Source organism: Chenopodium quinoa, unplaced genomic scaffold (assembly GCF_001683475.1).
Source record: "Chenopodium quinoa cultivar QQ74 unplaced genomic scaffold, ASM168347v1, whole genome shotgun sequence".
In the NCBI taxonomy this organism is placed as follows: domain Eukaryota; kingdom Viridiplantae; phylum Streptophyta; class Magnoliopsida; order Caryophyllales; family Amaranthaceae; genus Chenopodium; species Chenopodium quinoa.
Window position 1 is genome coordinate 408863 of NW_018743516.1, and position 72089 is coordinate 480951.

Below are 72089 nucleotides of genomic sequence, written 5' to 3' on the forward strand. Positions count from 1 at the left end.
TACCAAATGCCGCTAATTTTAGCTTTAAACTAAAGAGACATATTGCGTATAAGTATAACAACAAGTCTCTTCGGTTCTTTTTTTTCTTTTTTTTTTTCTTTTATATTTTTATCATTACTTCTACTTTATATGTTGGAAAAATTGCCCAAAATAATCCGACCTTTGGCTCATCCGTCCAAAGTAATCCCAGCTTTTGATTTTTTTTTTTTATTAATCCTACCTTTACTACTTATCCTCTTTACTTGGTCCCGGGTTACCAATTGAAAAGGTAATTATTTTAAATTAATTTTAATTTACACGTGTCACAATGTAATTGGTTAAAATTAAAATAACTTTTTATGTTTTTTTTATTTGTAAAATATGATTATTAATACGTGTCATAATTTAATTATTATTTTTGTAAATTATTTTGATTATTTGTAAAATATAATTGGTTAAAATTACTTCTACTTGTGTTTTCCCATACATTTGTACTTGCAAATTAAGTTTCTTAATACCCGCAAAATCAACCCAAATGGGCCGTTCTTTTGGGGACGGAGGGAGTAATTAAGAATAACTAACTATTTTGAAAACAACTATTTAAAAAATAATCAAAATAATTTACAAAAATAATAATTAAAAGTTAAAACCACAACCAGCCACCTCCTCACCCCACCATCGTTCGTCCGTCCTAGACCCCAGTACCACTACGTCTAGGCCATCGTCCCGTACCAGCCGTAATCCCTACGCCGGTCGCCGCCCCTACCCCCTATCGCCGCTTCTAATTAAACCACCACACTTACATGGTAAAACTCTAGTATAAAGCTATGATATAATCGATTGTTGATGAATAGTTATTGTAGGATAAGGTGGCCAAAATCTATGCGTGGGAAGGAGAAGGGGCCAAAATCGGGGCCATAGGAAGGGGATAGGGGTCAGAAAAGGGATAGGGCTAGAAACGTGGTGGGGGAAGGGGGGGAGGTCGAGATCGAGAGGAGGAAAGGTTAATTCGAGGTTGATTGGTGGTGTAGGGGGAAGGGTGATGGTTGTTTTTGCGGCGGTCCGGCACCGGGGTGAAGGCAGGGGTCAGGTGGTGGGAGTGGGAGGAAGAAGAGGGTGGTTAGGCTGGTCACTGGTGGGGTGATTTTAATTTTCTTATAATTTTTTTTTAATTAATTAAGTATAATATTTGTTTCAAAAAAATAATTATGTATAATATTTTTATTTTTCTTTAAATTTTTTTTAGGACAAATCAAATGTCGACCTGTGTCATGTAACATGCTATAGCAAGTTCAGTGACCGGTAGGGACCATTTAAAGAAAATTGGCATTAAAGATCCGATTATTAAAAAAATAATAGAAATGTGGGATTATTTTAGGCGGATGAGCTAAAAGTCGGATTATTCTAGGCAAACCCGAATTCAAGCTGAAGTGGTCGAAATAGAGAGGAGAACCCAGGATAGGTGGGATGAGTTCATGAGTCAATTTTCCAGCTGTAGGGAATAGATTTCAAGCGTTAACCCCTAGCTTGAACCCCACTGTGATCATACACTAAAGTACGGTGGCGTCCAAAAGGGAAGAAGATAGAGCAAAAGAGTCGCCAACAAGTTTTAGGAACTTGTAAACCGTTCACATGGTGAAGGTTACACCCCTTAATGATCCAAGAGATCGTCAACTCCATAAGGTCTAGAACCAAATAAGGGTTTGGGGATGAAGGTACAAATCCAACCTAAAAGAGATTGAACCTGCCCTAATAATAGGCCTCTACTTTATTCTGATCGTATTCATGTGCGCTTTCTGATTAACATGCAATCAATATGATTAACCCTAAACCTGTTAATCTATGTTGGTTGAATATTAATGCACAAATAAATCTATTATTGGCGATCACTCGAAATTATAATCAAATTAACCCTAAACAAGATCATTAATTATCTTATTAAGCGTGATTACAAGTATCAAATTCCCTTTAAACATGATTAAAAGGCGTGATCAAGAAATAACAATAAATATCATCAAGCAACATAATAAAATAATAAATATCATCACCATAAAAATAAATTATAATTGAAATAATCATGATAATAATAAATAATAATCATAATAACAACCATAATAATAATCATCAAAATAATAATAATAATAATAATAATAATAATAATAATAATAATAATAATAATATATTCATAATCGTCATAAATTATAACAATTATAATGATAATCATGTTCATGTTAATATTAAAGCATAATAAAAATAACAAGATTCTAGGTATGATACTAACAAGATTAATAACAAACCCTAGCATCATACTAACAATCATAAATATTAGGAAGAACATAGGAAGCATCGCAGGAATCATAATAAGCATATTTGATATTATAACCTTTTCCCTAAATATGATACTAAAAATATCATAATAACAATATAAACATGATTTCTACATCATAATATCAATTAAAACCATTAAAGCACTTACTTTGATGTCTCGTACCTCTTTCTAATAACTAAATACACACGTTAGTAACTTCAAGGAAAATAATAATCAAACAATCAAATTAAATAATTGAAAGAGAGATTTGGGACCAAACCCTCAGAAATTAAACCTTTCACGTCTAGGGCGAAGGCAACTTCGAATATGGCTAGGTGTTTCTAAATCTAATGAATGCAGAATTTTTTATATGAAAACAAAGTTTAGAGAAAGAAAGAAAGAATTGAATGATTATAGAAGAGAATTAGAGATAATTGATGATGAATGAAAACTGATTGTAGGTGAATATTCGTGAGAATTGGTGAATGAAAACGGAGTTTTTAATACGTTATTTATAGAGAAAATCAGCCAAAAAGATAAATTAACAAAATAGAGCACTTGGCGCATGCAAAACGAGGTTGGCACACGCAAAACAAAGCTCGCGCCAGCACCAGCTAATTGGCGCCAGGCGCCAATTGCTAGCACCAGGCGCCAATGGCTGGCGCCAGGCGCCAAGCCTAGTTCCAGGCGCCAATGCCTGGAGACAGGCGCCAGACCTGTTTTTGACGCGTTTTTGAAAATCATATAAGTTTGCCGTACTGGAGGATAAAATCGTATCTTTTCCTCGAAAATGCTATTTGATTTTAATTAAAACTCTGAAAAGTCAACAAAAGTCAATTTATCAATGCTAATTGAATTAGGAATGAAAAGAACCTTCTAGAAGAATCTAGAAGACTAAAACCATTCCTAATTGCATTAGGAATGATAAATCATATTAGGCCCTCCCCTAGATCATTGGGCCGCATATAAAGCTCAAACCGGGCCCAGTTCAGTAATTTGGCCATAACTTCCTCAATATTCATCGGAATCGGGCTTATAATATATCGTTGGAAAACTCTTGTCAAGCCCCATCCAACTAAAATACTATTGGACCTATGTCATGGACCAACAAAACTGGATCGGCTGTTTTCTTAAAATAAGTTTTCAAAGACAGAGAGAAGAGAAAAGAAATTAAAGTTATCCGCAACACTAGACTTTCCACACTTTCGCTTCATTCGATTATGATTCGACATGAAAGGTACTCATCACTAGGTTTGGTTTTGGGGATACACAAATGGGTGTCTACAGAAGCCCCCACTTTGACTGAGTTTGGAGAAACGCGAGTTTCGAAAACGAAAGTTAAAGTAGCGATAGGGACGGAGAATGATTCAGAACGTTCTGTGATCCTAAATCACTCTTGTAACGCCGATACTTGCAAAACTAGCGTTAGTTAAACAGATGAAAGAGTTAAGAAACGCGTATCTTGCACCATCGAGCACACGTCTCTGAAAGTAACCGATTTGCTGCCGCTTCACTATTTTGATGACCTTCTGCAAGCTAGAGAATGTCATCCCGCTTGAAAACCGCTACGCCCGTAACTGCTTCCAAATTAGAAGATTTCTTCGCCTGAAACTATCCTCCTCCGCTATGATAGTATTCCACATCCAAGGGAATACTATCGAAGATTGCTTCTCTTGAAGCAATCCTCAGCTGTTTGTAACAACTTCCACAATCTAGGGAACGCCACCTTGCTATTTCAATGTTCATTCGTCTCTAAACAAAGAGCTTCTTTTTGATATGTTCACGCGTCTCTGAAACAAGAGCTTCTTTTTTATATGACTCTAATTTCCGCTATGATGGTCTTCGAAAAGATCACTGCTTTTTAATCTTTAATGCTGCTATGCCAGTACGTCGGCGCTTTTCTTCTTGTGAACTATTATGTCGATAATCCTCTTTTATCTGGGAATAGTTGCTAACACAACTCTTCTATGATGTATGACAATCCGATTTAGGGAAAGTTGTCAATGCCACGTAACAATCCATCCTTGGAAATGTTTCAACGATGAAGCGACAATCCATACCTCGGAAATTTTGCCAAAATCCAATTTTTGGAAAAGATGCCAATGCTTTGTAACAATCTTTCATAAGAACTTTGTTACGATCGACAATCCATGTCTTGGAATATAACTCTTGAAAGCAATCCACCTTGGAAATTTGCCAACGCTATGCAACAATTCTTTTAGGAAATTATTGCCACTATTGACAATCCGCGTCTTGGAACATTTGCAAAACAGAGTCGACCGTCAATCCACTTCGGGAAAATTTGCCACTTGCTGAAGACAATCCACGTTGAGGAACTTTTGCCGAAATTTATGATGAGTAGAGACCTACGACAATCCTTTGGGAAATTTTGCCATAGGGAACTGGGTGTATGACAATCCAATCTCGGAAAACTTGCCAGCGATCTATGAATGTATGACAATCCGAACTTGGAAAAACTTGCCAAACAAAGAAGGTGCACGACAATCCACGCTTGGAAACTTTGCCAGAGATGACAATCCAATCTTGGAAAAATTGTCGTTGAATAAGAATGCGCGACAATCCACATTTGGAAATATTGTCGTTTAATTGCTTGCTTTTAAACCGATTATAATGAGCCAGTGTTTTAAGCGCTTAAGCTAAGTGAGACGATCTTTCATCAGGTCGACCACTTATTGTGATTGTAACCAAACTGACTACTTAATCATGTCAAATTCCTTATAGGGGCTAACTGGCGTACCAAGGAACCCAAAATTGTTGTATGAGGTCGAAATCACCTTTCTGAGAGGCTTCGAGCTCTGTCGCTGCTGAGAAGATCTAGCGCTATGCGCTGGAGTAGGGTCTTCCCTATTCTGCTGCACCTGTATTTATTTTTTACTATAGAACTTTGCCAATATCTTCAATTATCTTAGGGTTGACCTAAGGTTTAACGTCGCTTGACTCATTGACTTGACACAACTCAAGGCATAAACTTGACTTGCTGTGATTGACTCGAGGTTGACTCGACTCGAAGTGAAATGACACGTGTGACTCGTGACCCGTGTGTGCATTGTATTGTGATCGTGCGACTCGAAAATGAAAAAAAAGCAAAAATTTTCCAAGCAAAAATTTTCCGTCATTTTTGTGGAGGGTACCGACTTTCTCCCGAAAAAGAAAGACACGAAAAAAAAAATTGAAGTTTGAAGATGCATGTTGAACGAGCTTAGTCAAATGTTGTTTGATACTATCTCTCAAGGTGCAAGGATTAATCCATCCTAGGCTATCTCAATTGGCTCAATAATGAAAGTATTTGGGTAACTTAGGCACGGAGGCTAAGCACTTCATACTTAGTGATGTGACAAGGCATGCTTCAGCGTTGTATTAAGATTCCATGACAAAATGTTCCTAAGGGAAGTATATTTTGTCATGTATCTGTGCAGTGTGTGATAGTGATTCTAAAGTTAGGCCGCAAAGGCTAAGTGTGTGGAGAAAATATTATTTTTAAAAGAGTCAAATGGTGGTGACTCTTAAGATAGGTAAGCTAATGATGTAGGGATCAAGTCCCCAAGTCTAGCTCTACATGAATAGAGATGAGCATTGGAGATCCCTTGATATGACCATGATGTATGAATGTGAATGTGAATATAAATGCATGTTTATTACGGCCGCACCTCGATGTGAGGTTGCCTACGTATCCGTTAGGAATCAGGCCGAACGTAGCTCTAGCCGAACCTCGCACAAGTGTGTATACCTCAAAAAGGTCTTTTTAAGGGTTGTAACGTGGTTAGGCTAAAGGTTTGAAAAAAGAAGGGGATAAAGGCTCAAGACCCTAGATAAGCCCCCAAGGTGTGCAACCTCGCTTTTGAATCTTTATATTTTTATACTTGAGTTTCTACTCTTTTTTAGGTCTCTTTTTTTTGCTTTATTTGTTTTATTTTCACAAGTGTGGGCAATCCCGATCATGCGGTCTATCACTCACTTGGCATTCATGTTTCTCAGGCACGGTACCAAGCACTCGATAAGAGACGCAATCTGAGACGTGTTCTTATCAAAGATATTTTCATATCAAAGACATTGGAACACTTACCCTTTTGTAAACTTTTATTATTTTTTGCTTTTGCTTATTTTTGCTATTTTAATTTTTTGAATCACTCAAGCCTTTTTTAGAATTGCATAAGTTGCACACCATCCCATCCCACGGTTAGGTAGATGTAGGTTGAAACAAGAAGGGTCTATCGTTAGACGAGGCTCAAAGTGGTTTATGAAGAAAGGATTGCAAATTTGAAAGGTGAAAGGGAATATGATGTGGCTACAAAGGGTGCCTCAAATCATTGGTATAGCTTGTGCTTAATTCAACATTTTTTTTATTTTTTTTTATTTTTATTTTTTTTAATGCAATTAATGAAATGATCATATGCAAGGAGATAAATGCTCATTTTATTAAAGGAAAATAAATAATGATCCTACAAAATTAATCTAAGGGAAAAGAAAGAATCTACAAAAATATTCTAAGGGAAAAGAAAAGGTGCCTATGCTAGACTTATTGGGGAAAGGAAAAAATGAAAAAGAAATAGAAAAAGAGGTCATGAGATCTTGTCGTTGAAGCTCGCCTCTGCCTTGTGTTGTTTGCTCCGACATCATCTAGCCTTCTCGCTAGCTAGAGGCAATGGGATCTTATTTGCCTCTATGAGATCTTGAATGAGGTTTTGAAACCTGTAGCATTCATCAGTAGTATGACCGCGTCCTCGATGGCACTTGCAATAAGAGTTGGGATTCCATCTCGAAGATCAATTTTCTGGCGTTGGATCCTTGGTAGGGCCAATAGGTTTGATTAATCCTCGATCATAGAGACGATCGAAAGCAACATCGTAGGTCATTCCAATGGGTGTGAACTCTCGCCTGGGTTTCCTTTTAGATCCTTGATTGTCCATGGCTAAGACACCATTATGGTCAAAGGTACTAACATTATTACTAGAGTGGGCGTTTTCGGAAGAAGAAGGATTGTCGCTCTTCTTTCCTTTCCAGCCACCGTTGTTACTATTGTTAGTAGCTTTTTACTTTGCGAGGTCGTCTTCGATTTTAATTCCGATGTCATAAACGGCCTTGAAAGTATTCAGGTTGTGTTTATATTTTAAGTGCTTTGAATACTTTTCTTAGAGATTCTTGATAAACATCCTCACAGACTCCTTTTCGGTGGGGACCTCAATCATCTTAGCGGAAGTTTCCCTCCACTTATTAAAGAAAGAAGTAAAGCCTTCATTCTCTTTTTGTCTTAGCATCTCAAGTTGTCTATGGTCGGTTTCGACTTGGATATTGCACTTGTACCTATCAACGAAAGCGTTTACTATCGATTCCCAAGTAGAGGTTTTCTCCTTGTTAAGGGAGAAGTACCATTGTTGGCAAACGGTTTCAAGAGATAGTGAGAACAGAGAGGGGAAAACCTTTTTATCGATACTCTTAATGCTCATTATAGTTTCGAAAGCTCTTAGATGGAAATAAGGGTTATCTGTTGCCTTGAATTTAGGGATGTCAGTGGCGCTGAACTTATGTGGAAGAAGTTCCTTTTCCAGCGAGACCCCTTGTGAGCTTATGCCCTGAAATTTATAGTCACTAGATAGCTTGCTTAGACTCTCTTGCATGAGGTCCATCTGTTGTTGCTTCACGGGATCATTGATCTTGAGTGTGAGTAGCTTCAGTGTCTCAGTCACGGTAACCAGTTGGTTCCTAAGCTCATTGACTTCTTCTTGACTTGCCATTATCCTTTTAGCCTTCCTTTTTGACGAATCGGTTTATCGAAAAGTGAAACTTGAATAAAGAGGTTGTCCTTGATTAATCACCCTTCTCTCCTTGACCAAGTACTGTGAAAAAGGAATTTGGGGGTTTTTTATTGTTAATTATTTGACTCAAACCTCATTCAACATGCAATGGATGGAGGAAGTGAAGAAAGATTGGAATAGGATGTGAAAAAAGAAAAAGATGATGAAGGTGGAGGGATATGAAGAATTAGGAATAGAATGTACCCCCCAACTCAAATGACAGAAAAAGAACCGACTCATGCATGAACCTAAGACATGGTCATGGTGATGTGTACTCAAAGTGTGTGCTAAGACTAGTGAGTGTAGGTGACATGTTAAGACTCTTGTCATGACCATGTGGCTAGACTATGTGACTAGACTCAAGCAAAGACTAAGTTAAGACTTCACGTATATGCATTAAACTGGACAGACTGGTATTTTAGTCATAACCTTTTATCTGTGACTCTGATTTTGATGAAACCAACGCCAAATTAAAGATACAACTCGAGGCTACAGATCCATAGGTTGTATGACTCTCAGTTCTTCCTAGAACTCCGGATATGACCAAAACAAGTTGACGTTTGTGCAGTATACGGGAATAAAAATCCGGGTTCACTTAAAAGAACTATGACTCGATTTTATGTTTATTTATTAACTCAAATTAATTAATTAATTAATTAAACAAAGTCCTTTAGTCATTAATCATTTTATTTAGCCTTAACACAAGTCAAACAAACGGTTAGGAAAAATCACATAGAGTATGCACAACAAATAATGCACAATTAGTCAAGTAGGCACAATATGATGCAATGAGTTCGCAACCTAACCATGGCTCTAGTTCTCTAAAGTTTGGGATATGGTTTAGTCAATAGAGGGTCCATGGTTAATTGTCCGGATGCACCGCGCGGAAGCCTAACCGTGAAGGGTTGGCGCGAGTGGATGGGACACCGCGAGTTTAGAAAAACTCGCTTCCATGGTTTGGTGAATTCAACATCTCGGATGTACCCTTTGTTGCACGGAGCGTTCAATCGGGTAGATGGAGCATGAATTCCCAGAGGGTTATGTCCATATGTAGAACACATATGGGTTTCAAAACAATGAGAAAAAATTCAATGAGGAAGTAGGATCGAGCAAACAATAAAAAAAACCGGTCGAAATTAGAACGCATATTTCTGGCTAGGTATTGGGGGAAATTGGCGCCAGCAATCAGAGACTGGCGCAAACTTTTAATTGTAGCGCCTGGCGCCAATACTGTCGTCTGGCGCTACAGTTAAAATGCTGGCGCCAATGCTCTGGCCCCTGACGCTACTTCCCACATGCCTAAACAGCTTTCTGTGCTCGATAAAATTTTCCAGTTTCGCGCGGTGTTATTTCGGTCCTAGTTGTGAAAGATATTTCTTAAATTTCCTACATGTAAAATCCTATGTTTTTAACTCATTATGGATGGTCTTTCCAATGAGATCTTTGTTATGCATATGACAATAATGTTAATCAAAATTACGCACATGAAATACTTAGAACGTTTCGAGTCTCATCCACTCATTCTAAATCATTTCCGAAACAAATTCAGGAATTGAAATAGAAATCCTCCCCATTGGAGTCGCCAAAAACTGTAGGGAATAGATTTCAAGCGTTAACCCCTAGCTTGAACCCCACTGTGATCATACACTAAAGTACGGTGGCGTCTAAAAGGGAAGAAGATAGAGCAAAGGAGTCGCCAACAAGTTTTAGGAACTTGTAAACCGTTCACAGGGTGAAGGTTACACCCCTTAACGATCCAAAAGATCGTCAACTCCATAAGGTCTAGAACCAAATAAGGGTTCGGGGATGAAGGTATAAATCCAACCTAAAAGAGATTGAACCTGCCCTAATAATAGGCCTCTACTTTATTTTGATCGTATTCATGTGCGCTTTCTGATTAACATGCAATCAATATGATTAACCCTAAACCTGTTTATCTATGTTGGTTGAATATTAATGCACAAATAAATCTATTATTGGCGATCACTCGAAATTATAATCAAATTAACCCTAAACAAGATCATTAACTATCTTATTAAGCGTGATTACAAGTACCAAATTCCCTTTAAACATGATTAAAAGGCGTGATCAAGCAATAACAATAAATATCATCAAGCAACATAATAAAATAATAAATATCATCATCATAAATATAAATTATAATTGAAATAATCATGATAATAATAAATAATAATCATAATAATAACCATAATAATAATCATCAAAAAAAAATAATAATAATAATAATAATAATAATATATTCATAATCAACATAAATTATAACAATTATAATGATAATCATGTTCATTTTAATATTAAAGCATAATAAAAATAGCAAGATCCTAGGCATGATACTAACAAGATTAATAACAAACCCTAGCATGATACTAACAATCATAAATATTAGGAAGAACATAGGAAGCATCGCAGGAATCATAATAAGCGTATTTGATATTATAACCTTTTCCCTAAACATGATACTAGGAATATCATAATAACAATATAAACATGATTTCTACATCATAATATCAATTAAAGCCATTAAAGCACTTACTTTGATGCCTCGTACCTCTTTCTAATAACGAAATACACACGTTAGTAACTTCAAGGAAAATAATAATCAAACAATTAAATTAAATAATTGAAAGAGAGATTTGGGACCAAACCCTCAGAAATTAAACCTTTCACGTCTAGGCGAAGGCAACTTCGAATATGGCTAGGTGTTTCTAAATCTAATGAATGCGAAATTTTGTATATGAAAACAAAGTTTAGAGAAAGAAAGAAAGAATTGAATGATTATAGAAGAGAATTAGAGAGAATTGATGATGAATGAAAACTGATTGTAGGTGAATATTCGTGAGAATTGGTGAATGAAAACGGAGTTTTTAATACGTTATTTATAGAGAAAATCAGCCAAAAATATAAATTAACAAAATAGAGCACTTGGCGCACGCAAAACGAGGTTGGCGCACACAAAACTGAGCTGGCGCCAGCACCAGCTAATTGGCGCCAGGCGCCAATTGCTAGCACCAGGCGCCAATTGCTAGCACCAGGCGCCAATGGCTGGCGCCAGGCGCCAAGCCTAGTTCCAGGCGCTAATGCCTGGAGACAGGCACCAGACCTGTTTTTGACGCGTTTTTGAAAATCAGATAAGTTTGCCGTACTGGAGGATAAAATCGTATCTTTTCCTCGAAAATGCTATTTGATTTTAATTAAAACTCTGAAAAGTCAACAAAAGTCAATTTATCAATGCTAATTGAATTAGGAATGAAAAGAACCTTCTAGAAGAATCTAGAAGACTAAAACCATTCCTAATTGCATTAGGAATGATAAATCATATTCGGCCATCCCCTAGATCATTGGGCCGCATATAAAGCTCAAACCGGGCCCAGTTCAGTAATTTGGCCATAACTTCCTCAATATTCATCGGAATCGGGCTTATAATATATCGTTGGAAAGCTCTTGTCAAGCCCCATCCAACTAAAATACTATTGGACCCATGTCATGGACCAACCAAACTGGATGTGCTGTTTTCTTAAAATAATTTCAAAGACAGAGAGAAGAGAAAATAAATTAAAACTATCCGCAACACTAGACTATCCACACTTTCGCTTCATTCGATTATGATTCGACATGAAAGGTACTCATCACTGGGTTTGGTTTTGGGGAGACACAAATGGGTGTCTACACCAGCAACGACACATGTTCCACCATTCAGCCTCATCATCGAGACCCCAGGGACGACCCGGGTAGTGAAGGAGTAGGCCAGGATACCCCGGCGTTTGTTTAGCCTAGATTTTGTTTATTTAGTATGGACATCTACTTAATTTGAATTATGTAGCTTTTGATTATGTTCCCGCTTTTGTGGACATGACTATATTATGTAGCTTTTGATTATAATCAACTTCTTCTTAGCTTTTATAAAAATATATATATAAATATTTCCGTAATTTGATTATTATTTTAATTATAAGAGGAATAATTAGGTGCATGAGTATAGGTTTTGAATGATGCTTATTTTTTAAACTATAAGTCTGAATTTATTGAATTCAAATCTTATTTCCAATGGAAATACTATAGCTTAAATCCGTCGGAAATACTCATTTGCGACGGAATTACTGGATAGAAATCCTTGCAAAAATCAAACATTGCGAAGGGTTATATTAGCGACACTTGTTTTTGTCGTAAATTTACGACGGAATTCTTTCCCTCGCAATGATTTTTTTTGCAGCGGAAACATTCCGTTGGAAATAACTGGTTTACGACCGACTTTTCGTCGGAAAAACAAATCAACGACGGAATATATCCACCGGAAAATAGCGACGGATTTAGAATAAAAGTCAAAATCAACATCGACATAATTAAATCCGTCGAAAAGTGGTTTCCGACGGAATTTTCCTCAAAAATTTCACTTTTTCCCACGAACTGTTTTCCGACAGACCGTAACGACGGAATCCGTCGGAAAGATGATTTCCGACGGATTTTTAACTTACCGACGGATATCTTCGGTCAGAAAATGGCCTAATTCTATTAGTGTCCAAGATTAAATCGAATATTTATTCCTTCGGCAATGGAGAATCAGATATTGATATTTTCACTAATAAATATACTCTTTCATTGTGGTCTGCCATTGAAGTTAAAATGAGGAGAGTGAAACTGAGGGGTAATGAGATTGTGATTATATTACAGCTGCAAGTGAAAAAACCTAGTTGTCGCACAAACAATTGGGTTCGAAAGTTCGCACCCAATTGTTTGTGTTGAAAATAGTGTTGGGCTCAAAATCTTAGATTGTGTGTTTCATTGTTTTGCTCGGTTTTTGCTTTTGCTTCCAGGACATTTAAACTTTATATGATCTTGGGTGGAACTTTATTTGTTTTAAATATATGAGCATAAATTATGTAATTATATGTGCATAAATGGGTTACAACTTACAAGATTATGCCTATTTTTTTCCAAGTACAATATACAATCCTTTTTTTCACAAAGAGTACTATTAATGAAAAACATGATTATAACCTAAGCTAAGTAAAGAAAGCATACATGATAGAACATTAGGGGTTGGACCAAATAACTTTTTACGATTAGGAAACCAAGTATACTCAGTGGGACTTGATGCTAATCTTTTAGAGCCGCTTAACCTGCAAAACAAGGTGTTAGAAAAAAGCCGGGAGACCTACTTTGCAGAGAGGCATATTTCCTTCTAAATCTTGGACGGGAAGTGAAGACGAGACAGAACCCAACAGAATTTCTGAGGACATTGTTGGGCGAACGAAAGGCTGCAGAGGGGAAGAAACCGGCGTAATTGGTGGGAGTGTTTATGTAGCTTCACATGATGACCCGTGACTTGCCAAACCTATGGTTAGATCTTCTTGCATCAAATCTGGAGTTGTTTCACACCTATCATGCCCTTTCACAGGGGGGTGACTAAACTCCGTTGGTGTAGAAACTTCCCGAGTTTCACCATGATCCATCTTCTTTAACGGATTGGCGATTCGGATGGTAATGAAATTCTTTTGGAGAGAAAAATAGAATTGTAATGTTCGCGCTTTGGAAATCACTCCATACATTGTTGGAGTGAGATGCAAATAGGAATTAGTTCGCTTCCGGCTTGAGAACCAAAAACTTGACCCTGTGAGATTTGGGTTTTTTATGTCTGAAGTTCCCTTTAGGACACAATTGTTATTAATAACATCGGGCCTAAGATCTTGGTCGGTAGGGTTGACTTTACCCTCCAAATCCAAAGAATTGCCATCAACGTTCTTTTCCATTTTGGTGTTGTCTTTAACACCTATACACCTTCGAACATGACCATCACCACGACCATCTCCATCCTTTCTTTTTCCCTTTTTTCCTAACTTCCTAAAATTATCTCCCTTCCCAAAATGAACATAATCTCTAAACTTCTCATCCTCCATTGTTACTGCAAGTGCCTCATCAACGAACTTCTGAGACCAACCCAATAAGGATATCACCTCCTATAGTTTTTGTTGGAGCTCATAATTATTGGAATCTATTTTTAAGGCTTGTGGAAGATTCATGAAAGCTAAGGTAGGTTTATTAATCTCTAACGCCGCAATCGCTCTTTTGAAGTAGGCTTTCCCATTAGTAGTATCGAAACACAAAACCGCAGAACATAATTGACCCACTCCATCGTAGTCTTTCACCTTGATGAAGCAAGCATGCAAGTTTAGATTAAGGGACAAGCTATGCCCGAAAACAATAATTTATCCTTATCACTACAAACCGAAGCAAAGGATAATATCTTAAGAGCAAGAGTGTATTTTGCAATAGCAGACCCTATTTGATTTTGCTTGTAGAGCATGTTTCCCTCATCTTTTAAAGTCTTAACAAAATTGAGAATACCAAACGAATTCTCCAATTGTCCAACTATAAACTCCAACTCATGAGAAGAGACACCATTCTCCTCAACAAGAGAAATGCACAACATCCCCCTTAGTTCCTCAAAGCTAGCCATTAAAACTTAAAAGAAACAAATATAAACACCAAAGAAAAAGCTAAAACTAAAACACTAAGCTTTCCTTAATTACACAAAGTACTAACCATACCTAAAAGAAGAGAAAGTCGGCGAAGAAGGGACCTGTACTCGGCTTCGTCTTCACCAACGTAACAAAGGAAGTAACTGGAAGCTTAAAGAAGAAGGTGAACAAACAAACCTGTGAACATAGAAACTAGTTGCAAGAGGAGACCGAAGAATGAAGAATCCCTCAATTATTGAAACCCTAACCTACCTATACTCTGAAAAATCAAAGAGTATGGATTAGTCGGAGGAGCAAACGGTGTCCAACCAAGCTTGTAACCTTAAAGGACTGCTCGCCGGCGACCTTAAAGAGCAGCGACGCTCAGGCCACCGGCGGCAGGGGATAACTACAAGGGGGATTCTGTTTTAGGAGAGAAGGCAGAGCCTTTTTTTTTAGAGAGTTTTTTTAGTATACAATATACAATCTTTATTAGCATAAAGATGACAAAATTAACCAAAACTTTTATAAGTCGGATCAAAATTATTTCTTACATGTTACCTTCGAAATCTACTAGATTACTATGATATATTTGATCAGTTCCAGAATTTCAAAACATAACTTGATAGCAAAACTACAACATATTGATTGATGACCAAAACAAATTCACCCAAATAGTTAGATAAGAAACTTATTAGGCAATTCAATGGCATGCAAGCCATACAAAATACATCGATCATGCTCTTGATAATACATGAAATATATTTTGGATACTACTCTTGATACATCATGGATTATTGCCCTCGTTGAGCCTGGCAGCTGCAGCCACTGATGCTGCAACGCCACCTGGGCGGGTTGCTACATTTGGGTTGTTCCTCAGTTCGGCACTCACCACTCCTTCAGCATCATGCCTCGTCGCTTCCTTATCAGCTGGCAGCTTCATGGTTGCATTCTGTTCCAACAAGGAAGTTTATTAAAAATTAATGCAGCTATTATGTATATGCTTATAAATAAAAGGTATCGCCCTCTAATCTATACTATTTTATTGATAAGTAATTCAGTTTATCATATTAGACAATACTAAGCTAGCTTCCTCCGTTCTTAAATATTAGCAATTTGACTTGAACACTTTTTATGTGTTAACTTTGAGGTCTTCAACTACACTTTTATTTTACCTTTCTCAAACCTTATGTTTTCATTAACACTCTCTTAAATTTTTCTTGAATTTTATTCATGATTTTATTTTATAATTCTCTTAATTTTTCTTAAATACTATTTCGTTTACTCATTTTACTCACCTTTTTTCAAACTCTTTTAAATGAGAAAATACAAGTTTATATATCAATATGATAAACAAAATCTGTTCATCAAATGACAAAATGGTAAATAAATCAACAAATTTTTATTAAATATAGGCCCCACTATTGTTGATATATTTACGAAAATGTCATGATAACTGGGCATTTATGTTATTTTATTTACCATTTTGCCATTTGATAAACAAATTTTGTTTATCAAATTGTTTAATTGGGACTTCCTCCTTATCTGAGAATTTTATTATGTCCATTCCTTATAACGATTCATGTTAACCGACCCCAAATCTTTTTCTGAAACTAAGGCTTTGTTATTGTTGTAATTTCACTTTATATTTTCAAAAAAAATATTTTTCAAATTTAGGATTAAACTGTGGGTTAGCATAAATGGGTGCAGAATAGCGAATAATATGTTCCATTATTTAAAGTAAAACATTACACACATTAGCAATTATTTTACAACCAATTATTATAAAACGAACCAAAGACACATTAAATTAAGGCCAAAGGAATATATTTGACTGTTCAATCTAGATGAAGTCATGAAGATCAGAGTAATAGTAATATATACTTAATTCACGTACCGTCAGAACATCGCCTAACTTGACTTTGTCTTCGTCACGAATCGTCTGAGCATTTATAGAAGCGGCAGCCTGAGCGGCAGAAGCCACCCCACCAGGCACCACCACATTGTTGCCAGTGGCCCTAACCTCGGCTGCTTGGATAGCCGAGGCATCGCTTTGCTCCACTGGTTTGTCTCCGGCTGTTAGTGCAACCGCTTCTAAAGCTTCACCTATGGTAACCTTAACGGTCGCACTATTCCGTCCTTGTATTAGACTCCCTTGTTCACCTTGCACTAACGGCCTAGATTGTATTGTTTGCCCTACAACCTACAAGTGCACACCAACATTTTAAATTTAATTACGTATGAATGTATGATAGTGCAATCATATTACTTTTAGATATATTTAGTACTAGTAAGTAGTTAATGGAAAATTTGTTAGAATAACGAGAGAAAAATATAAATCAGCACTATCTTTAGATAGCAAAGATGGATGTACATGTGCATTACTTAGGCCCTGTTCTATTAATCCTTTTTCACTTTTTTCAGATCTAATAAATTCTTATAAGTTCAATTAAGGTCAGAAAAAATATGTTTCTTATAAGTTATTAGGATTACCCTGGTTCAAATCTATCTATTTATCTATATAATATACTAAAAACAAGCACCTCGATGTGAGACTGCCAAATGTCTTTTTATGATTCTTTGTCTTATTTTATTTTATTTTTTATTTTTTATTTTTGATTATACATTGATGTTTTCATATAAAAAAATCTATTTATATTATACTAAAAGATAAGCACCTCAATGTGAGACTGACAATACAAATGTCTTTTTATGATTCGTCGTCTTTTTTTACTTTTTTTATTTTTTATTTTTGATTATACATTGATGTTTTCATATAAAAAAAATATATATTAAATATCTTATTCTAAATAATTACATAAACTATTGTAGTAAAGTCTAGAAATATCATTTCTCAAATAAAAAGAAAGTGTTAGGATTATATTTTGGGAATTTGTCTTTATCGATACTCGATAGCATACTAACATAGAGTGATATTTCTTTTCTTATAATGTAATTAGTTACTACTTCCTCCGTTCTTTTTTTATTGCGCTATAAGGGGTTTTACGCTTGTCAATGCATTATTTTGGCTATTAATATCTTTAATTATACTTTTGTAAAAATTATAAAAAATTAATATTTGAAAAGTAGATTTCAAGACTAATCTAATTAGATCCCACATGACTATGTTTTTCCTAATAGATAAATTACAAGAGATGGTCAAAGAAGATTAAATAAATACTGTAAAAGACCTTATGGTGCAATAAAAGAAAAACGGAGGAAGTATAATAGATAGTCGTGATAATGGTCAGAGAATCTATTATAGTAAAGTCCAAAAATATTATTTTTCAAATAAAAAAAAGGTCTAGAAATATAATAGTAGCATTAAACGGTAAAAATAAAATATTCTAAAAATATTAAAGTAAAATTAAAATATTCAAATAATAAAATAAGATACAATATTTTTGTATTATCATCTATATAAATAATAGTCATTGTCATAGTCATATCAGTCTTTACACTTTTTTATTTTAAGGTGATATTATATATCAATATTACGTAAAGGTTAATATATTGTTCTTCAATACGACATTCACTATATGATATTTGACCTCACCCCTCTTAAAGAATCACGGTGAATAAATTATACTTCTTTCGTTCTATTAATAATATTGCAACAATGGACTTTTTGCACTATTCATCACTCTTGTTTGACCATATAATATGAGTTATACGTTAAGCAAAATATAGTGAAGTGGGATATTGTTGGATTCGTCTTATAAAATACTTTCACAATATCAAGTTTTTATATTTTTTACTCTTACACAATGATAGATATTTAGCATATAAAATGTGTTTTGGGATGCGTAATTTTCTTTTTGTTGTAATATCAACATAACGGAGGAAGTATTAACTTAGATTTAAAAAATATATATCTAATGTAATTTTAGATTAAGGCCCCGTTCACTTTACCTACCTTATTTTTGTTGACTAAAATTATTTTTACTGAAACAAAAATATATTTGCTGAACTTAAATTAATTTTACTGAACTGAAATTATTTATTTTGAATTGAAATTATTTTTACTGATTTTCTATTATAATTCTTCTTTAAGAAAAATGAATTTTACTGAACTAAAATTAATTTTACTGAACTGGACTTATTTTTACCAAACATAAATTATTGTTTCTGAAGTGAATGGTATGGTAAGAAAATTTTAGTTTTTATCAACGAGAGGTAGGAAATGATTTAGTCTACTTCAATTATATAGTTATGTGGAGCAAAATTCATTTATTTTTTAACTAAAAAAAATTACTATACAAAAAAATGGGAATAAAATAAAATAAATACAAATGACGTATTAATTTGTTAGTGAAATGGAGCCCATTATTACTAATTGAATTATATGTGTTAGTTTTTTTCCTTACTAGATTAATAATGCTTTTTTAAAAAAATTAATAAATCTATACTTAGTATTTATAAACTATAACCAAAGAAAACACATGTCACCATCCTATTACACTTCAATATCTTTTTCTCTAATCCAAATGTCACATGTCTTCTTACATTATTAATTAATTTTTTATTACACTATATTAGTATATTTCTTTAATTCTTTCATTAAAAACTTATATATATATGCTTCATCTTCCATATATATTTTATCTTCATCTCCCCTCTTCAATTCAACCTTTTGTTTTTCTCTATTTAATTTTAACCCCTCTTTTAATTAATCCTCATTTTCAATTACAATTCAAAAAATTAAATTTCTTTAATCATATTTTTTATCACACATTATAACTATAGTGGCTTATTGATTTTCATCTTTCAATGCATTATTTTATGAATAACCCGTGCATTGTACGGGTCAGAAGGCTAGTTGATTTATAAATCGTGCATCGCACAGACACTAGGCTAGTTATAACTAAATATGTTTAGATAAGTTCACTTAATTAAATGAAAATTAGTTGAATAGAAGACACCCTTAATTTTTTTAAAAAATTATAATTGTATCCAAAATATGAGATCATCGCCTATATCATTTGTCCTTTGACCCTAGATACATCAAAAACAAGGCAAAAACAAAAGTTTTGGGCTCGTGCAGGCTTAAGTAAGATATAGACTAATTATTGTAAACTTGTTTCATACAATCAGAGTAGATACGGCCATACACTTATATCGGCCCGTTCATTTCACTTTACAAAAATAATTTTTAATCAAAATAATTTCAATTCAATAAAAATAATTTCAATTGAGTAAAGATAAGTAATATTAAATAAGAAATATAGTAGATTATCAATAAAAAAAATAAACAAATAAATAAATAATCAGCTTAGTAAAAAACTAATTTTATTTTAGCAAAACTAAAGTGAAGTGAACGGAGCCTGTATGAAAATACTAAGTGATACGCATACCTGTCCACCAATAGACTCGGTAATAACAACAGCACCAGGAACAGAAGTTTCAGTGACAGTAACACCCTGCTGCGCAGCCAGATCCGAGGCGGTAGCATGGCTAACAACACCAGCTCTTTCATTAACAGTGGCAGCAGACTGCATGGTGGCAGCAGGACCACCCTTCTGAGTCTGCCCGAATACCGCGTTTTCAGCAGTCTGCATCATCGCAGCATCTCTTGGTGCTGTTGGCTTTGAGGCCAACTCCCCTGCCACCGGGAATACATCGCCGTATCTTACAGGCTTCGCGCCTTGGCCTTGTTGCTGCTGTTCTTCCTTATCTCTTTGAGGCTGTTTTTGACTCATTTTGCTAATTATTGAATTAGTTACTACAATATTAAACACTAAACTTTGTTGGGAAATGATTTATCTTGGAAATTAAACTCGATGTTTGAGTGAATAAATCTTAGGTGGTGGATGGTAAAGTTTAGAAGGCTTTTGGGAGGAAGAAGATGATGACACATAGCATTTCTAGTTCCATTTGGCAAGATTGTGCTAGTGCAGCTGGATAGAATTTTACACGCACCTTGTTCACAGGGTAGTTCTAATGATTGATGATGAGTATTCTTGTAGCGTTCATCGGATTTGAATTTTAAACGAACACTTTGACTGACATTTTTTTTTTTTTTTTTTTAAACAAAAGATACTATTAAAGAAAAGCATAATTACAACCAAATACTAACTAAAACAAAAAACACTTAACATCCTACGCACACTAAGCACCATTACAGGAAGATCGAAGAGAACCAAATATTGAAGTAGTCTTGCAACAAACCAATAACTGTGGAGCCCAGACAAACCATAAGAACCGAACTACATCCAAAATGTGAACTAAGAGAAACCAAATGAACCGAAGCAGTCGAGATGGACTAAAAGCGCAGAACACTAATATTGAAGAGCAAGGGCGGATCCAGAAATTTTTTACAGCCGGGTCGAAGTTATAAAGCATTTCAAATAATAAAGCCATAAATGGATATGAGTTTAAGAGATCCACACTAAAAAAAATGTGCAAATAAGGGGAATTGAACCATTAACCTTCCCAATCTATGAAACAAGTAACTAACCAACTAAGCCAACTATAAAACTTGAATACTTATACAAGATTTTTTATTTATATAATATCAAAATCTGGGCATTGGGGGGGCCAAGGCCCGGGTAGGCCCCCCTGGATCCGTCTATGTTGAAGAGAACCCGAGCTGGCACTGAAAGCGAAGGGAACTCGTGATGGAAACAGTAGAGAGACGGAAGAACCTGAAGAATGCACCCTGTTGCTGAGGAACGTACTTGTGACACCATTCCAATCTTATGGAACGAAAAACATAACTACCTCCTAGGAGTCAGGGAACAAAACCTATAGAGTCATATACCTCAATGACTCTATGAGAAACCGTGCATCCAAATGCAGGTTCTCCTCTTGCAGTTCTAGCAACGGAGAATGCAAGAAAATGGAGGACTTTGCTTAACCCAAGCATTAAAGATAGGTAGCCTCCTTCAAGATATTGTTTAACAGTGATGACTTACCTTGTCATCATCACCCAAACTAACCAAGGGATGATAGCAATTGATTAAATGCCCTAATCATCCCACAAGCGAGCAACAAGACCTGCAAACCAAACTCCTCCCTTAAAACCACCCTCCTCCTGCAAACTCCATAAGCAGGGAAAACTATCCAATTGCGCAAATAACTTTTCCCCCTGGGTAACTATTTCAACTACCAGGGGAACACCTTCACATCCCGACAAGACTACTATTGGGACCATTCACCTAACGTAAAAGGGTTTACTTAATCTTACAACCCTCATAACCCACCAACTAGGCTCCAAAGACCATTACAACACTTCGATAACTTCCAAAACATGAACTAGTCTATGATACTCTAACTCAAGACTAAGCAGAGAAAGAGAATTGTTAAGTAACAACAACCCAAGCAACAAAACATACAACTTATACAAAAACATCATAACTGAACTAAAACAAAACTAATAACAATTAAAAGAACAAGCATACAAAATGGTGAAACATCAGAGGAGAAGGCCTAGAAAACCTGAAAAACCTCAACGGTAGCAACCCCACCCTACACCACGACCAACCGTCCACGACAACACAAGAACCCCTCACTGAACCAAACCTTGGATACGCGAGGGAACCCTAACCTTAACTTCACCTTTACCGTCGAGAATTAATTAACGAAATTCCTTTCAACGACGGCGTTAAAGCTAGCCTTTGGTTCTTGATTTGTAGAAGCAAGCCGAAAAACACTCGACGGTGAACCACTTACACACAACCACGACCGAAGAGGACCCCCAAATTCACACCAACTGACCAAAAGGTGAAAATTAAAAGGTAGAACAGAAAATTAAAGCAAAAAACGAAAGAGACATCAAGGCTGGGCTCGCAAGCGACGACTAGGCGGAGCGCGCCACTCGCCGGCGAGCAGGGGCTGAGAAATAGAAGGGCGGTGGAGGCGGTGTAAGACAAGATTGGGGGTTAGAGAGAGAAAGGGTCGAGATAATTCTTTGTTTCATCTATAACGTTTGACTGACATGAAACTTAAGGGACTATAATAAAACCTATCTATACTGTATCTCTTTCTTATAAGTCAAGTATGGGTTGTGATAATGTTTCTTTGAGAAATCCAATTTATCTTCTTGATAAGAGACTAGTGAAACGCTAAACATCGCCCACAAATTACCATATAAAGCCCACAAATATGTTATGATTTGACCATTATGCCCTTTTGCTAAAATTGAGATAATCTCGGTGTAAAAAATGTGGAGCCGTATTGGCTCGTCGGGGGAGACCGGATGGCAGGCCGGAGATGCGGGGGACGCCGGAGGTACGTCGTCGTCGACGGAAAACGAGGTAAGTGACCGCTAAAATTCACGGTTTACCGTCGTAGTGGCTACGGCACCTAGGGTGGACGCCCAAACCGTAGCCTAGACGTCCAAGCCGGACGCCAGAACCACCAGAGTGGCGTCCAGGCTAGACGCCCAGACCACCAGAGTGGCGTCCAGCCCAGACGCCCAGACCACCAGACTGGCGTCCTGGGCAGACGCCACTCCACTGGGTGAGGCGGCCCTGCCAGGCGCCAGTCCAGTGGGTGTGGCAGCCCTGGCAGACGCCACCTTTAATAATTAAATTTTATTTTTTCCTTTTTGATTTTGTTGTTGTTTTTTATTTAATTTTTTTGTGAAAATAAAAAATCGAAAATGATTTTTTAAAAAAATTCGAAATGGGTTTTTTGTAAATTAAATTTGAAAATTCGAAATAGGTTTTTTTAAAATTAAATTTGAAAATTCGAAATGGTATATTTTTAAATTTAGTTTGAAAATTCGAATTGGGTTTTTTATAAAAATTAAGTTTGATTATATATAATTATGTGGAAATATAGAAATTAAATGTATTATCCGTTAAATGTATTTATTGTAATATATAATTGATGCAGGAATATGGTGGAGACGGAAATGATTACAGTGAGGTATTTGGACATGATGGTCCATTCGAAGAAGCTCAACAGGCGATTGATTGGGCAAAACAGGTTGCAATTGCAGCTGGATTTTGCTTGGTAGTAGCAACTCATAAATCTCAACGGGATGGTAGAATGGATCGCATTTTGAGATGTGACCGTTATCGCAAAAGAGAAGAAAGAGATTTTCGTACAGCCACTCGGTTTGACACAAAGCGGAAAGGTTGTGGGTGTGAGTTCAGAGTAAAGGTTCGACAACTACGGAGTCGTGACGGTTGGGAAGTGATAGGTTACTCTAAATGGGGGTATCACAACCATGAGATGATAGTATATGAAGAGGGTCATCGACAACTGAGCGGCTTAAGTCCTGCTGCGAAACTAGTTGTGAAAGAAATGAGTGATGCTCAAGTGAAGCCTGCTAAAATATTAGCATCTGTGTTAGAGAAATTTCCAGAAGACCATCCAAACCGAAGACACATCTACAACGTCAGACAGCAACTCAGGTTTGAACGGTCAGAGGGAAGGAACCCTATACAGCAGCTGCTACACCAGGCACAATCACGTGGTTACCTGTTCTGGTTTGATTCTGATGAAGATACAGCGGAGGTGACTCATCTTTTCCTTGTGCATCCTGATTGTGCTGATATGATCAAGTCTTGGCCATTTGTGATTTTGATCGACTCAACGTACAAGACAAACAAGTACAAGTTCCCTCTGGTTGAGATGGTTGGGATGGCTCCAACGAACCAGAACTTTCTGATTGGTCATGCAATCATCAGGGATGAGACGGCTCCAAGTTATTATTGGGTTTTGGAGAAGCTGAGAAACTACATCGGGCCTAATGTTCATCCAGCAGCCATCGTCAGCGACTGTGAGGGAGGTCTCTTTGCCCCCATAGCAGAGCTGTTTCCCGAATCGAACCACTTATTGTGCACATGGCACATCAACAACTGCGTGAAAGTGAAAGCCTACAACCTTTTCAAGAAGAATTTGGAAATGGCAGAGAGATTGGTGAATGGTAAGTGGCGGAAGATCCTACAGGCTACCACAGAGGAAGCGTATGAGCGAGCATTGGCTAACTTCAGGGATTCGTACCAGTGGTGTCCGGCACTGGTGGACTATGTGATGCATCAATGGGTCCCTCATAGGGAAAAGTTTGTCAAATATTGGACAAACCAGGTACTTCATTTTGGGAACACTACAACATGTAGAGTTGAGAGCGCTCATAGAGCTACCAAGGACTGGATTGATTCATCGACCGCTGCTTTGGATACACTGTTCGCTAGACTGAACAAGTCAATTGAAACTCAGAAGAACGACATCAGGAACTCTCTAGAGGACTCCAGACGACGACATGGTACGATGTATAGCCATTTTATATTTAAGATTCTCCATGGTCGTGTGTCGCACTACTGCTTGGGGTTGATTCTCACTGAGCTGAACAGGGTGAGGGACTTGGCTGACGAAGTGTATACTCGGTGTGGGTGTACTATTTTAGTAACTCATGGATTACCTTGCGCATGCACCATTCATCGCGTTATTACAGAAGAAAGGGCGTCGTTACATGTTGATCAGGTCCATTCATTCTGGAGGACGCTTGTTATTGGTGAGCATGCAGACAATCAAACGGCCGACCGTGAACAGGAAGAGTTGGAGCAGTTCCGTTCGATGTACGACCGAGTGTCCTCCAGCCATCCTTCTATTATTTGTGACGCTACTCATGTGCTTCATGACATGTTCCACCCGTCTAACTTAGATTATGAGGAACCCGAAGGAGTTGACCGTCCTCGAGGTCGACAGCGGCGGAACAGGAGTGCGTTTGAGTATATCCGTGGTCATGGTCGTGGTCGTTCTCGTGGTCGGACATCGTCATCTAGTCGTAGTCAATCTTCATCGTCTGTGAATATGCCCCTGAGAACTGGTACGTTTTGGTTGTTTTTATTGCACATAGTTTTAAAGTGTTACTCCTGTCTTCTTAACTGTCTATAATTAATTATTTGGTGAATAGGAAGAAACGATGTTGATCAGTTTCCGTACAAGGAAAGGATACCTGCGATCATCATGTCGTACGTGGAAGGGTGGAATGATGTAATCGGAGATGGTAACTGCGGATTCCGAGTCGTGGCTGATGTTTTTCAAATGGGCGAAGACAACTACGGTTTGGTGCGTGAGTTGATGTACAGCGAAATTGCCTCTAACCGAAATGTTTATCGTCATGTGTACCAGGATGACTTGGATGGCGCTCTCCGACGTATCCGGTGGGGAGGTGGACCTTGCGGCGAAAATCATTATTTTGACGCGCCCCTAGATCTGTTTGCCGTTGCAAACATTTACAAATGCGCAGTCATGCATTTCGGCCTGGGAGTGCATAGTCAAGCTTATTATCCTTGTACCACGGTTCTCCCTTGGCGGTCGCGTGAGACTGTCACCACACCGGTCAGAGAGCTAGCTATTGCGTTTCTTGGGTCGTCATACAGACATTTCATCCGACTAGACATGTCAACCGATTTTCCGGTGCCACCGATTATACCTCGGTGGTACAACATTCGCACAGCGAGCGTAGAGGGTTGGGATGCGCTATATAATGACCGGATCCACGAATGGAACACCCTAGCTGCATTTTAGTTTTTCTTGTTTACATTCTTTATTTGTAATCTTATTTGTACGTTGCTCTTTTAATGAGAACATTAATATTTTATATTGTATTGCTTACTGCATTCTATATGTTGCATGGGTAAGTTGCGCGGATCCACGAACGGTTATATCAAAATTTAAAAACAGCACTGATAATATGTTTAAGTTGGAAGCTAAAAGAACAATCTAAAATGTTACAATTTTACAACATAATGTCCAACATAATGCTCTATAAATAAAATACAATAACCATCAGTAATCCCTCCTCGACGACGACTCCCACTGCGCAAGGGTCTGTTCCAGACTATCAACAACAGCTCTCCCTGTTGCACTCATGCTGTCCTTCTCAAGAGAGAGTTTCTGAACGTCTTGCATTATCTTTCCCATCCACTGCATACAACAAAAAACAGAAGATGAAATACAATAACAACAAATAAAACTTAATTAAAAGACAACGATAAATATAATAAAAGACATACCGCTTCCGTGGCAGTAGGCGGTGGCACATAATCATCATCGCTGTGGTCGAGATCAGCGATCAACCTCGGGTGCGAATACCGGTTGAACCATTCCATGTAGTAATGGTCACACATGGGAGTAACCCCAGAGGGCGGCCGCTGCAACTCCGCTGTCCATAATCGAGCCACCATCGGAAACTGGTCCCATGTCCCGGTCATGATATCCGGCCATTCCACGACGTACTCCCTCGACGATGCAGGTCGGACCGCCTTCATCGGGCACGCCGGGGGAGGAGGGACAACTTGGACAAATCCAAGTTGGCGAAGACAACGCTGGGGCATGTACGCTTCGACGATGTCACGATACTGAATGACTCCTGTGTACAGGGTCCTGGGTACCCTAACACTAGGGTTCGGGCCGAAAGGCATCCAGTTCACCTGTACAATTACAACATATAAAATATAATAGAATGAATATAATATGTGCAAATAATAAAATGTAGACTCTATAAATAAACGTTACCTCTAAGGGGGACAGCCTGTCCAGCAATAACCGTATCGATCGGAGGCGGTCAACGGACTTCTTCTCCGAGCGGGGACTTCACGCACAAGCACGCGGCATCCCCTCATCAATAGGAACTGGGTCACGATGTGGTCGCAATGCAGGAAAATACTCGTATATCCAAGTCTGCAATAGAGTCAGACACCCATTGATACCTGCCGCGTCAGCCCGACTCGCAAATCCTAGTTGGCGATACAAATACGCCAACGTAGCCGATCCCCAGGAAAACTGGCCTACACTGTCGGGGTCACACGCCTCTACGATGTCGCGTGGCCTGAGCTTGTTTCCGCCGCTCTTATCCGGAAACAAGGTATGTTTCGGGGTTTTCTGATGTCCTGCGGGAGAGTTACAATTCCGAGACTGGAACCGGACGCCTGTACCTGCAAAATAACGGAGACTCCTGAGAGCTCCGCCTCCAACGGTCAAGTTAGTACCTGATTAAGGAGTAATTAATACGGAAATTAAAGTAATAAGATCTCTCTAGGTGAGAGTGTTTAATGTTGGTAATCTGCGTCGTTAGCGAGATTAGCCGGTTATTAGTGTTCCGTAATGTTTCTGTTCTTCTCTTGATTTCTTGATTGCTTGACTGCTTAATTAATGAGGATTAATTAAGTATTTATAGCCTTGAGAAGCGTGCCACTCTCTAGGTTTAGGGTAAACCTAGGGCTGACCGGGCCTCTAGACAGGATTGGGCCTTGTTGGCCGGTTTTCCCATTTGGCATGGGTGGACACGTGGCGTGTCTCAATTGGTCCGTAGAGGACGTATCTGTGATTGACACGTGGCAGGCTCCTATTGGCCTTCGTGAAGGACACGTGGCGGAACCTGGTTGGTCCACTTGTCAGACGGTGATTGGTGGATAAAAATCCCCTAATCATTTGCCCCTCACAGGTGGCACGTGACTGGTCACGTGTCGCCTGTGACAGGTGTCGCACGGTGACAGGCGACGGCCTGCTACAGGTGTCACCTTGCAAACGGCCGAGAGATTTTCCCGCCCAAATTTTGAATTTGGAAGCGACCCTTCGCCTTCTCACTTTGCCTATATAAGGAAGTGCTGACTTCGGTCATTTTCACATTTGAGAACTTTGCGAGAACATTCGGACCCCTGAACTTGCTCTGACATTTCGGACCTTTTCTGCCTACCGCCTGTTCTGACAAGCCGACTGCACCGGACTTCCAGAACTTCATCAACCGTCACTCGTTCAGGTAACTCAGTTCTCTTACTCTTAATTTTCTTTTTATTTTTTGAAATGGCACCACGGAAGCACACGACACGACCTACGTTAGTGATCAGCCGGTCACCGGGGACGGCTGAATCTAGGACTAGGAGTGCCGCCTGCCCTTTTCTGGACCCATCTTTGCCCTTTATACAAAGTCCGACTGTATCTGTGTCTATGCAGAACGTGATGGCTAGAACAAAAAAGACTGCTATGATATCAAACTCAGACGGCTCCTCCCAAAGGGTGCTCATTAGTGAAACATCTGACCAGGCGCCAGATGTAGAATTGAAACGAGGCGGCTGCCAAGCCGACAGTTCTGAGAGAGGGGCCAAGGTGGTCCCTTCCCATCTTACCGTTGACTTGTCTAATTTTCCTCCTGCTCCTTCTAAGGGAGAGGAGGCGGGCCCCTCTGGGAGAGGGGAGGAGTCGTCCTCTTCGGACTCGTCAGAGGACGAGTCCGAGTCCAGCTCTTCTGGCTACAGTTCTCCAGGCTCAGAAGAAAGACATAGCCGCCTACAAGAGGCGAGACTTTCTCATGCAGTTGAGAAGGGGGACAATTGGGCGGAGCCGTCCGCCTCTTACAGAGAGGAAAACGCCCCCTACTACTGCATGGTACCCCGGGGCCGGATCGCAACCATGCAAGACAAAGTGGAGAGATTTATTGCTAACCACAGAATGGGCCCGGAATTTTTACTGTTCGTGTCGGATCCAGAAGACACTGTCGTCTGGCCGGCTGGTACCAGCTATGATGACGGCTGCTTTGGCTGCTATGTGGCGGCCATCAAAGCTGGACTGCGCTTCCCATTACATCCGGCTGTTCAGCGGATTTTAGATGGGTATGATTTGGGGTTATGGCAGTTAGCCCCCAACTCTTGGGTAAACGTACTCGGCTATGTGTCCGGGTGCGAAATGTACGGGGTGGAGCCAAGCTTTGAGGCTTTCGCCCACATGAACTATCTCAGCCGGACCCCTAAGTCGGGAGGTACCGGCTGGTATCAACTAACAAGCCATAGGGGTTACCTCATGACGAGAGGTAAGGCGAACAAATGGAAGGATTGGCGGAACACCTTCCTGATCATTGAGGGTTCAGACACGGAGCTGAACCAACGTTTTAACAAGTGGAATAGGGATCCGCCTCTTCTCGTAGGCGGCCGCAGCATGCCGCCTGTTTCCCCAAAGGCTAAAAGAGAGATCCTAGACAAAGGACTCTTCAAAGTAGAGACTAGGGTGAACTCTACTTCAGGGGTACGAGAGCAAGTACCCCTACACTGCGTCCCGAGCTTCAAGTGGCTCTATGACGAGTACTTTTTGGCCGCCTGTGTTCTCAGCAGTCGGTGCTCTAGAGGTAGCCGGCCTGACAAACACTCTGTTTTTTTCCACGCCTTGTTTACTTGGGATCTTTACTAACTTTGCTGTTTATTATTATTTTTTTTTTTTTTTTGCAGCTGACGCCATGAGTAAAATAACAGCATCCAAGACTGCGGCGGCCATGTTGCGGGCCTCTCTCATGCAACAGTCTTGTGCCGACTCCCCCAACAAGGGGGCACCCTTGGTAGGCTTCGAAAACTCTTCCTCTTTTAGGAGTTGTCTTATGCATATACTAACTCTTTTTGTTTTCAGTCTGGCACTCCAAGAGCTTCTTCCTCGCAACAGCCGGACCCCAAGGCCCGGAGGACGACTGTTGCAAGCTCTCCTGGGTCTTCCAGGAAAACAGTGGCGGCTGAGAAGCAGCCGACCACTTCTTCTAAAACCATGGCGGGGCCACCTAGAAGTATGGACAATTACTTGTAAAAACTTTTACACTTGCTTCCTTCTTGACTAGGTCTAACTTGCTTTTTTTACGCTTGATGCAGCCGGCCCTCAGGGGCTTGACTTGGTTGAGGTAGCCAAGTCCATGATCAAAGTAGTTCCTCCATCTGAAAGGGAGGCGGTCAGGGGTGCCGGCACCCTTGACCTTGATGGGATTTCAGGGGTCCTTGCTGAGGTATACTTAGCATATTTTTGAGTATTTGAGTTCCAGGACGCCTGTTATCTTTTTTGTTTGGAAACTGACGCCTGTTGTTTTTGTACTTAGGCCCTGCTCCGAGTTAACAGCCTTCGCAAGCCGATTGATCGGAAAAACAAAGAGGTAAAGGCCGCAAAAGCTATGGCCGCCTCCAACTGTGATAAGGCAATGTTTCAAATTGCCCAAAACGAAGTACTGACCATTGATATTCTTTATTATCAGGCGCAGGCTACCGCCGCTGTTCGAGCTCAGTTAGAGGCGGCCCAGAAGAAGAATGACGAGCTGGAGGCGACTGTCACAAATCTTAAGGCCGAGCTGAAACCTCTTCGCCAAAAAATGCACTCTTACGAAGCCATGGAGAAATCTTTGGCCAACGTAAAAGAACGCCTGGTGAGCCAAGAGAAGAGTCTTACCCAAGAGCTCTCGGAAAAGGCCGAGCAAGAGAAGAAAGAGCTCGTCCGGGAGATGGTGGAAGACTCCGCTCAAATCCAGCGCATGACCTGGGGCCGCCTGTTCCCCAGTGCCGACTTTGCCTCATGGGAAAGAACGTACCGCCAGTGTTCGGAAACATATAATCAAGAGATCCTGGCGGCTGCTGAAGAAGAGGCGTTGGTAGATACGTTGGAGGAGGAGGAAGAGCCGGTTGTGGCGCTTGTGCCACTTGGGGGTAAGGCATCAAAAAAGGATGCAGCTGAAGCCGAGTCCAGCAAGAAGAGTGCTGACCAGGCGGTAGCTGCTAATACTGAACTGCCCCCTTCTTAAGCTTAATGTATTTTTTCCACAGCCTGCGTGCCGTTTGCTTTGTATTTACCCGGCCAGGGGGCCGGGGTTTTGAATATTTTGCTGGTCTTTAATGACCGGCTTATTTTTAATCAAATTTTTGTTTTGATTCAAATTTGTCTAAGTATTCCATATCTAATATCCCATTGTTCACTAGACCGACTGTTGTGTATGGCCGAACGTTGCAGACAGGTACAAATAGTAAGTACGCCGCCTATGCCCCTGGACGACTGGTTGTCTGTTTCCAGGATAGACGATCAGTCGGCCATTTATTCAATCGGTATTCGAACTATTTATTCAATCGGTCTGACCAAGTAAATAGTATTACCTAGTTGTCAAGGAATTAAGTAGGATAACAAGCGGCGGGTACCGGTTGTTTCCCTTTATTGCCAATGTTGGATTTTAACTCGTAATTTGTTTAACCTAGCAAGAGTAGTGGTTGAGAGTCCCTGTTTGTTAAAAACAGGCGGACGACTCATACCTTTTAGGCTCTATACTAAGTTTGAGTGACTAATAAGTTAACATAGGAGTTACTTAGTCTTCGTCACACTCTAGATTGAATAGTAGAGGTACCAGGCGGCGGAGGCCGGATGATCCTCTTGATTTGCCAATGTCTGTTGGCTATTAACTCAATAGGTTGCCTAGTAGGAATAGGGGTTTGAGTGCCCTTGTTTGTTTAAAACAGGCGGACGACTCAAACCTTTTAGGTTCCATACCAAATTTGAAGGAGTGACTATGAGTTAACGTTGGAGTTACTCAGTCGCCGTCACTTTTGTTTGAGAAGTAGAGGTACCAGGCGGCGTAGGCCGGCTAGACCCCTTGATTCGCCAATGTTTGTTGGCTATTAACTCAATAGGTACCCCCTGCATTTATCCCAAGTAATACAGGCGGTCATCTGACTCAGATGTCAACTGCTACCACTGGTTTGGTTAGTGATAGAGTTATCCTTGTCTCAAAAACGGCTACGTGGTTGCCCTTGGGGACAGTCGTATAGGTGCCGTGTAATTAGTTTATAGAACAATGTTCCACCCAAAAGGGAGCTGCTCTCTGCGACGAATTTCATCCGGAGGGATACCGTCGGACGCCTGCTATGATGTTGGGACAGGTCGTATTAGTTTTTTAGATTTGATCAGGTGGCTTGGCGCGTGGTCTGATCATTCGGCCGGTGGCCTTGGTAAGTTCTTGGTGAACGTAGGTGCTAAGTAAAAGAAGGGTAGCCGCCTGTTAGGCACAGGGTCGGCCGGGCCCTAATCTTTTTAGCTAAGTATTGTGAGTAAAATACTCAATGGAGAGTAGCCGACTGTAAAGGAACAGACGGCATGCCCCTCTGAAGATTGAGTGAAAAACTCAATGGAGAGTAGCCGACTGTAAAGGTACAGACGGCATGCCCCTCTGAAGATAGAGTGAAAAAACTCAATGGAGAGTAGCCGACTGTAAAGGTACAGACGGCATGCCCCTCGTAATACAAAAATTGAATAGTAAGTGCAAACTTTATTAAGTAGCTCTTTACTTTACATCTTTCAGAAGAAATATTTTTTAAGGTTATCTACATTCCAAGTTCGAGGCAACGGTTGTCCGTCTGGTGTTTCCAGACGGTAGGTACCGTCCCTGACTTCCTCATAGATTCGGTAGGGTCCTTCCCAATTGGGAGTTAGTTTGCCAGACTCATTAGCCCTACCAACTGCTTCCATTTTTCTAAGTACAAAGTCCCCTACTTTGAGTGGACGCCTGTGTACTTTTTTGTTGTATGACCTAGTCATTCTCAGGCGATAGATCTCATGGCGCAAAACAGCATTGCCCCTCTTTTCAGGAAGTGAGTCTAATGCCAGGCGCATGGCTTCCCAGTTTGCCTCTTCGTCATACAGCATTACTCGAAGAGTCGGCTCGTAGTGTTCTATTGGAAGAACAGCTTCCGCACCATAAGTTAGGAGGAATGGAGTTTCTCCAGTCGCCCCTTTTTCAGTCGTCCTAATGGCCCAGAGAACATGTGGTAGTTCATCCGCCCATAGGCCGCCTGCTCGTTCAATCTTTTTCTTGAGACCGTCTGAGATGATTTTATTAAAGGCTTCTACTTGGCCGTTTGCTTGTGGACGGCCGACAGATGCAAAGTAGTGTGCAATTCCTTGGTCTCCCAACCAGCTTTTGAGAACAGGTGTCTCAAATTGGGGACCATTATCAAAAACCATAGACATGGGAACCCCGAACCGAGTGATGACGTTTTTCCAAATGAATGAAATTACATCTTTCGTCTTGATTCCCTTTACAGCCTCCGCCTCTACCCATTTAGTGAAGTAGTCAACGGCAACAAGTATATACCTTCTGCCGCCTGTAGCAGGCGTATATGGACCCAGAATGTCCATGCCCCACTTAGCAAACGGTAGTGGGCTGTGAATGGTAGTGAGGTCAGTAGCCGGACGGTGAATTAATTTGCCAAACCTTTGGCACTTGTCACATTTTTTCACCATCTCCATTGCATCTGCTTCCAAAGTAGGCCAAAAGTAGCCCTGCCGCCTTGCCCTTTGAGCAAGCATCCTACCACCTATATGAGAAGCACAGTAACCAGAGTGAAGATCATCTAGTATCTCTCGTCCCTTTTCAGGAGTAACACACTTTAAGAAGGGTTGAAGGTACCCCCTCTTGTGAAGTTCTCCTGTATCATTTCAAAACAGGAGGCTCGTTTTTTCAGTGCTGCCGCCTGTTGAGGATCATCTGGCAGTGTACCGTTTGTCAGATATGCCCTGATTGAATCCATCCAGGTTGAGCTTCTGTCTAGGATTCCAATAGGGTTTTCCTCGATGCTTCTCTTCTCCATTACTTCCCAAAAAACAGTTCGAGGAGTATCGGAGGAGGCGGATGATGCTAATTTTGACAGTGCATCTGCCTGGTTGTTTTCTGATCTCGGCACTTGGATCAGATGGAAATCCTCAAGGGAGCCGACTGCTTGTCGGACCGCCTGTAAATACTTGATCATGGCCGGATGGGTTGCTTCGTATTCGCCATTGTACTGACTCACTATCAATTGTGAATCAGAACAGGCGTCTATTTTTCTTGCCCCTGCCGCCTTGCACATGCGGATCCCGGCTAGTAAAGCTTCATATTCTGCCTCATTGTTTGAAGCCTGAAAACTGAAGCGTAGAGCATACTCGAACCTGTCGCCCTCTGGAGATTGACATACGACGCCTGCTCCACAACCATTTGAAGTAGAGCTTCCGTCCACATATACCTTCCAGACTTGGTCTGGAACTTGAGAGTCAGGAGGACGAGTCATCTCTACAATAAAGTCAGCAAAGGCTTTCCCCTTCACTGCTTTTCTAGGCTCGAAAGTAACTTCGAGGCTCTGTATTTCTATGGCCCATTTGATCATTCGTCCTGACGACTCCATGATGGTAAGGGGCCGCTTGATTGGTTGGTCGGTATACACGACGACTGCATGTGCCAAAAAGTAGGGCTTCAATTTTTTAACAACCATGAAGAGTGCAAGACCAAATTTCTCCACTAGGGGATACCTCAACTCGGCATTTTTCAGTACGTGACTGACAAAGTAGACCGGGAGCTGACAGCCGTCCCTTTCAGCAAGGAGCACAGCGCTTAACGCATGATCAGAGACGGCCAGGTACATGTAGAGATCCTCTTTGGGCAAAGGGTTGACCAGCCTCGGCAAGGAATGCAAGTGAACCTTTAATTTCTGGAAGGCGGCCTCAGCATCCGGCCCCCATTCAAACCTTGCCTTCTTCTTAATTGCCTGGAAAAAGTATAGGCATTTGTCGCCTGATCGGCTTAGGAATCTCCCCAAGGTCGCCAGACAACCTGTTAACTTCTGAACCTCTCGGATGGTACGAGGCGACTGCATGTCAATGACCGCCTGTACCTTCTCAGGGTTCGCCTCTATTCCTCTCTGATTGATAAGGAATCCGAGAAATTTCCCAGACTCAACTCCAAATACACATTTCTTGGGATTGAGCATGACATGGTGCCGCCTGAGTGTGGCGAAAGTTTCTCGGAGGTCCGTCAGATGATCTTTCTGAAGTTTAGTCTTGACAATCATATCATCAATATATGCCTCGACGTTTCTCCCAATCTGATCAAAGAACACTGTGTTTATCATTCGTTGGAAGGTAGCCGGGGCATTCTTAAGACCAAACGGCATGACCGTGTAACAGTATAACCCCTGATCAGTGACGAAGGCCGTCTTCTCCTGATCTTTCTTCCATAAAGGAATTTGATGGAAACCAGAATAGGCGTCCATAAAACTCATCAAGGCATGACCTGCTGTTGAGTCGACCAGATTATCAATTTTAGGCAGAGGGTAACTGTCTTTGGGGCACGCCTTATTTAAGTCTGTGTAGTCTACACACATTCGCCAGGTGCCATTCGGCTTTTTAACAAGCACTACATTTGCAACCCAGTCTGGGAAGTAACATTGCCGAATGAACCCTGCATCAAGTAATTTTTTAACTTCGGCGGCTGCCGCCTGACTTCTTTCTTCGCCATGGTTCCGCTTCTTTTGCCGTACCGGCTTCTTTTTCGGATCCACAGCGAGTTTATGTACTGCCAGATCAGGACTAATGCCTGGCATTTCATGGACTTCAAATGCAAAGATGTCCTTGTATTCTTTCAATAGATTGTGAAAGTCGTCACCAAGGTTTCTCAGAGCAGTCGTCCCAACTTTGACTGTTCGGTCAGGACGTGAGTCGTCTAAGATCAGGTCCGCATGCTCACCAGCCGGCTGAGGGCGGAACTCATCCAGCCGCTCCTCTGCCAATGATTGCTATTTTCTTGCTTTTCTTGCGGACTCTGTCCGGGACGCCTTTCTCTTTTTGTCGCCTGTTTCTTGAACAGGCGCACTCTCCTTGACATTGTCAAGGTCTGTTTTTTCTCCACTTGACCCAGTGGCCATAACAGTGGGCTTGACATCCGAGAGATAGCACTCTCGGGCCATCCTCTGATCTCCCCTTAGGGAGCCGACTGTTCCATTATCCCTCTCAAACTTAAGCAGCATAAGAGACGGGATTATAACAGCCTTGGAATTATTCAGGGTTGGTCGACCCAGAATCATGTTGTAGGCCGAGAGTTCCTCTACTACTAGGAACCGGACTACCATGTGTCGTCCTTCCCCTTTTTCGCCAAGGCGAATGGGCAAATCTACTCGTCCCAGTGGGTGGACGACTCCTCCTCCAAACCCTATTAAAGGGTGGGAGGCCGGATGTATGCAGTCCGTCTGATATTTCAGTTTTGACAGACATTTGCTGTCGATGAGATCTGAGGAGCTCCCGGTATCTATGAGGATTCGGCCAACTCTCTGGTTGGCCACTTTACATTCAATAACGAGAGGGTCGTCATGCGGCCCCCTTACCCCTCCTAGATCCTCTTCAGTGATGACAATCTCAGGAAATGTATATTTGGACGGCCGTTCTTGGTGAACGGAATTTACATCTAACCGCCTTATATTATCTTTGTTGCCCCTAATAGTGGGGCCGCCTCCTGAGAAGCCGCCTGCAATGGTGTAGACGACTGCATCATCTGTATCGGAACTGTCGGCCTGTTGATTCTTTTTGGCCGACTGCTTTTTTTAGGAAGTGTTCCCCGTAGATTTCTTGACATAAGTGTCAAGATCACCTTGCTCAGCCAAGCGGTCTAGGTACCGCATGAGACTGATGCAGTCATTGGTGTGATGACCAACGTCATCATGATAAGCACAGATTTTGTCTTGGTTCCGGTTGTTTGCAGAACCCTTCATGGGGATCGGCTTCTCAATTGAGAACCGTCCCTTTATTTCTTTTAGGATAAACTGGTTATCCTTGTTAAACACATACTTTGGGGAGTATGGTTTGAATTCTTTTTTCTTTTTCTGGGCCGGCTGTTTAGAGGAATCAACCGCCCAGACCTCTTTTCTTTTCTCATCTTTGTTAGACGACTGTTTCTGTCGTCCTTCTCTTTTGTCGAACTTTTTCCCGTCCGACTGTTTTATCGTACACAGATCAGTCGCCTGTATATAGGCTTCTGCTTCAATCAAGGCCTCTTGAAGAGTCGCCACCCTTTTTCGAACTAAATCAAATTTGAAGGTAGACCCGTCTTTGAGACCTCTAAAAAAGTCAGTATAAGCTACCTCATCCGGTAACCCTTGAATCTGTATTCTCATCAGGTTGAACCGCCTGATGTAAGAACGAAGCCCCTCCTTCTCGCCCTGCTGAATTGTTCCCAAATCAAGGGTCGTTTTCTTCGCAGGAATGTTCATGGCGAAGTTGGAGGCAAATAAGTAAGCAAGCGTCCTAAAGCTGTTTACACAACCAGTCGGCAGGTTGCCGAACCATTGCTGTGCGATTCCCTTGAGAGTCGCTGGGAAACACTTGCACCAAGTAGGATCATCCAACCCTTGAAGGTACATCAGGTTGGTGAATGCCATCAGATGGTCTTCTGGATTAGTAGTGCCGTCATAGGCGCCTACTAGTACATTTTTTACTTTGGCCGGCTGAGCGGCTTCAGTAATTTCCTTGGAGAAGGCCGACGGCTGTTCACCAAGTCTAAGCAGCCGTAGCTGCCAGTCCATAGGTTGGACGTTTTTTGCTGCAGGTCCACCAAATGGAGGTGGCTGCATAAAATACTGTTGTTGCGGCACAAATGGTAAGTTTGGTACCGCCTGGGCACTATGAAAGCCGGACTGACGGGAGGTGTCGCCTGACTGACTCTCATGGTACGACTGAGTATGCCTCATCGAGGCATTTTGCAAACTGTCTTGAAAATTTGAAGTAGAAGCCGACTCTGACAATCGGTCACTCTTCTTCTGCTCTAGCAGTAGCCGAGCATCTGTGAACGTTTGCTTTGACCCGTCCGCCTGAATATGACGAACCGGTTTCCTATTTCCCGTAGGATAACGGAATTTTGTGAAATCAAGAGCAAGTGGCTCCCGCTTCTTGGATTTAGGATGAGGAGTCGCCTCTCGCCCTTGAACTGGCTTCCTCTTCAGTGAAGTGGAAGGTTTTTTGGCCGACTGCTCTTTGACTGAAGCAGGCGGCTTTTTGTTGATCAACTCTTGAATCTCTCCCTTGAAGTCCCTCATGAAGGTCATGAGTTCGTTCCTTGTGATGGGAGCAGACCCATCAGTCGGCTGTTGCCGAGCAGGCGGTGCGCCTGCTGGCTCGCTTCCTGTTTGAAGATGCTCCCGTTCCCTCCTTTCGGTATGACGGGTACGTCGGGCCCTTAGGGTCCCGTCTGGAGCTGTATGAGTTTCCACTTCAAATTCACTTTCGGTATCATGGTCCGACTGAACTTGAGGGTCGTCTAGGGGACGCCTCTCTTCAGGAGTCGGTACAGACTTGGATGCCATCTCTGAAGTACTCTCCCCACAGACGGCGCCAAATGTTTCGGGGTTTTCTGATGTCCTGCGGGAGAGTTACAATTCCGAGACTGGAACCGGACGCCTGTACCTGCAAAATAACGGAGACTCCTGAGAGCTCCGCCTCCAACGGTCAAGTTAGTACCTGATTAAGGAGTAATTAATACGGAAATTAAAGTAATAAGATCTCTCTAGGTGAGAGTGTTTAATGTTGGTAATCTGCGTCGTTAGCGAGATTAGCCGGTTATTAGTGTTCCGTAATGTTTCTGTTCTTCTCTTGATTTCTTGATTGCTTGACTGCTTAATTAATGAGGATTAATTAAGTATTTATAGCCTTGAGAAGCGTGCCACTCTCTAGGTTTAGGGTAAACCTAGGGCTGACCGGGCCTCTAGACAGGATTGGGCCTTGTTGGCCGGTTTTCCCATTTGGCATGGGTGGACACGTGGCGTGTCTCAATTGGTCCGTAGAGGACGTATCTGTGATTGACACGTGGCAGGCTCCTATTGGCCTTCGTGAAGGACACGTGGCGGAACCTGGTTGGTCCACTTGTCAGACGGTGATTGGTGGATAAAAATCCCCTAATCAAGGTACATCCGAGGAGTAGAAAAACATAAGCACTCAGCTGTGCGTCGGGCGTCCTACGTGCACTCGGGTACAAACACCGCTGCAACACAGATGCGATCTTCACACCTCCGTGTTCCCAAACACCTAGCGCCTCGGTGTACAGTGCAGCCCTGTCCACCGCCAACAACTCCGCCAGCGAATCTGCCTGATCCGCATCAGCCACAGCACAAAGTCGTTTACCCTCAACACGAATCCCCAGAATGGCCTCGACGTCATGTAACATGATCGTCATCTCACCGAACGGAAGGTGAAAAGAGTTTGTATCCGGCTGCCATCGCTCAATGAAAGCCGTGATCAGCGTACTGTCAATCTTATCGTGCATGGTGGCAGGAACGTGCTTCACCCCAGTGCCCTCCAGTCGCTCGAACATCTCGCTCTCCGCCGGCCAGGCCTCAGCCCATGTACGCAAAAAACTACAAGTCTTTTTCCGGGTATGACATTTCAACAACCCCGTAACTGAAGGCCTCTCCTGGTCCTCCCAAATACGGGCAGTTATGTGTCCTAGAAAGCTAGGAATCACACTCCCGTCAACAGGCCCACCGGGCACCTCACTCCTAACAACCCAAGAATCATTACCCGCCCTCGACCGTTTCCTGCTTGCCCCAGAGACAGTGGACGCAGATGATGTGCCAGATCTACTAACAAACCTACCACCCCTACCCTTACGCACCTCCACCATATGCGTCTCGTACATGTCATCAACCCTCTGACTGAATGGACCGTAATCATCATACGGTCCACTGCCATCGTCCACATCCTCATCCTCATCTGCGCCCTCCTCCTGCTCCTCCTCCTGGTCACCCTCCTCAGCATCATCATCGTCATCGTCATCCTCATCCCGACGGTGGATCCGTTCTCTACGAACTGAGACCGAAATACCACGGGATCTGACATGTCTATGCCCCGACCTCTCCACTGAATAACTTCTACTAAGAAGCTCTATATTCTTCCCCCCACCATGACGACCCTACACAAAATTTTAAAATATATAAACATACAAAAATTTATACGATAAATAATCATCATCGCAAATCAAATACACTAAAAACAAACAAATAATAGTAAACAAAATATAAACGTAGAAAAAATACAACGAAATTGAAAAAATTTATAAAAATAAACAACAAAATATAAAAACAATTCAAAATTATATTACAAAAAAAAAAAAAAAAAAAAAAAAAAAAAAAATTAAAAACAATTTTTTAAAAAAATAAAAAAAAAATAAAAAAAAAATGGGGGGCGCCCTGGCTGGACGCCCAGCCGGCGGTGGTGGCGCCAGATGCAGACGCCGCCACCAGTTGGCTGGCGTTTGGGCTGGACGCCACTGCTACGGCTGCGGCGCTTAGACTAAACGCCACAACCGTGGCGGTGGCGTCCAGCCCAGGCGCCAGCCAATTGGTGGCGGCGTCTGCATCTGGCGCCACCACCGCCGGCTGGGCGTCCAGCCAGGGCGCCCCACCGCGTTCACGGCGGTTTTCCCCTTTTTTTTTTTTTTAAATAAAATATACCTTTCCACCTTGGGACATCCTTCCCTCCGCCGCCGCCGCCACTTCCTTGCCTTGCCGCCTCGACATTGCCGTTATTTTGATTTTTTTTTTTAGAGAGGTTGAAAGAAGATGAGCAATGAGAGTGTGAGTGATGAGAGTGTGAGTGTTTTTTTTTTAAGGTCAAGGGCAATTTTGGGAAACCAAGTGAATTTTGTGGGCTTTATGTAGTAATTTGTGGGCGATGTTTAACAAATCCCAGAGACTATTATTACCAAATGTCGATCGAAGCTGTAAATAAATTCATTTTTACTAATTGAGAGAGTTGTTATGCTTGAAATATTACGATTTTACCCCTTAATAAACGAATTGAATTCTATTTCTCAAGGAGATGAATTGAAGCTCCCTCATATCTATCCCTTGTGAAAACTAAAATGGCCATTTTTCTTTATGTGGAATGTAGATAATTAACAAAAATTAGGAATTTTTAGATTTTAACACCACAAAAAAAAACCAAAAAAAAATGATTTTAACACTAAAAAAAATAATAAAAAAAAAACTTTTATTATAACACCACAAATTTTTTTATAAAATTTGATTTTACCACCATTAACGATTGATGTCCAAAAATCCGTTAAGTGGGGTCCATTATGCCACGTGTCATCATATTCTTAGTTTAGAAAAAAAAAATTTAAAAAAAAAAAACAAATCCCAACCAACCCCATCCCCACCGCCAGCACGGCGGCGCCGGCCGTTACCCCACCCAAACACTCTAGTTCCCAGCTCCAGCCGCTGCTCATTCTATCCCCTCCCTTTCCCCCTCCTCAAAACCGATGAAACCTCCTAACAGCCGCTTAAAATGGGCGGCCGTTTTTCAAACAACCCAAAATCGACCACCATTAACAGCCACTAAAGGTCGAAAACGACCAGTTTAGGGCCTAAGTGGTCGATCTCGACCATAAACTGGTCGTTTTCGACCCTTAGAACCCAGTTTTGGTTGGCGGTATTGGGTAGTTTGAAAAACGACCACCCATTTTTGGTGGTCGTTGGGGTTAGGTTATCGATTTTAGTGAGGGGGGATCGGAAAGGAGGGGCGAAGATTCCGGTGATTGTGGCTGGGAACTGGGGTGTTTGGGTGGGGCCGTGGCCGGAGCCGCCCAGCCCACGGTGGGGATGGGTGGCTGGGTTAGTTTAGGGGTTTTGTTTTTTTTTTTATTATTTTCTTCCAATAATATGCTGATACGTAAGCAATGTGGACCCTACTAACAGATTTCATACATAAACAAGTTAAGTGGTGGTAAAAGCCATTTTTTAAGAAACTTTGTGGTGTTAAAATAAAAGGTTTTTTTTTTTTTTTGGTAGTGTTAAAATCCAATTCATGACTATTTTGTGGTGTTAAAATCTAAAAAATCCAAAAAATTAAAATAATAATAAAAAAAAATCATTCACTCACCAAAGAATAAAAGAAAGTTGAAAAAAAAATTTAATTTCATACTGCATTTAGAACTTGTGTAAATTATGGCAAATCTCAGTGTATGTTAAAGAAACCTATAGGATGTAGTTATTGGAAATTTAGTTGGTCCTAATTTTAATATTCTTTGGGTAGAAATAAGATTTAATGAGCCAATTTTATTGTAAAACGTACTCTCTCCGTCCCTTATTTACACGTCTATTTATCTTTATTATGTGAGTAATAAATGTTAAAAATAGGCATATAAATAAGAAAAATAGACATGTAAATAAAGGACGGAGGGAACGATTATAGATGGATGATTTTGCGATTTTGAGAAGACTCCCGCCCCAATATAAAATAGAACATAAAGTGATGAAATCACAAATGACAAAGAAACACTGGAAACCAAAGATTCAACGCAATATTCAAGACATTTAATTTGGGCGGAATTCATCAATCTATATTTGCTCTATATGGTAGATCATTATCCTGTGCTGCTTCATGAACAGAAATATAAACAAATTTTAATATACAGAGTACTAGTTTGTAATTCTACCCATCGCTGATCAAAAGGGTTACGGTTACGAGCTTAGGGCTTTAGATACTTTTAACATTTCTACCTATACCTGGATTTAAGCAAATTGACAATATTCAGCTATTCAGTTAGGGTGAATTTGCCTGTTTATTCTACTTTCAAAAATCTTGGAAAAAATGATCATGAATAACAGAAGAGCCTTGTTTTTACTGGGAAATTATGCAGCTGAATTATTTTCACAAAATGCAATGATGAGACTTGCCCTTGTCATAAATGTGTTAATGATAAACAATGAGGTTACAAATTAAACAAAACCAGGCATACTTTAACTAGTACTTTTTTTTTTACAGAACATAAACATTTTAAAAACGTCAATGAAGAACTAGTTCACAAAAAGATATACAGTCAAACAGCACCCTTCACATCCAAGTTTACAGTTTACAGCCTCATAACCATCAAGAAACACACCTAGGAAAGAAAGTTTGACCCACATAACCCCCAGCTATAGCTCTTCTCACATTGGATTCGAACATTTTTGGATTATCCCTCAACACAGCAGCAGCATCATGATTTAAAGGGTCTTCATAGTTTGGTTGCTGCACACACAAATAAAATGCCATTATGATGCAATGCATGTAGCAATAAAAGAAAAAAAAAATCTCCAGATAAAGGGAAATGTTAGTACCGTGAAGAGATGATACAACCCATAGATGACAGTGTTTACGTTCAAAACAGGTTTCCAGTCTTCTCTTAGAATGTTGAGGCAGACATTACCTTCTAAGTCGATGTTGGGATGGTATACCTGACAGATGCATACAAAAGTTAGGTTTTTTTTTTTCAGAATGCACATAACTAACAAATAAGTTATCATCTTATGTAGCATAAGACAGGTCTTCCATAGAGAATCACTCAATTTACCTTTGTCTTGCACTTCACCTTGGGAGGCTCATAAGGATATACAGATGGAACTTGGAAGGTAAACACAAATGTGCCGCCTCTGCAATCAAAAGTTTCCTTAGAATATCAATACACTATGCATCTACTCCAAAGTTATCAGAATCAGGATTCTACTTCGAATCGGTGAGTGGGGTAGAATCAAATCGGTAAAATCGAATCGTAAAATCATACGATTCTACCAAAATGTAAAATTGGGCTTCAAAATGTAACAAATGACTACATACATAATTTTATAGCAATGAGAATGATAATAATAAATATGGTTAATAACATAATATTGGCATACAAACATAAATAGTTTTTCAAGTAATTTTGCACGCGCATAACTCAAACAATACACTATAAACTATAAAGTAGGATTATTGGTACACATTCTTAACCATGACAGTACACGACTATTGTTGTTAAATTATGAAAAAAAAAATAACGTTGTTGACTCTTAAGTTGTTTTCCCTAGAACCCATGCATAATAAAAAAAATAATCCAATAATGATAGAAAACTAAGTGTCAAGTTAGTTCATTTAACAAGATAGCTAAAAAATGACAACTACAACAAACTCATGTTATAAAAGTGTTTTTTATATGCCCAAAGTTGAGTGCATGAGACTCATGAATACATTCTTATGCCCACAAAAATTAAATGGTTGTATAGAATCTTAAAAGTTATTTAAATTAATGTTTCATAAGTTTTATTATGATTTAGATTGAATAATATGTAAGTCATTGACTAAAGTTAGGTTCAACTATGACACCCTTACACTCTTAGTCTATAACATAATATATATAAATGATATAAGTATGAAACCAATTCTATTAGAATGTAGACTTCAAGAGCTTTCCAATGACATATTATAAGCCTAATTCCGACTTCGGAATCAAAAGTTACGGGTTTCGAAAAATCAGGTTTTTTGCGGGAGTAGAATCGGTGTAGAATCATAGAATCAGTACCGATTCCAGCAATTCTAACCGATTCTATGAGCGATTCTACTCCCTCTGTCTCTTAAAGTTCTTCCTATTTTAATGGTGAGTGTCTCACAAAGAGAGTAGAGGGAGTTGATAAGAAGAAAGAAACAAGGAATGCAAATGAAGTATAGCCAAATGAATTAAAAATGACGTTCAATGATCCAAACAGATGTACTAATATAATTTTCCTCCACACTAGTACATTTACTACCTCTGTAACACAAAACCTGCATTATTTGGACCTCTAACACTATCCGTTTATTAGCTTTGATTATACTTTTTTCTGATGTAGTAAATTTTAAATCAATGTGTGAAGTGTTGTGTGAAAGATTTCAATGTATACTATCGACTTTTTTTTTTTCTTTTATAAATTTCATATTAAAAATGATTTTTAAGCAAACGTAAAAGTCAAAATAATACGTTCAATCTGCGGAGGAAACATATAGATAACTCCAACCTCTCCATATCCCAACTACAAGAAAAAAAGTGAAAAGAATAAAAGGCAATATTGGTGGCTAAGAGATAAGAATAATTTTAATAAAAAATGGAAAGAAACAAAATCAAGAATAATGAAATAAGTAATCAATGACATAGGTACAAAGACTTGCAAGACTAAGCACTAAATGCAATAGTCAGGTGTTGGCATGATTTAGTAGAAGAGACGCTTACAAATAATATCCCTCATCAGGCCGAATAGTAACTTCAAAATTCATCAGATCATCCTTACCACTGGGAAACGAAATGGTACATGATTTGGGCAGGTTCAGTTCACTGATATCTAGAAAAAGTCAACATTAAAATCTATAAACAGAAGAGGTAATAGTAATGTGAAGCATAATAATATGTTTGAATGTTTGATCATAAGTCTAATAAAAACCTTCAATCTACACAATGCAGAATTAGTGGATACAAGTAGTCCAGGACTAGATGCAGTAGATGAGATGTTAATAGATTGCCACATGAAACTATTCTGACAAGAATAATGTGTTTCTTTTATTATGCAGAAAGATCAGTTTATAACAAGAAACTGGCAAAAAATTGTGAAAGAAAGCGCGAAGCTTGCAAACACTGCCCAGTGCCCAGAATAAATCATGACAGAAACAATCAACAATAAATCTGCTCAGAAAAGAGCAACAGAGGAGCAAGAATATCACCGGTCCATCCAATCCACTCACACACATAAAAAGAGAGAGCAAAATCTCCATCCCAGTCTCTTACATAAAACTAATGACATGTTCATATATGCATGAGTCTAGGGTAATCGAACAATAGATTGAGGAACCCCATATAAATCATGCGCGGATAATGAAATTGAAATAGGGAAAACACTGTAATGGTATGATGGATTGGTTAATATCCCATTCAACGAAAGATCTCACAACACGAGGTAGTTCTTCAAATGATAACTTTGAACACAACTTACACAAGACCAGACTACAGCACCATTAAATATTACCATATGAATCCCAATTACGGCGCACCATTAAATATTACCATATGAATCCCAATTACGGCGCACCATTAAATATTACCATATGAATCCCAATTACAGCTATTTAAGAAAGAATACCTTTATGAAGACGTAGTTCGCCAGCTGTTTGCTTCTTGACATGGGTCTTTCCATTAAGCTTTTCAGCGTTTTCCCTCTGTTTTGCTTTCACTCTGAATAAGTTAATCATCTTCTCTGAATAACAAAATAAAAAGGGTAAATTCCATTGTATCTGAGATTTTCATAACAGTTAAAATCACAGACTATACATTATTCATTGACCAGATACCAGAATTCATTATACAAGTACAATTTTAAAGTTTCATCGCTACATAGTCAGAACAAATAAACAGTACATACAATTTTTATCAACATAAACAAACCTTAAATCCAAACAAACATACGTCATACTTACACATTCGACTTAATTGATTTATTACAGCATAAATTATCAAAAAAGCCACTGAATTTAACAAGTTTTTAATTGGGAACGAATTTACAAATCAAATTGCAGCACCTACGAATTTCAGAATTGTACATGAGCTTTATATAATCAACTAATGATAAAGTTTCGACAACAAATACAGTAGCATGAGCCCTAGTTGATTTTGTTCCCATAAATGTTTAATCCCTCATTTAAGAGCATAAATAGAACCCCCAACCCCCCCCCCCCCCATTATGCAAAAAAAAAAAAAAAATCGTGAAAACCCTAATTTAGAATCGTAAAAAGAAAAACCCCTAAAAAATAAAAAGTAACCTGAACAAAAATCCCCAAATCTCGAAGATCTTGCCGGAAACTTCCAATATCGTAACAAAATTAGGCCACCAGCGTAGTTTGGGGAGGAAAATTTAGGTTCATGACAATGAATTGATTAATGAAGAGAGAGAATGAGAGAGAGTTGTGTGATAATAAGAACTCTGGTGTCAAAAATGATACTTCTACTCTTTTGGGCCTTTTTAGTTGACGGAATTTGGATGGAAAAGAAAAAAGAAATGAAATTATTTTAATCATATTTTGGAGATTATAAAAATATAAAGGAAAGGAAGAGAAATGGGAGGAAAGTCTCTTAATAAACTTTTGGCTTTCCTTTCCTCCTAAAGTTGGAGGAATTTGACTTGAAAGAGAAAAATAAAAGTAATTTCCTTTCTTTTTCCTTTATTTTCTTTCATCAACCAAATATTAGAAAATAAAATCACCTACCTTTCCATTCTTTTCCTTTCTTTTCCCTTCCCATCCTTTCTCTTCTTTTCCTTTACTAATATTGAACCAAACAAAACCTTTGGCAAAATAATACTACCTCCCATTTTTTTAAGAAAAATTGTCATAAATTAAATAATAATCCCAACTTTACTCCATCCGCCCAAAAGAATCCCAACTTTTAATTATTTTTTAATAATCCGAATTTTATATATTATCCACTCAAAACAATCCTAAGTGACCGGTGACTTGTTAAACATGTAATTTTTTTAGGTTTAATATACATGTGTCACCACATGATTGGTTATTTTTTTAAAAAAATTAATATTAATATTAGTATTATTGTTAATTAGTTAATTAAAAATAAAGAAACAACACGTCCTCCTTAGCACCACCACCCCCTCCCCCTTCCCTTGACGGCGCCGGATCCAAATACTCGTCTTTGGCGCCGCCCCCACCCCTCTCCCAGCCGTCAGCTTCCCCTTCCCCTTATACCACCATCCCCCCACCCCCAAAACCCCACGAAATTTGTTGCTTACGTTGCTTTTATGCTAAATTTTTTAAGTTGGTTGCTTTCTTTTTGGTTTAAATTTTGTGGGTATTTGCTAAATTCTGTTGATTTTACTCCATTAGCTGATTTTCAATCAAAGGGTGTTCATTGTTTTCAATTAATTGGTTTAGGTTTGAAATTTAAATTTACCTGGGGTTTAGTAACTTTTAAGGTTGTTTCTTGGGGTTTTGGGGTGGGAAAATGGTGGTTTAAGGAGATGGGGGAGGTGGTCAGGGCGATGCCGCTGCCGGTGGAGGGTGTCAAGGTGGTGGTCGGCTAAGACCTAGGAGGCAGAGGGTTGGACGTGTGTGATAATGGGGTGGGGGTTGGCTGGGTTAATTGTTAAAGGCAGGTGGCTTTTTTTTAAAATCAATCTTAGGATGACACATGTTTGATATGACCGGTTGGGATTGTTTTGGGCGAGTGGAATATAAACTTGAGATTATTAAAAAATAATCGAAAGTTGCAGTCATTTTGGGCGGACGGAGTAAAGTTGGGATTATTCTTGACAATTTTTTTTTAATTGCAACTTTGGAATATTTTATATATATCCACAAATAATACCCAAATGTTACAACCAATGTTATTAAAATCGCGATTCGGATCGTAGAATCGTACGATTCTACGATCCTAATCCACCTAAACGATGTAAATCGCTGGTAGAATCGTTATGCTGTAGAATTGCTCATAGAATCGGTAGAATCGGTTAGAATCGGTGGAATCGGTACCGATTGTACGATTCTATACCGATTCTACTCTTGCAAAAAATCTGATTTTTCAAAACCCATAACTTTTGATTTCGAAGTCGGAATTAGGCTTATAATATGTCATTGGAAAGCTCTTGAAGCCTACTTTATAATAGAATTGATTTCGTACCTATATCATTTATATATTTTATGTTATATACTAGAGTGTAAAGGTGTCGTAGTTGAACCTAACTTTAGTCAATGACTTACATATTATTCAATCTAAATCATAATAAAGCTTATGAAACATAAATTTAAATAACTTTTAAGATTCTATCCAACCATTTAAAATTTGTGGGCATAAGAAGGTATTCGTGAGTCTCATGCACTCAACTTTGGGCATATAAAAAAACACTTTTATAACATGAGTTTGTTAGTTTGTTTTAGTTGTCATTCTTTAGCTATCTCGTTAAGTGAACTAACTTGACACTTAGTTTTCTATCATTATTGGATTTTTTTTTATTATGCATGGGTCTAGAGAAAAAAGCTTTACGAGTCAACAACGTTATTTTTTTCATAATTTAACAACAGTTGTCGTGTACTCTCATGGTTAAGACTTAAGAATGTGTACCAATAATCCGACTTTATAGTTTATAGTGTATTGTTTGAGTTATGCGCGTGTGAAATTAATTGAAAAACTATTTTATGTTTGTATGTCAATATTATATTATTAACAATATATATTATTATCATTCTCATTGCTATAAAATTATGTATATAGTCATTTGTTACATTTTAAAGCCCAATTTTACATTTTGGTAGAATCGTATGATTCTACGATTCGATTTTACCGATTTGATTCTACCTCACTCAGCGATTCAAAGTAGAATCCCAATTCTGATAACTTTGGTTACAATAAAAAAATCAAAGGTAGTACAACTTTGAGTAATCATGTCTAATAAGATAATTTGGACCATTTTTATTAATCTTGTTGTTTAATCGAAGTGATCCGATAATTAGATTTAGGAAAAATTGTCAAGAATATTATGACATGTGCATGATCTTCCAAAAATAAAACAATTTTTTTATTATTCTGCAATAAACCGACCTTTGACATGCATCTTTCAAAAATAGGATGTAACCGGTTTAATAAGTTAAGAGTGACATGTGTCACATAGTTATTGGTAGATTGTTTTTTTATATATTTTTACAATTTTCTTATTAATTAAACTGATTTTATGTTTATTCAAACAAATAAGAAATCTCAACAGTCCACCACCTGTCAACAAACACCACCACAATCGGAGCTACCTCCCACAAATCATCTACCACACCAACGCCGAAAACCCCTCGCAAGCAACAACCTCACCGTCGCAATCAAAAACCTCACCAAAAACCACAACCTTAACATCCCCCCGCAATCAACTACCTCACCGTCGTCGAAAACCCCCGCAAATACTCCCACTGTCGCCAATACACCCCATTCTCGCCTAAAATCCTTGCCCTAGCCATATCGTCGCCGAAAACCTCAACCATTCCCCTCCACGAGCCTCAAATGGTCAATGTTTCAGAGCAACAAGGGTTTAGATCGAGAAGTGGCAAGTAAAGCTACAAGAAAGGGGAGGGAGCTAGGTAGTGCTACAAAGGAAGGCTAAGTGATGTTGTGGGAAAGGGGGAGAGCCAAATGAAAGGGTGTTGGGTGGCGTTGTGAAGAAGAAGGGCGAGGGGCTGGTGGTGATGTGGTGGCTGACAAAGGAAGGGTAGTGGGCTTACAGGATGACAAGGAACGAGTCAAGGAGGACCGGGTGGGGTAATTTTTTTTATTATGGTTTTTTATTTAAAATTGTTTTGGGTGATTTTGTCGCTCGGGAGAGTTACAGCTCGAAGACTTGTCCAACTACGCCTGAACTTGCAAAATGACGAAGACTCTGGATGGTTGGAGCTCTGCCTCCGACGATCAAGTTAGAACGTGTTGGAGAATGTAAAAAGGTGCCGAAAGTGAAGTGAGATCTTCTCGGATTCTGAGATCAAGTGTTTTCTCTTATGTGAGAGAATGTAGGGTAGTGTAATAAATGATTGAATGTGTCCCAAAAATGGGGGATATCTCCCGATTTATAAGGTCGTTGGGAATTGTGCCCTCTCTTAGGTCATTCTAACCTAGATTTGGTGGGCTGCGTCGTTTTGAGGCTTTCTAGGGAATTGGGCCTTGAAAGCCGCAATTCCAGCAGATATCTGAGGCTTGATGAGTGGCCCAGGTGGACATGTCCAAGCTTGACATGTTTCCCTCTCTGATTTGTCCACGTGTTTAGGGTATTTTTACCCTAAACATTTGCCCCTCACAGGGGTGACGTGGCATGCCACGTAGCGCTTGTGACACACACCTTTCTGGGAGTGGTGAACAGTAAAAAGACTGTTCACCTTATGGGATATGACCGAGATGGCCCCCGTTTTACCCCTCTATAAATAGGGATTTACCCACCCCCCCTTTCCTCTTACTTTCTTGAATCATTGTACTTCTTAGAGAAAGAAAGAGATATTTATAGAGAAAGAGACTTTGCCCCCACCTATAGTGAGTATTCGAAGCTTCCATATATGTTTTTGAAGAACACATCTGGTCACCATCAGAAGCTGTTTTCAGAGTTAAGAAAAAGGTAACCGCCTCTACCCTCTTCTAGCTTTTTATACTTTTTTCGTTTGTGTACATAGCCTTCCAAAATAAAAATGGATACTTCATCGACACACACGGCACCGCCTAGGTCATTCAACGGGTCTCCTGGTACGGCTGAGTTTAGAACCAGGGATGCCTTTTCTGAACATTTGGACCTTCTTTGGTCATCCTCGAATTCCTCTGTAGGGAATAAATTTCAAGCGTTAACCCCATGCTTGAACCCCACTGTGATCATACACTAAAGTACGGTGGCGTCCAAAAGGGAAGAAGATAGAGCAAAAGAGTCGCCAACAAGTTTTAGGAACTTGTAAACCGTTCATAGGATGAAGGTTACACCCCTTAATAATCCAAGAGACCGTCAACTCCATAAGGTCTAGAACCAAATAAGGGTTCGAGGATGAAGGTACAAATCCAACCTAAAAGAGATTGAATCTGCCCTAATAATAGGCCTCTACTTTATTCTGATTGTATTCATGTGCGCTTTTTGATTAACATGCAATCAATAGGATTAACCCTAAACCTGTTTATCTATGTTGGTTGAATATAATGCACAAATAAAACTACTATTGGCGATCACTTGAAATATAATCAAAATTGACCCTAAACAAGAATATTAATTATCTTATTAAGCGTGATTACAAGTACGAATACCCTTTAAACATGCATATATAAAAGGTAATCAAGCAATAACAATATATATCAAGCAACACAATAATAAATAATCAATATCATGAATAATAATATCATCATAAATAAAATAATCATCATCAAAATAATAATAATAATAATATTCATAATCATCATGAATTATAACAATTATAATCATAATCATGTTCATGTTAATATTAAAGCATAATAATAGCAAGATCCTAGGCATGATACTAACAAGATTAATAACAAACCCTAGCATGTCACTAAGCAATAAAAATCAAATCTTTAATCCTAACATGATACTAACAATCATAAATATTAGGAAGAACATAGGAAGTACGCAGGAATCATAATAAGCATATTTGATATTATAACATTTTCCCTAAACATGATACTAGGAATATCATAATAACAATTTAAACATGATTTCTACATCATAACATCAATAAATCAATTAAAGCACTTACTTTGATGCTTCGTACCTCTTTCTAATAACAAAATGCATACGTTAGTAACTTCAAGGAAAATAATAAACAAACAATTAAATTAAATAATTGAAAGAGATATTTGGGACCAAACCCTCAGAAATTAAACCTTTCACGTCTAGGGCGAAGGCAACTTCGAATATGGCTAGGTGTTTCTAGATATTGTGAATGCGGAATTTTGAATGTTAAAAGCTAGGTTTAGAAAAAGAGAAAGATGAAGAGATGAATGAATTAAGAGAGAATTAGAGAATTAATGATTGTGAATGAAAACTGATTGTAGGTGAGAATTCGTGAGAATTGGTGAATTGGTCCATGAAAACGGAGTTTTTAATATGTTATTTATAGAGAAAATCAGCCAAAAAGTGAAAATAAACAAAACAGAGCACTTGGCACACAAAAAACAGAGATGGCGCAAACCCTGGCTAACTAGCGCTAGGCGCCAACACTAGCGCCAGGCGCCAGGCCTGGTTCCAGGCGCCAATGCCTAGAGTCAGGCGCCAAGCCTGGTTTTAACGCGTTTTCGAAAATCAGATAAGTTTGCCGTACTGGAGGATAAAATCATATAATTTCCTCGAAAATGCTATTTGATTTTGATTAAAACTCTGAAAAGTCAACAAAAGTCAATTTATCAATGCTAATTTAATTAGGAATGAAAAGAACCTTCTAGAAGACTAAAACCATTCCTAATTGCATTAGAAATGATAAATCATATTAGGCTTTCCCCTAGATCATTGGGCCGCACATAAAGTTCAAACCGGGCCCAGTTTGATAAATTGGCCATAACTTCATCAATATTCATCGAAATTGGGCTTATAATATATAGTTGGAAAGCTCTTGTCAAGCCCCATCAAACTACACTACTATTTGACCCATATCATGGACCAACCAAACTAGATTGACTGTTTTCTTAAAATAAGTTTTCAAAACAGAGAGAAGAGAAAAGAAATTAAAACTATCCGCAACACTAAACTTTCCACACTTTCGCTTCATTCGATTATGATTCGACGTGAAATGTACTCATCACTGGGTTTGGTTTTGGAGAGACACAAATGGGTGTCTACACCCTCCGTCTCTGTGTCTATGCAAGACACCATGGCTAGAGTCAAGTAGACGGCTACCAAGCTTAAGAGGTGCGCATGCTTGGGAAGTGCCTGCCAAAGAAGTTATTCCGGATGAGGAGTATGAGGGACTGTAGGAGCAAGCATGCTCTTCTCCGGGTGGCACCCCTTCAACCCTTAGATACTTAATCTTGGGGGAGTCAGGCGGCGAGGATACTGCCTCCTCCCAAGGCTTAGATGGAGAGGAGTTAGGCGGATAAGAGGCCGCTAAACGGTCCGGATCAAAAGTGTCGGGCTCTGATCAAGGGGATATTGCAGCTGACTACCAGCAGCCGCTTAGGGACCAGTCTTGCCGGATCCCTTATTAACTAGGATGCTCCCTAGAGACATTACTACCATGAGGGGTAGCTTTCGAGCATTTGTAGATGCACATCCTATAGGGGAAGGCTGGAGAATATAGGTTCCGCCTATGGAGGCAATAATTGCCTAAAAGGATGACATTAATAACGCCGCCATCTGTTTCGGCTGCTATGAAGCCGTGATTAGAGCAGGCCTTCGCTTCACTCTCTATAAGGGAATTAAAAAGATTTTAAAGGGGTATGAGTTAGGCATCTGGTAACTCACCCCAATTTCATGGATAAATATATTAAGTTACATCGCCTCTTGCGAGTTTCAAAATATAGAGCCAAGTTTTGCGGCCTTTTCTCATATGCACTATATGATCCGGGCGCCAGCCAGATATGGGACATAGTACACATTGACCACCCATCCGCAATATCTGATGTCCTTGGACAAACCGTCCAAGTGGATCGGCTGGAAGGAGAAGTGCGCCCTTCCCCGCATTCCATCTAGGGTTTACGCCGATACAATAAGGATCCGGCTTTGCTTGAAAAGAAGTGCGCCCTTCCCCGCATTTCGTCTAGGGCTTACGAACAAATAATGGAGCTTGGGTTTTTGAGACTATGACTGAGCTCCTAGAGGATGGGACCCATATAATTGTTCCTAAGAATTGTATACCCCATCCAGATTTTTTAAAGGATGAGGCCTTCCTTTTCGCATGTGGTCTTAGCACCATGTTCCCACAAGGTAGATTCACTATACATCCGGCAATCTGTCGTCTCTATTGATGCACTAACTGTTTTATTGGTTTATTTGACAAACTGTTTTCTTGCTTTTTTGTAGAAGAAGCACTGAACATGGTGGACCCAATCAAGACGCCTGCCAAATCGGTTGCCCAGCTGAGGAAGGAGAAACTGCTGGAGAAGAAGGCCACTTTGGATGCCAAGGAATCTAAGAAGAACGGGGTAAGACCGTCTTCAATGCTTCCTAGCCTTTTGTTTTAACTTAATAATTCGCCAGTTGTAACCCTTTCTCTTCATTTGCAAAGTGGGAATAGATCCATTCCACGCTCTATTACCAAGTTGTTTAAGCGGGCGAGGGATGAGCTGACAAAGACCCCAGCTAAGACAGTGAAGAAGAATCCTTCACAATCAATCCCTTTAGCCAACCCAGATCATCCTACAACCAGGGGTAAAAGCCCGGCTGTGCTGAAGCTCTAAGCGAAAGCTCGGAGCTCGCTGTTGGGAAACAGTTGGATACCTCTACGACATCGAAGAGTGGCGAGACACTCAATGTTGTAGTCGGCGCTACAACGGCTGAAGGGGGAGAGTCTTCTCTTCCCCAAGCTCAAGGTAAGACTCGAATCGAACTCCCTTGGCCACTTAACTTCATGCGAGTCATGACTCAAGTCAGCCCCAATGGAGGTTTGATGAGTAGCCGGCATAAATTGGATACCGCCTGTGCTGATTTCTCACCAAGTACTTCTTTTGGTGCAGATGCTTCCTTAAGGGCGCCTAACGTCCAGGAGTTTGCCAAGAGGATGATAAGGTCTCTAACTTGATCAGAGAAAAGCTTAGTGCCTGATCTGCAGGTGGTTAACTTTGACCGGATTCAGGGCTTGCTGGCTGAGGTAACTCAAAGTTCAAATTTTACTTTATTCTTTTCCTTTTCTTATTTGAATGCTTAACCTGTCGTCTGCATCCCTCTAGGAAATTCTAAGGGTAGACGGGCTAAGGGCCCCCTTCAGGCGGAAACAAGACGAGGTAAACGATGCTAAACAAAGGGCCACTGAAGCTCTTAACTCTGCTTAATATAGTAAAATAATGTGTGATGTAGAAATTAAAGCAGTGGAGTTGAAACGGGAGGAGCTGGTGAAGAGCCTAACGACTGCAGCTGAAGCCGCCAACGCCAAGGCCTCCAACCTTAAGTTGAAGTTAAAAAATGCTAAATCTGACATTGCGGCGTTGGGGGAAGCGGACAAGGAGAACGCTCAGCTAAGGGAGGATGTCAGTCGACTTAGGTTGAAGATTATTGAAATGAGGAACAATCACCAGGAAGAGCTCTCCAAGGAGTAGAGCTGGCTGGTGGCAGAGAACGAACGGGACACTGAAGCCCGCCTAAAGCTTGTTTGGAATCTCCTCCACCAGACTGTGGAATTTAAGTACTTCAAACTAAGGTACGATTACGCCACAGAGGTGTATAATGCTGAGGTCTTGAAGGAGCAAGCCCTGCCTCCCTTTAAAGAGTGGGCCTTGGATCAAGGCTTTGAGGTTTCGAACGAAGAAGAGGAGAAGGGGGAGAACCAAATCGAAGAGATCCCGACTGAGGTCCTCCCTGAGCAAAAAGAAGCAAGCCTCTCAGCTGGCCAGGACCAACCAGAGCAAGATCAGCAGCCGTAATCCAGCCACCCGTGAAGTATGTAACACCCCCAAATCTCCCTCTACGTAAGTACTATATTTATACGTATACAAATACCGTAGAGATAGACTTGGGCGTATTACCGCCACGTGAAAACGTAAGGCTTAATTAATTACTCAAATTACAGCGGAAAAATTTATTGATAATAATATGAGTAAACATAATAACTGTTTCAAATTAATCCAATAAAAACTCCACACATAAATAAAATTAACTCCTAACTATGTGATCCCAATCTCGACTCTAGTATGCGCACGAACAACTCCACACCTGAAATCAAGGATGCTTACCAAAAATAGTAAACAGGGCAAACCAAAACAAAAAGGAAAACAGATTAACAAAAACGCTAAGTACGTATAAGTGCAAGGCATGTGAATACTTTTATTAGTCAAACATGCTTTCGAAATAACCATTTAATTTGTCACAAGTCACTTTCAAAATTAGACTTTCTAAAATTAAACCTTCCAAGGGTAGTAATTGTAGACACCTAAAAATGTCTCCTAGAATCCGAACCCGATGATGAACAACTTTTCACCGCCACTATGGGCCGGGTTCAGTATTTAATCCCGAGAGTGCTTAAAAAATCATTTTTAATTAAATTCAGTTTTTAATAGTCAATGGACCAGTCTTGATGTTTAGTCAAAGTATAGTTTATTTTTATTTTTGGCCCAATCATTTTTGTTTATTTTTCTCTATTATTATTTTAGCCCAATTAATAAATAATAAATTAGAAATGACCCGAAATTATGAATCGACACTTAAAAAGGCTGAATTTTATTAGGGCTAAAATGTATTTAGACGGAAAATTGACACAGGGTTTGCTGCGTCACAACAACCTGTGCCGCGTCACAAGACTAAATGTCGCGCCACGACACTATTTCCCGTGACACGTACCAGTGTCGTGACATGGAACATCCCCGTGTCTTTTCCGCGTAAATATTTCACGCGTTTTAACCCCCGTAGGTCAGATATTTCCCGTGTCACACAAAAATATCCCGCGTCACACAAATGTTTACCGTGTCACGGCAATTTTTTCCGTGTCGCGGCAGTGTTTTTAGGGTTTTTATCCTTTTTAGGGTTCCGTGTGTTTCCTCTACTCATTTTCCCTATAAATACCCCCTCATTTATGATGTATGGGGCATCAATTAACTCTATTTTTCTCTCTCCTATGCTCTAGCCTAAACAATAGCCTACCCTTCTTCTTTTAAAATTCCTTCCTTAAGCACTCCAAGGAGTCCGTACTTTACTCGAGCTTATGTCCTTAAGCCAAGGCGTGAAAGGTAGAACTGTTTAAGGGTTTGGCCCCAAATCAATTCTATTTAATTTAATTTAATTTAATTATTGTTTTATTAATTTCCTTGAAGTTACTAATTTGTTTATTGTTTTATAGTTGCAAGCAAACAAAATCAAAGTAATAATTATGTTCCTTTTATTTCTATTATTTTTCTAACGATTTTATATTGTTGGAGTTATTGTTAAATTGCTTCCAATGTTAATGTTTATTCTATAGATATTATGATAACCATATTGCATGTTAAAAGGGAATATATAATTGAAAATCACACCTAATAAGATAATTTGGACGACTGTAGGGAATATTTCAAGCATTACCTCAAACTTCAACCCCACTGTGATCATACACTTAAGCATGGTGGCGTCCAAAGGGAAGGAAGCTAGAGCAAAAGAGTCACCAACAAGTTTTAGGAACTTGTAAACCGTCTACAGGGTGAAGGTTACACCCCTTAACGATCCAAGAGATCGTTAACTCTAATAGGTCTGGAACCAAGACTGAAAGTTCGGGGATGAAGGTACAAATCCAATCTAAAAGAGAAAGAACTTGCCCTAATAATAGGCCTCTACTTTATTCTTCTCGTATTCATGTGCGCTTTCTGACTAACATGCAATCAATAGATTTACCCTAAACCCGTTTATCTATGTTGGTTGAATATTAATGCAATAAATAAATCTATTATTGGCGATCAATTGAATTATAATCATATCAATCATAAACAAGACTATTAATTATCTTATTAAGCATGATTACAAGTACAAATTCGCTTTAAACATGCATATAAAGCGTGATCAAGCAATAATAATAAATATAATCAAGCAACATAATAATAATAATCACAATTATCATAACGATAATTATAACAATTATAAAAATATCAATCATAATTAAAATAATCATGTTAAAGCATAATAATAGCAAGATCCTAGGCATGATACTAACAAGATTAATAACAAACCCTAGCATATCACTAAACATTAAAGATCAAAGCTTTAGCCCTAACATGATACTAACATGATATTAAGAAAGAAAATAGGAAGCATCATAGAAATCATAATTGATATAAGGAATTTATTCTTTGCCCTAAACATCATACTAAGAAAAGCATCCAAACATGATACTAGGAAAAGCATCCTAACATGATACTAGGAATCAAAATAACAACTTAAACATGATTTCTACATTATAATATTAATTAAACAATTAAAGCACTTACTTAAATACCTCGTATCTCTTTCTAATAACAAAATACACACGTTAGTAACTTCAAGGAAAATAATAAAATTAAAGAATTAAATTAAATAATTGAAATAGAGATTTGGGACCAACCCCTCAGAAATATCAAACCTTTCATGTCTAGGGCGTAGGCAACTTCAAACTTGGCTAGGTGTGTCTAGTTCTAATGTATGAGGAATTATGTTTGTAAAAGGCTAGGCTTAGAAAAAGAGAGAGAGAGAGAGAGGGAAAAAGAATAAGCTTTAGCTTAGAGAGATAGAAGAATTAGAGAATTCTTGTTATGAATTGATGATTAAAAACGGAGGTCTAAAGACACTATTTATAATGAAATAGTCCGGAATTGATAATACGAATAAGAGTTCAAAAAGGAATAAAACATGCCTCTGTCGCCAACAACAGGACATGTCGCCGTGCGACAGGGTCTATCGCGAGGCGACAACCTATCGTTTGGCGATGTAGAAGGTTTTTCCATGCGTTTTCAACGTTAAATCTACTTTTTGATAAAATTAAGTCGTAAAATTTCGTACGAAGGGTAAAATCGTAGTTTCATTTAAAACACTTCTTTTATTCTAAATAAAACTCATAAAAACTTAATTATCAATCCTAATCCCATTAGGATTCGAAAGAACCTTCTAGAAGATTCTAGAAGACTATAATCAATCCTAATTGCATTAGGAGTGATAATTCATAATAGGCTTTCCTCTATATCATTGGGCCACATATAAAAACCAAACTGGGTTCAGTTTAGTATTTTGGCCATAACTTCCTCATTATTCATCGGAATTGGGCTTATAATATATCGTTGGAAAGCTATTTTCGAGCGTTGGAAAGCTCTTTTCGAGCCCAATCCAACTAAACCATTATTGGACCCTTGTCATGGACCAAACTAAACTGGATTGGCTATTTTCATAAATAGAGTAGGTTTTCGAAAACAGAAAAAGAGAATTTCTAATAAAAAACTAACCACAACATTAGACTTTCCACACTTTCACTTCATTCAATTATGATTCGATGCGAAAGGTATTCATCACTGGGTTTGGTTTTGGGGAGACACAAATGGGTGTCTACAACGACCGATTTAGGTTCCTTATTAATCTTGTTAGTTAATCAAGTGATCACTAATATTTTAGAATTATATGTTGCATTAATATTAAACCTATTTAGCATAATAACAGTTTGGAGCGAATTGAATATTTTGTTTGTATGCCTTTGAGATTGCAGGAATCACTTTTCCCTATAAGAATCGAGTAGAGGCCAATACGGGCGAATGTGACTCCATGACTCACTTCGTACCATCATACCCGATCCTCCTTTCGTGGTTCCGAACCATATGGAGTTAGTAATCTTATGGATTATGAATGGGGTGTAACCTTCACGGGTCAATCGTTGTTGCCTTCGTTGTGCCTTATTCGTGGTTGCCTTTTATGATCCGTGAACGGTTTAGAAGTGTAGACACCTAAAAATGTCTCCCCGAAACCAAACCCGATGATGAACAATCTTTCACCTCCATGATTGGTCGGGTTCAGTATTTAATCCCGAGAGTGCTTAAAAAATCGTATATAATTAAATTCAGTTTTTAATAGTCCATGGACAGTCTTGATGTTTAGTCAAGGCATAGTTTATTTTTAATTTTGCCCTGTAGACACCTAAAAATGTCTCCCTAAAACCGAACCCGATGATGAACAACCTTTCACCGCTACTATTGGTCGGGTTCAGTATTTAATCCCGAGAGTGCTTAAAAATCGTATTTGATTAAATTTGTATTTTTTGAATAGTCCATGGATTAGTCTTGATTTTTGGTAAAAGCATAGTTTTAATTTCAGCCCAAACTTATTATTTAATTTTAGCCCAAACCTTTTTTATTTTATTGTTTTATTATTTATTTTTGGCCCAAACCTTTTATTTATTTGCTTATTTTCTTATTTTAGCCTAAATAATAATAAATCAGAAAAGGCCCGAAATTATCAATCGGCACTTAAAATGCTGAACGAAATTAGGGTTAAAAATGTATTTAGACGGAAAAGCGGACTGAAAATTCCCGCGCCACGGCAGGAGTCCACCGTGTCACGGGAATCTTTCCCGTCTGACGGTGGGATTTCCCGTGGCACGGGAAACTTGCTGTGACACGGGAATTTCCGTGTCCTTTCCGCGTTAACCCTTAACGCGTTTTCTTCCCCGTTTACTAAATATTTCCCGCGTCACTCAAAAATTGCACCGTGTCACGGTACAGTTTTCCGTGTCGCGGGATACTTTTTTAGGGTTTTTATCATTTTAGGGTTCCGTGTGTTCCCTCAGCACATTTCCTCTATAAATACCCCCTCATTTCTGATGTATGGGGCATCAATTTATTCTCTAGTTTTCTCTCTCTTCTATGCTTTAGCCTAAACACTAGCCTACCCTTATTCTTTCAAAATTCCTTCTTCAAGTACTCCAAGGAATCCATATTGTACTCGTGGTTCTGTCCTTAAGCCAAGGCGTGAAAGGTAGAACTGTTTGAGGGTTTGGCCCCATATCAATTCTATTTAATTTAATTTAATTATTGTTTTATTATTATTTCCTTGAAGTTACTAACTCGTTTATTATTTTGTAGTTGCAAACAAATAGAATCAAAGTAAGAATTATGTTCCTTTTATTTCTATTATTTTTCTAACGATTTTGTATTGTTAGAATTATTGTTAAATTGCTTCCAATATTAATGTTTAGTCTATTATTTATGATCACCATATTGCATGTTTTAAGGGAATATGTAATTGAAAATCACGCCTAATAAGATAATTTGGACAACCGGTTTAGGTTCTTTTTTAATCTTGTTATTAAATCAAGTGATCACAAATATTATAGAATTATGTGTTGCATCAATATTAAACCAATTTAGCATAATAATAGTTTGGAGCAAATTGAATTTTTTGTTTGTATGCCTTTGAGATCGCATGAGTCACTTTTCACTATAGGAATCAAGTAGAGGTCAATACGGGCGAATGTGACTCCATGACTCACTTTGTACCATCATCCCCGATCCTCCTTTCGAGGTTCCGAATCATATGGAGTTAGTAATCTCATGGATTATGAATGGGGTGTAACCTTCACGGGTCAATCGTTGTTTCCTATCGTTGTCCCTTTAATCGTGGTTGCCTTTTATGATCCGTGAACGGTTTACAAGTTCCTTAAAAAACTTGTTGGCGGCTCCCTACTTTCCTTGTCCCTAATCATATATGTCAATTCCCATTTCCTAAGAGTGCCAAACATATTCACACATGCTTTAACGTAGAGGCACTTCGAACGACGCCTACAATTTGGCGACTCCACTGGGGAGGATTCTTGGTTATTTATCGATTTGAGTGATCGGTATTTAATTAAGATGAGTGGATGAGACTTGAAAGATTCTTGAAAAATATTCCTGTGATTAATTTGGCATTTTTGCATATGCAAAGATGTTTCAACGTCGCACTTAGGTCTGTCCCGTAGGAAAAATTGAATAACTTGATTGCGTACGAAGGAAAACAGCGCACCAGTCAGATTTTCTGACTGCCGTGCCACAGAAAAATCTGCCGTGTCACGGTACAGTGCATCGTCTGACGGTGTACCGTACCGTAGCACGGGAATTTTTGTCGTGTCATGGCAGTCCTAAAATCAGTCCGGTGGCTTATTTTCTCTTCTCACAGTCAGCTTCCTTCGATTTTTCTGAAAAAACGTGTGTGTTCTACATGCGTCTTAGCCCCGGGGGATTTAAGCTCTATCAACCCAAAAACGCTCATAGCAATAAGGGTTCATCCGAGTTATTAAATCCACCCAAACCATGGAATCAAGTTCGATTTCATCACGAACTCGTGGAGCCGCCCTTTGGCATACACCCTCAAGGGAGGCTGCCTTGCTAACGCGTCCAAACTCTTAACCATGGTACCCTTTTGACACCCAAAGCTTGACCAATAGTTGAACATAGATCTTGACTCTAGGTTGTAAACTTTTTTACATCATCGTGACTAAATGCTACATGGTTGTTTGGTGCTAACCTTCATGTGTTTACTATTTTTGTTTAACTCATGACCGAGGATTTTTATTATCACATAGTAACTAGTACGGACCTAAAGTCGACTAAAATCTTGAAAAATCACGAAAAAGACTTGGAACTGCACACCGTGTCACGGCATGTCCTGCCGCGCCACGGTGAACAGTGCCGTGACACGGCGCTTTCTACTGTCTGACGGTAGACTGCACCGTGCCACGACAGTCAGCACCGTGACACGGTGCCCAGGAAAAGTGTCACGTCAGTCTTTTTTTGATTTTTGTGCGTACGTATGTGTCCAGTTTGGTGTCATGTCTAGCTGTACGATCAAAACATGCGTCCATAACCTCACTTAATCACTCACATATCGTATTCACACACTTTTTTTTTCTTTAGTCGTGCACCATTTTTTGACCGTATTTTAGGGTAGTCTTTTTTTGTGTCGTTTTTTTTCGGAGTAAGTCGGATAGTATCCTCCTATATTTTTATAAAAAAATAATAAATAAATAGAATTTCAAAATTATAGATTTTTAAAATTTAATTTTTTTTTATTTTATCCGGATGGGTTAAGGTTAAGTTTGGTCATTAAAGGTGTGTTTGTTTCGGTGTCACATCACTTGGTCAAGAAGCAGGGGTAGATTGTTACGGTTCGAGTCAATACCTCAACAACCTCTTATCCCAAAGAAGCGTACAAGGAGACCACCACAATCATCTCCACAAGATCCATCTCCAGCCTACTTTCAACCAATGGCTACTAAGGAAGATATCGAGAACATCAACAAGACAATTGAAATGTTGTCTAACATGATGCAAACACTCACCACTAGAGTCAACACGGTAGAGCAAGACAATCAATTCAATGTCACTACCGCTGCAATGGATAAGATTAAGGAACGGATGAGTAAGATTTCTGAAGAGTTCACTTTTGTGGAACAACCTGTCACCTCTTCGTCCATAAGGGACAAGCTTCTTGAGAAGTTTTCCGCTGCTGACATTCCCAAGTTCAAGCCTACTGATAATCCGCTTTTCCATTTGAAGGCTTTTTCTGCAACCATGGCTCTTAAGGGAGTAGATGTAATAGGGTAAAGTCGTATCCCCTAATAAAAAATAATTACCTAAGTCCTCTAACTAAAGTAGATACGGAAGTAGGGGTCGAACTCCACAGGGAAACAAGTCTTTCTATTCCTAATTAACTAATATAATCTAGATTATGAAGTAACCAATATTTATATTTGAATAATAAACTAAACTACGGAGATTAAGAATAAGGAGAAAATAATATAAAAGGATCTAGGGCATAGGTTACCAATAAATAATACTCCAGGGTAAAACATAATAATCAATCATTGACATTGCATAAATAACATGACTAACAGGCTCGCAATTTATTAATCAACATAGATCTAACAGGCTCTCGCAATTTACTAGATCTAAGTTCCTATTGAAAATAGCCTTTAATATCAAATTAACATCTGCTCGATTCATCAATTCAATATCGCTATACTTTTACAAGCCATAATTGTAAAGCGTTAAAACAATTCAATAAGAAGTTATCATGCAATATCAAAAATCAATAATAGTCAATCATCAATGCATCAATTAACCAGATCGTAAAGGGCTTTCGCTATGTATTACAATCACAGAATTAATCTACCAGTATTAAGTCTCATCTCTCGAATCTCGACTTAACCATTTATAAATTAATCCGCCTATTGAAACTAGACCTAAACATCAATTCTCATCTTTCGAATCTCGAATCAATATTGTCAAACTCATGCATAAAAGATCAGGCCTAATCTAGTCACAGAGCATTAAATCAATCAATAGGAAATTAAACTAGCATTGATAATTAACAACAATAAATTACCCCTTCATAATATTTATGGATCCCCATAAACCCTAGAAATAGAACTACTCACACATAATAAAAACTAAACAAATCAAAGCAATAAAGCAAGACATGATTAAAGGAACAAAATAACAACTAAGATTAAGGGAAGAGAAATAGTTACCAAAGGAAATCTGTATTAATGAAAATAATTAAGAACAAAGTTTAGAGGAAAATTTAGAGAGAGAAATATTCTAAGTAGAGAGAGAAAAATCTAAAGAAGAAGGTAAACCAAAATTACGTACATAATTCGTACTTAAACATCCCTCAAAACAAAAATTAAAACTAAACTAATCAGGTCTGAGAAAAACACGCGCCCGATCGGGCTAGAGGCCGCCCGATCAGGCGCGCCTTAGGCCACGCACCAGCACCAAATGCATGTCGCGCCCGATCGTGCTAATCCTAGCCCAATCGGGCCCTTGCTTCACTTCGAGGTTCGGACTTCGATTGGGCTTGATTCCTCGGCCCAATACGGATTTCCTCTTTGGGTCTTGAATACTCGGTCCAAATACCTCAGTATCCCGATTACCGAGCCCTTAATCACCGGCTCGATGACTCTAACCGGCCTTGGGCTTCAAAGATGGTCGTGCTCTTCTAATTTCCGTAGTCGCTCCATGAAAAACCCGAGAAAATGCTCCAATGGTGAAATTTCCTACAAAACTCAACAAAGACTACGAAAACACTAGAAAACACCAATTAGAAATAAAAGTGGCTTAAAAGAGCCAAAAACAATACTAATTATGACCAAGGGACGAGGGTAAATTACTATATAAAATGGACATATCAAGATGTAACACTCTTCCCTACAGTGTTCCCTCTTTCCTTGGAGCATGCCTGTCAACAGTGGTTCTACTCTTTGTAATCCAAACATGTCGCGACCTGGGAGGATGTTGCTGAAAACTTTATGAATCGTTACAAGTGTAACATTCAAGCCAAGACTTATGAACGTGAACTCTCCATTCTCAAACAGAAAGAGAATGAAGGCTTCACCACTTACTTAAGCAGGTAGAGGGAAACAACCGCGCTCTTGGTGGATCCCCGCAAGGAAAAAGAGATGGTTCGCATGTTCATTGCCAATCTGACTCATAAGTACAAGCAACACTTGAAGTTTATGCCTTTGAGTACCTTTGAAGCTGTATACGATATTGGGATCAATATCAAGGATGAACTGATGAAGATTGCTGGTAGCAACAATAATAACAACACTTGGAAAAACAAGAAGAACGAAACTCCTTCTTCTTTGTCTTCTAAGCCCAATAACGCTACCAACAATATCAATATCAATGATGTGCTGGCCCTTAATTCTCCTCCTCAAAGATTCCAAAGGCAAAGGAGGGTTTACACGCCTTTGGGAATGACTTATGATGCTGCTTTTGACCGTTTGCATGGTCAAGGACTGATTATGCCAATTGGACCATTTCCAGAACCTCCAATAGAGAATAAGACCGCCAGCTATGACCTTAATGCTTATTGCAAATTTCATCAAGGCAAGGGTCATAATACTGAGAAGTGTTGGAGGTTGAAGGATGCGATCCAAGACCTAATTGATGCTAATCAACTTCATGTCCCTCCAGGGGGCAAGAAGCCTAACATTCAAACAGGTCCTCTTTCCGATGCTCTAGATATCATGGGAGATGAAGTCTCCTTTGATCCGTCAATACTCATTCAACATGTGAATGAACCTCTTCCGGAAGTTGTATTTGTCTCGAGTTCTGAAGAAGTGAATGGAATTTGGGATAGTGACGATGAAGACGTTTCTCAAGGATATAGCATGTTCATCTCTTGGCACAAGTGAAGATGTTTAGGGAGACCTTGAGGTCAAGGTTCTCACCAAAAGTGGACGGTTGCAACAATCTAGTCCAGCTCCACCTCCACCACAATCACATCCGATAGTTGATCCCATCGACCCTGTGAACAACGATGTGGTCAAACAATTGCAAAAGACCAAGGTGGAGGTGAATATATGGAAGCTTTTGGCCACCTATGACGAGCATCGAAAGGCTGTGATGAATGCTCTGGTGAAAATAGGAGTTGATGATGATATGACTCCTCAAGGACTGGTCAACTTTCTCACTACTGAATTGCCAAGTACTAGCAATCTGATATCGTTTTTTGATAAGCATTTGCCCCCGGAAGGGGATCAACATAATAAGGCCTTACACCTCACTGTGGTGTGTAGGTTAATGAATGTTCCTATGAGCCTGGTTGATAATGGCTCTGCAATCAATGTATGCCCACTCCGCACTGCGAAGAAGTTGGGCATAAAGAATGAAGAACTGACTCCCTCTACTAAAGGGATTCGCGCTTATGATAATACTCGCCGTGGGTACTATCATACTAAACATAGCTACTGAGGCCATTGAACGTCGCACCAAATTTCAGGTGGTGGACATTAAGGCCTCTTTCAATCTGTTATTAGGACGCCCTTGGCTTCATGAGCTAAATTTGATCCCATCATCGTTGCACCAGAAAGTGAAAGCCATAGTTGGAGGGGTTCCAATTACCATTGATGCCTCTCCCATGCGCATTCAAGTTATCGACACTCCTATCGTCCATGTTGAACATGACGAAGAAGATGAAGATCTTTGGGGGTTTTCACTCGATGATGTTCTCATGATTGAAGAAGAGGAGAAGTGGCATCTCGACTTCGATCCCTATTCAAACACCAATATTAATGCCATTATGAAGAAGTAAGGGCATTTCCCTGGAATGACCATCGGGCTCCAAAAGAAAATGGCCGAACTTTGGGGCCATCTTGGTGCACTCAAGAAGGATACTTTTGGCTTGGAATTCAAGCCAACAAAAGAAGAAGTGAAACAAGCCCTCTTGAAAATGAAGGCTCGCAATAACGCCCGAATCATGAAGACGGAAATGGCCATGGATCCATATCCATTCACTCTCAATGGCCAGTACATCAAAGAAGGGGAAGACTTCCCTTGCTATGAATTCCCTGAGCCTTTCGTCCACGATGGGAAGCGTGAATCAGGATTCGAGATGTTCCTCGATTGTGACTTTGTCGATGAAGGCGAAGAACTCTTCACAATTGAGAAACCAGCTAGCCCAAGCTTTGATGATCTAGGCATTAACCTTCTTTTTGGAATGGAGAAGAATGAATCTAAGCCCGTCTGCAATGATAATTCTGAGCTCGTTCAAGCTGTTATAGCAAACAAAGATTTTGACCCCTCCGAGTTAATCGTCCAAGTTGATAATATTTCAAAGGGATGGCGCAAGACATTGAGGATCACTATGCCAAGCGGAGAGAAGCTGGAAATAACTGCTGGCTATAGACACCCAAATGTGTCTCCCCAAAACCAAACCCAGTGATGAGTACCTTTCACGTCGAATCATAATCGAATGAGGTAAAAGTGTGGAAAGTTTAGTGTTGCGGATAGTTTTAATTTCTTTTCTCTTCTCTTTGTTTTTGAAAACTTATTTTAAGAAAAACAGCCAATACAGTTTGGTTTGTACATGATATGGGTCCAATAGTAGTATAGTTGGATGGGGCTTGACAAGATCTTTCCAACGATATATTATAAGCCCAATTCCGATGAATACTGAGGAAGTTATGACCAATTTACTAAACTGGGCTCGGTTTGAACCTTATATGCGGCCCAACGATCTAGGGGAGGGCCTAATATGATTTATCATTCCTAATGCAATTAGGAATGGTTTTAGTCTTCTAGATTCTTCTAGAAGGTTCTTTTCATTCCTAATTCAATTAGCATTGATAAATTGACTTTTGTTGACTTTTCAAAGTTTTAATTAAAATCAAAGAACATTTTGAGGAAAAGATATGATTTTATCCTCCTGTACGGCAAAATTTATCTGATTTTAGAAAACGCGTCAAAAACAGGGTTAGCGCCTAATGCCAGGCATTGGCGCCTGGCGCTAGCATTGGCGCCTGACACTAATGTTGGCGCCTGGCGCCAATAAGCCCGCGTTGGCGCTAATATGTTTTCCGGTGCGCCAATGCTCTGTTTTGGATTTTTTATTTTTTTGGCTGATTTTCTCTATAAATAACGTCGTAAAAACTCCGTTTTCATTCACCTACGACCAGTTTTCAATTACATTCACCTACAACCAGTTTTCACTTACAATCAGTTTTCATCTTTCATCATCTAAAACCAGTTTTAATCAATTCTCATCAATTCTTATTCTCTCTAATATTCACCAACTCTCATCAAGATTTTCTTGATTACTTTCTCTCTCTCTCTTTTCTAAACTAGCTTTTACATACAGAATTCCGCATTCATTAGATCTAGACACACCTAGCCATATTCGAAGTTGCCTTCGCCCTAAACGTGAAAGGTTTAATTTCTGAGGGTTTGGTCCCAAATCTCTATTTCAATTATTTAATTTAATTGTTTGTTTATTATTTTTCTTGAAGTTACTAACGTGTGTATTTTGCTATTAGAAAGAGGTACGAGGCATCAAAGTAAATGCTTTATTGGTTTTTATTGAAGTTATGATGTAGAAATCATGTTTAAATTGTTATTATGATATTCCTAGTATCATGTCTAGGGTAATTTTAATATCAAATATGATTAGTATGATGCTTCCTATGTTCTTCCTAATATTTATGATTGTTAATATCATGTTAGGGTTAAAGCTTTGATTTTTATTGCTTAGTGAGATGCTAGGGTTTGTTATTAATCTTGTTAGTATCATGTCTAGGATCTTGCTATTATTATTATGCTTTAACATGATTACGAACATTATTATTATTTTAATTATAATTTATGATTATAATTTTATGATGATGATTATTATAATTATTATTTTGATTATTTATTATGTTGCTTGATTATATTTATTTATTGCTTGATCACGCCTTTTATGCATGTTTAAAGGGAATTGGTAGTTATAATTGCGCTTAATAAGATAATTAATAATCTTGTTAGGATTAATTTGATTATAATTTCAAGTGATCGCCAATAATAGGTTTATTTGTGCATTAAATTCAACAAACATAGATAAACATGTTTAGGGTTAATCCTATTGATTGTATGTTAATCAAAACGCGCACATGAATACGATCAGAATAAAGTAGAGGCCTATTATTAGGGCAGGTTCAATCTCTTTTAGGTTGGATTTGTACCATCATCCCCGAACCCTTATTTGGTTCAAGACCTTATGGAGTTGACGATCTCTTGGATCGTTAAGGGGTGTAACCTTCACCCTGTGAACGGTTTACAAGTTCCTAAAACTTGTTGGCGACTCTTTTGCTCTATCTTCTTTCCTTTTGGACGCCACCGTGTTTTAGTGTATGATCACAGTAGGGTTCAAGCTAGGGGGTTAACGCTTGAAATTTATTCCCCATAGTTTTTGGCGACTCCACTGGGGAGGATTTCTATTTTAATTCCTGAATTTGTTTCGGCAATGATTTAGAATGAGTGGATGAGACTCGAAACATTCTAAGTATTTCATGTGCGTAATTTTGATCAACATTATTGTCATATGCATAAAAAAGATCTCATTGGAAAGACCATCCGTAATGAGTTAAAAACATAGGATTTTACGGGTAGGAAATTTGAGAAATATCTTTCACAACTAGGACCGAAATAACACCGCGCGAAACTGTAAAATTTTATCGTGCACAGAAAGCTGTTGAGGCATGTGGGAAGTAGCGCCAGGGGCCAGAGCATTGGCGCCATAATTTTAATTGTAGCGCCAGACGCCAGCATTGGCGCCAGGCGCTACAGCTAAAATGTGGCGCCAGTCTCTGTTTGCTGGCGCCAACTTCCCACAATACCGAGCCTGAAATATACGTTCTAATTTCGACCGGTTTTTCGTATTGTTTGCTCGATCCTACTTTCTGATTGAATTTTTTCTCACTTTTCTAAAACCCATATGTGTTCTACATATGGACATAACCCTTTAGGAATTCATGCTCCATCTACCTGATTGAACGCTCTGTGCAACAAAGGGTACATCCGAGAATGTTGAATTCACCAAACCATGGAAGCGAGTTTTTTTCTAAAGCTCGCAGTGTCCCATCCACTCGCGCCAACCCTTAACGGTTAGGCTTCCGTGCGCTGCATCCGGACAATTAACATGGACCCTCTATTGACTAAACCGTATCCCGAACTTTAGAGAAATAGATCCATGGTTAGGTTGCAAACTCATTGCATCATATTGTGCCTACTTGACTAATTGTGCATTATTTGTTGTGCATATATTCTATGTTTTTCTTAACCATTTGTTTGACTTGTGTTGAGATTAAATAAATTAATGACTTAAAGAATTTTGCCTAATTAATTAATTAATTAATTAATTTGAGTAAATAAAGTCTAATATTTTAATCAAAATTGACCTAGTACGACTTTAGGCATACCTCAGTTGATTAATAACACCGAAAACGGTCTCAGATTGAAGCTCCACCATTGGCGCCAAAATCTAAGCTGTAGCGCCACCCTGTGGAGTGTGGCACCTGGCGACATCTCTGTCGTCTGGCGCCAAGCTACACAGTGCGGCGCCAGTCCTGTCGTTTGGCCGACAGTTCGGATTATTGATCGAGTCATCATCTAGTGTCTAATTAACCAGTTTACTAATTAATTCGATTAATTTTCGATGTCAATAGCACCTTGTCGAGTCATCAATTGAGTCTAGTCACATGGTCTAGCCACATGGTCATGACACGAGTCTTAACATGTCACCTAGAATCACTAGTCTTGGCACACACTTTGAGTATACGTCACCATGACCATGTCTTAGGTTCATGCATGAGTCGGTCTTTTTCGTCATTTGAGTTGGGGGGTACATTCGATTCCTAATTTTCCATACCCCTCCATCTACATCATTTTCCTTCCTATTCTATTCCAATCTTTCTTCACTTCCTCCTTCCATTGCATGTTGAATAAAGTTTGAGTAAAATAATTAACAATAAATATCCCCAATTTCCTTTTCCACAGTGCTTGGCCGAGGAGAGAAGGGCAATTAATCAAGGACAACCTCTTTATTCAGGTCTCACTTTTTGATAAACTGATTCCTCAAAAGAGGAAGGCTAAAAAGATAATGGCAACTCAAGAAGAAGTCAATGAGATTAGGAACCAATTGGTTACCGTGATTGAAACACTAAAGCTACTCACACTCAAGATCAATGATCCCGTGAAGTAACAACAAATGAACCTCATGCAAGAAAGTTTGAGCAAACTATATAATGACTATAAATTTCAAGGCATGAGTTCACAAGGGGTCTCGCTGGACAAGGAACTTCTTCCACATAAGTTCAACGCCACTGACATCCCAAAATTCATGGCAACTGATAACCCTTACTTCCATCTAAGAGCTTTTGAAACTATAATGAGTATTAAGGGTATCGATAAGAAGGTTTTCCCCTCTCTGTTCCCACTATCTCTCAAAACCGTTTGTCAACAATGGTTCTTTTCTCTCGAGAAAGAAAAGATCTCTTCTTGGGAGTCGATAACAAACGCTTTCATAGATAAATATAAGTGCAACATCCAAGACGAAACAGACCACAGACAACTTGAGATGTTAAAACAAAAAGAAAACGAAGGGTTCACGTCTTTATTTAATAAATGGAGGGAAACTTCTGCTAATATGTTCAAGGCTCCTACCGAAAAAGAATCTGTGAGGATGTTTATCAAGAATCTCCAAGAGAAGTATTCAAAGCACTTAAAGTACCAACACAATTTAAATACTTTCAAAGCTGTCTATAATATAGGCA

The 72089-nt window shown here is 39.3% G+C and overlaps 2 protein-coding genes across 2 annotated transcripts; both read right to left on the reverse strand.

Moving 5' to 3' along the window:
• Positions 1 to 15224: 15224 nt before the first annotated feature.
• LOC110739925 (late embryogenesis abundant protein D-34-like) lies at positions 15225 to 22611 on the reverse strand. The gene is made up of 3 exons (XM_021920402.1): positions 19931 to 22611; positions 16474 to 16779; positions 15225 to 15528 (listed from the first exon to the last, which is right to left on the reverse strand). The coding sequence occupies exons 1-3, from the start codon at positions 20273 to 20275 to the stop codon at positions 15364 to 15366; spliced, it is 816 nt and encodes a 271-aa protein (XP_021776094.1). The 5' UTR covers positions 20276 to 22611; the 3' UTR covers positions 15225 to 15363.
• Positions 22612 to 42755: 20144 nt separating this feature from the next.
• On the reverse strand, positions 42756 to 46913 carry LOC110739926 (NEDD8-conjugating enzyme Ubc12-like). Its single transcript, XM_021920403.1, has 6 exons — positions 46689 to 46913; positions 46013 to 46126; positions 45112 to 45220; positions 43441 to 43519; positions 43208 to 43324; positions 42756 to 43118 (listed from the first exon to the last, which is right to left on the reverse strand). The coding sequence occupies exons 2-6, from the start codon at positions 46119 to 46121 to the stop codon at positions 42978 to 42980; spliced, it is 555 nt and encodes a 184-aa protein (XP_021776095.1). The 5' UTR covers positions 46122 to 46126; positions 46689 to 46913; the 3' UTR covers positions 42756 to 42977.
• Between the last annotated feature and the right edge of the window lie 25176 nt (positions 46914 to 72089).

Coding starts and splice junctions, on each gene's coding strand:
- LOC110739925 (XM_021920402.1), bottom strand. CDS start 20,275: ATGAGTCAAAAACAGCCTCAAAGAGATAAGGAAGAACAGCAGCAACAA. Junction 16,780..19,930: donor CCGAGTCTATTGGTGGACAG/GTATGCGTATCA, acceptor GTGCACTTGTAG/GTTGTAGGGCAAACAATACA. Junction 15,529..16,473: donor AGTTAGGCGATGTTCTGACG/GTACGTGAATTA, acceptor TTGTTGGAACAG/AATGCAACCATGAAGCTGCC.
- LOC110739926 (XM_021920403.1), bottom strand. CDS start 46,121: ATGATTAACTTATTCAGAGTGAAAGCAAAACAGAGGGAAAACGCTGAA. Junction 43,325..43,440: donor AGGTGAAGTGCAAGACAAAG/GTAAATTGAGTG, acceptor TGCATCTGTCAG/GTATACCATCCCAACATCGA. Junction 43,119..43,207: donor GGTTGTATCATCTCTTCACG/GTACTAACATTT, acceptor TTGTGTGTGCAG/CAACCAAACTATGAAGACCC.